Source organism: Leuresthes tenuis, unplaced genomic scaffold (assembly GCF_036924035.1).
Source record: "Leuresthes tenuis unplaced genomic scaffold, fLeuTen1.0.hap1 SCAF_16, whole genome shotgun sequence".
Lineage (NCBI taxonomy): Eukaryota > Metazoa > Chordata > Actinopteri > Atheriniformes > Atherinopsidae > Leuresthes > Leuresthes tenuis.
In genome coordinates this window covers 25,362,666-25,415,758 of record NW_027325370.1, presented here as the reverse complement: position 1 = coordinate 25,415,758, position 53,093 = coordinate 25,362,666, and the positions used below count along the sequence as shown (strand labels likewise).

Genomic DNA, 53,093 nt, shown 5'->3' with positions numbered 1-53,093 from the left:
CATCACAGCTTCCATCCCTCTGCGCAGGTCCTGACCTCAGCTGACTAATAGCCCTCCATTCTGCCCTCACTTCTGCCAATAGCTTGAGTTGTACTCTCTCGCTTCTCCCCTGAGGGCTGACCACTGCTTTTTTTCCACATGATCTGCCCCTTCATCCAAGTGCTGTCATTGCATCGCTGCCACTCCCTGTTCTCTCATTCATCTGCTCAGCCTCAGTCAGAAAAGTTATAGCTCACACAATGCGCTTTTCTACAACTCTACAATTTAGTGCAGGCTCTCCTCGTTAAATTATGAGCCGACATGAAATAGAAATGTGCCAACATTAAGAAGCCCATTTGCTGTAGCCTTTATTGGCAGAATACATAATAAGAACTCCAGAGAAAAAATTATAAGCAGTGTAAGGACCATTTTTTTCTAGAATAATCAGAACTACAACCTCTGCGAGGCACTTACACAGTACACATGACAACAACAATATATGAGCTACTTCTGTAAAGCCTCTGATGCCACAAATATAATTTTGATTTAATAAAATGGTCAGGGACCTCTGGGAGTGTTCTCGTTTCTGCATGCTGTCAGACTAAGATTTGAGGAGTTTGGAAGCCAATGCAACAATTTTAGTACTTAATCATTGTTACGAATAACATAAACCAGTCTTTGTTGTTGTTGTTGTTTATTGCCTTGTGAAACACACGGTCAAACTGGTTAAACTGTAAACAATTTATAACATTCCAATAAACACATCCTTTAAACCATACATCTTAAAATTTCACAGTAAACATATGAGCATATCACAACCAAAATTGAGTTTGCTTCAACCCACATTTTACAACATTATAAGTCGCATATAATTTACTCTGAACACGTCATAGTACAATCTGTTTGGTGCAATAAACAAGTGCTAGCATATTGCTAACTAGCCGCCAATGTACAGAACTCATAGAAACTGCTGGTATATTTCAGTAGCTTAATGCTTATCTGCCAAACAACCTATGTAGGAGAAACACATTTCCCGAATGTTTACAATGTTCAAAAGGAACTTATCACGTTGGGCAATATCTCAGAAGGTAAGTGAACGTATTCCTTAGTTTTATGTAGCTGGTATGCTTCTTTTAATGACGGCGAATAAGTTCCCGTTTTTTTTCCTGTTTCTTCTCTTTTTATTTTCCTAACAAAATCACTTCCGGTTTTTGTCAAAACCCAAATCGACGTCATATAAACAAAATATATAGACCCTGTGAACGAGTGAACGCAACATCCCAGCCCCGATGACCTCAACTGATGGTCGTCCAAGTAAATTAGTGAACGACTAGCTAGACAAAGTAACAAACTGTAATGACTAATAATATTAACCTTGGTATACTACACAAGCAGACCTTGTAAACCCACCTCGTTACTTACAGAAATAAACAGTGCTGAGCATACTTATGATAATGACTAACAGTTTGTAGTGATCTCGAACATGAAGTCAGCTTAAACTCATTGTAACAGCTATGCGAAGAACACAAGCTGAAAGTATGTTAGTCTACTCGTCCATATTTCCTTCCAGCAAACATATCTTGTGTATGGGTCGGGTATAAGTACCCGCATGTGTCTTTACTTGTACTGAACGTACCAGTCCATCAGTTCCGGTCAAACTGGTCTTCCAACGTTGACATCAGTGACCAAACCAAGGGGCCATTGACTGCGAGGCGTGGATTCATGCAGGACTAGTACAAGATCACCAACCTGATAGTTTCTGGAATGGTGAAACCACCTCTGCCTTTGCTGCAGTGTAGGCAAATACTCCTTCACCCAGCGAGTCCAAAAAATGTCCGCCATACACTGGACTTGACGCCAGCATCGACGATACAGATCCTGTTTCACAAAGTGGCCAGGAGGTGGAGCGCACTCAGGTCTCAGCAGAAGCAAATCGTTAGGAGTCAAAGGCTGATCATCTCTTGGGTCCTCGGACAGCTTTGTTAGAGGTCTTTTGTTGACAATTTTTTCGACAATGCAGAAAAGAGTTGTCAATCCTTCATCATCTAAAGTCTGTTGTCTTGCAAGACTCATGAGAATTGAGCGCACCAGACAGATTTGCCTCTCCCATACACCTCCCATGCGTGAGGCTGCAGGGGGATTAAACTTCCATTGCGTTTCTCGTTGGAGCAGATGTTCTTCAATTTTTTGCTGGTTCCATTCATTTAGAGCCTTCTGCAATTCATGACGAGCACCGACAAAGTTTGTCCCATTATCCAAGCGGATTAATTGCAGTGTCCCACGACAAGCCATGAATCGTTGAAGAGCATTTATGAATGATTCTGAGTCCAAACTGTGCGCTACCTCCAAGTGAATGGCTCCAGTTGTTAGGCAGGTGAACAAGCAACTATATCTCTTCACTTCACTGCGTCCTCTTTTGATGCTAATGGGACCAAAATAATCTACTCCAACGCTCGTGAAAGGTGGTTGACTCGGAGTCACACGATCAACGGGTACGTTGGCCATGTACTGTGTACTGATTGTAGCTTGTCAGAAAAGTTTGCTTATTATCATTATATAAAAGTCACAGCCAGAGAGACCATTTCATATCAAAACTTCACAAGGAGAAGTTGGGAGACAAAGAGAACTGTGTTTTAAGAAGGAATGTTGTCTCCCCACTGATCGTTATCTTTATAGCTCCCCAAATAAGGAGATGCCTCCAAACTAAGGAGATATGCCAGACCTGGGCACATAGAGGATTGTATGTATGTGTGTGTGTGTCACCTAATAAAAGAGCAAGGGAGGCAACCACTCGTGGAACTCTTGTGAATCTGCAGAGAGAAGGTTCGTGTGTTGTTCTCCCCTTGCAAGTAAAATACTGAGGCCTCTTAGGGATTTCTTGGTTTCATGCCGTTGTCTGTGAGTTAATTTTTCTAACAAAGGTACACACTGTGCCAGGACTCGTTTCACTGCGACGCGACCACCGACTATCCAAAAGGATTGCCTAATCTCAGCAAGTACCCTTTCAGTTCCAGAATGACCCGTGAGTTTGTGGAAGTGCCATATGATAAGTTTGCTGATCTGATGCCCTTGTGGCAAAATCACTGGGTGTTTCGCTGCTTCGGGTATCGGAGCATTGGTGAGCCTGCCTCCCACACGGAGTAGTCCATCACTGAAACGTACTGGGGCTAACTTTCTCAAGTCTTCATCTTTCTGCAGACTAGTGAACTTGGAGCATTGAATATAGTCAATGATGGCAATCGCCGCCAGCTTCATGTCATTCAGTGTTATAGGTGCGCATAGTCTGTGTTCGGTGTTCTTCAGAAGAATATCCTTTGCTCGTAGGATCAGAACAATAGCTCGTTTGAGTTTGTACCAGGAGGAATACTTCTGGATAAAACAATCAATTGCTGATTGGGTAGTGACTTTGGAAGAGATTGTATATGTCTGACTCGACTTTTTTACTTCTGTTTCCGGCGGTAAGCTTCCTAGCTCAGGCTGGCGAGGCCAAAACTCTTCCTCCTTCCAAAGGAAAGCAGGGCCTTTAAGCCAGTGCTCACTGCTTGCAAGCTCTTCAGCAGACAATCCCCTAGAAACATCATCTGCAGGGTTCAATTCTGAGCAGAAATGCTTCCATTGCGAGACTGTTGAGACTTCACGGATCTGCGAAATTCTGTTTGCAACAAATGTTTGGTACCTTTTATCTTAATTTCTTATATAATGCAGCACAATAGTGCTATCAGTCCAAAAGACAGAATCCAAGAGGGATAGCTCAAAGCTTTCACGGATTTTCTGATCGATCTGTACTGCTACTACTGTGGCTGCCAGTTCTAGTCTTGGAATGGTGCTTGGTTTGACAGGAGACAGCCTGTTCCTCGAGAGGATGATGTTACAGTAGATGTTATTGTTGCTAACGAGCCTGAGATAGCAAACAGCACCATATCCCAACTCGGAAGCATCGCTGAAGTGATGGAGTTGCAAGGTGACTGAGGGCTCAGTGTAGCCCTTAGGCCTGAGACATCGAGGCACTCGTAGCCGGCAGAGTTTTGGCAGGTCATCCAACCACCGGCCCCATTGCTCGCCAATCTCACTTGGAATGGTTTCATCCCAGTCTAGCTTCATGCAACATAGTACCTGAAACAGTGCCTTACCCCTTAAAATGAATGGGCCAACTAATCCCAAGGGGTCATAGATTGAGTTTATTGTGCTTAGCATGCCTTTTTTTGTGTTGGGTTTGTCTTTGACATTGATGATGAAGATGATGCAGTCGCTTGTTATGTCCCATAACAACCCCAGAGCCCTCTCTAACGATGGATCTTGATCCAGATCCAAAGATGGTGCTCTATTTGCATGCTCCTCCTCTGGAATAGACTCCAGGACCTCAGTAGCATTGCTGGTCCATTTGGTCAACCGGAACCCTTCTTGCTTCAGCTGGTCAGTCAGCTGCACTGCCCGACGGATGGCTTGCTGAGGTGAGTCAGAGGATTTTACGCAATCATCCACGTAGAAGTTTCGTTCAACAGTGGAGACAGTGTCTGCATCATACAGATGTGCATGGTCTGATGCACACTTCCTTAATGCAAAACTTGCTGCACTTGGAGACCACACTCCTCCAAAGAGGTGGGACGTCATACCGTAAGTAACTACCTCATTATTAGGATCATCGTCCTTCCACCACAGGAACCGCAGGACATCTCTGTGGTCTGTAGTGACACATATCTGATTGAACATACCTTCAATGTCAGCCATTATAGCAACGGGCCCTTGTCGCAAGCGAATCAACACAGTTATTAGTTTGTTTGTCAGATCATGTTCCTGGTGGACTACGTCATTAAGAGACACGCCGTCATACTTAGCTGCGCAGTCAAAGACGACACGTACCTTTCCAGGCTTGCATGGATGAATCACTGGGTGATATGGGAGGTACCAGACCTTGCTATCTCTGCGGTCAGGTGACGAAGCTGAGACCTCTTCTGCATAATCTTTGTCAATGGTCGACTTCATCGCCTCCACATATTTCTCTTTCAGGTCTGCGTTCTTCCTTAGTCTGCGTTCCAGTATTCGTAGTCTGTGTGTTGCTAAGTTGATATTGTTTGGTAATTTCACTGTTTCTTTCTTGAAAGGTATCTCTAAGCTATAGTGTGAGCTTTCTTTGAAGTATGAATTTTCCCACAGTTTAATTACTTTGTGGTCATTGATTGATAGATTGTTCTCGTGTGTGGGATCATCAAGTTTCCAAAACCTTTCTACCTGAGTTTGCAGGCTCTGATCAGACTTGAGGAAGTAGGCCCTGGCATTCCTTCTTTCCTTGTGATTAATTGGTCCATTTATGGCCCATCCAAGCACCGTTCTGGTAGCATACGGGTCATTATCTCCTCCTACACGATATTCTTCGGCTCTGAGAAGACATGGTGCATCTTGTCCAATGACAAGGTGCACATTGTTGGAGTTGACACTGGGAATTGGGATGTCCGCTAAGTTATCCCATCTTGCCGTCTCATCAGGTGTGGCTAGACAACTAAGTCCTGTGTTTAACTTATTTAGTGTTCTCACACCATTAAGTGTGTACATGCTGCCATCGTGCAGAGAGTATATCTCCAGGTCCACACTTTGAATAAATATTCCTTCTCGGCTGCCTCCTACAGTGTCAAGGTCTAACCTTGCAGGCTTGCCTTTGACCTTGAGTTTCTTGGTGAGTTCTTCTAACACTAAACTAGTGTTGGCTCCTGCATCGAGTAAGGCATATGTGACAGAACTGATGCTGCTAGCCTTGCCTCTAACCACCACAGGAACAATAGGTAAGCAAACTTTACCATTTCCAGCTCCAGCAAATCCACAAGTGACAGTAGGTGATCTGGTAGGTTGTGTTTGTTGGGTAGTTTTACTGTCATCAGTGGCATCCACAGCCAGGCACATTACATACCCAATTACGTGTGCAGACCTCAACGTTGTGCCCCATCATGAAACAGTTTTGGCACAGGTTTTTCTCCTGAACGAACACAAGACGCTCTGGCACAGTCAGTGATCGGAAGGCTGGGCACTGGTTCAGGAAGTGGCACTCTGAGCATTTCAGACACTTTAGATTAGCTGGCTGCTTGGTACGTGTAGACTTGTGCTCCTGAACTGCAGCTGCCTTAACACTTGTGGGGTAGTTTTGACAAGGTTTTTTTAACCTCTTTGTAGGCGATGTAAAATTGTTTGGCTTCTCCTGTTTCTTATAGCTAACTAACCCACCAAAGACTGGATCAGACCTCTTTTCAGCCTCTGTCTCTATGAAGCTGACAACGTCTTCAAGTTTTGGTAGACGTTCTTCTTTAGTGATTTCATAGTTCTTTTTTAACCATTTGGCCCTGAGGTCTGATGGTAGCTTGATCTCGACAAATGTGCAGCGACCACTGAGCTCTTCCTCACACTTCATGGCAGCAAGCGTATCCTTACAGCCTCTCAGTTGGTCTGCGAAGTCTCTGAGTTGCACATTTTCTCTTATCTCCTTAATGTTCAAAACCTTTCCAACCCAAGCTTGTGAGATGGAATGAGGATTTCCGAATCTTGTTCTTAGCCGCTCAAGTGCTTCCTTAAAACCTGCACTAGGATTTGGGTTGTATAAGCAGTGACTTATAGCATCTCGAGCATTTCCTTCAGTGTATTGGTGTACCCGAGTCAACTTCTCCTCTGCAGCAACTGACTCCTTGTCCACCATTGTGGTGAAAAGCCTCATGAACATCCAATACTGGAGGGGGTCACCATTAAACTTGACCATATCTGTTGGTGGGAGCCTAAGAGAGTCCACTTGGACTTGATACTGCTGCCTTGAAAACTCTAGCAGTTGTGATATTGAATCCCCAGATATTGGTGACAGTGACGGTTGTGTCATTGCAGGGATCCTACCAGCTCTCAGTGTAGAATAGAAGTCTGCAGTTAGGGCTTGCTTCTTTTGTTCATTGTGTAGCATCTGTGCCTTGTGATGCATTCGCTGGAGTTCCAGTTCAAACTCCTCTTTGTTGCGTCGAAGCAGCAGTTCAAAGTTTTCCTGTTCCTTCTTTTGCAGAGCTTGTAGCATTTCTAACTCTACTGACGCAGAATTTTCATCATTTTGTCAGCTTGAAGTTCATTGACTAAATCATGTTAGTTTGTGACGTCCAACTTTTCATCACCATCTTGATTCATGCAGCCAGGCTAGAGCCTCGTGACGCACATCATGAACGCTCATCAAGATAAGCTTCTCATAGGCATCAGACTCTTCTTCGTCAATGTCATCAGTCTATCATGATAACATCTGTGTGCTTCTTGAAGTTGTATGAGGGCTAGGTCGAGGCTTTCCAATACTGTTTTCAACTCTTCAGGCTTTATTTCTCTTATTTTTACTTTCACGGCCGATATCATCTTGGTTACGGCTGCTTTAGCTTGTCCTCACCTCCTTTTCAGTGTTATAAGGTCCTTTTCTCCTGCAGAATCTTTGGCTTCAGACATGGTTGCCATTCGTGTTTAACTTTCTGTTACAAATAACATAAACCAGTCTTTGTTGTTGTTTATTGCCTTGTGAAACACATGGTCAAACCGGTTACACTGTAAACAAATAAATTTACAATATTTAACATAGTATTTTATAACATTCCAATAAATACATCCTTTAAACCATACATCTTAAAATTTCACAGTAAACATATGAGCATATCACAGACAAAATTGAGTTTGCTTCAACCCACATTTTACAACATTATAAGTCGCATATAATTTACTCTGAACACATCATAGTACAATCTGTTTGGTGCAATAAACAAGTGCTAGCATATCGCTAACTAGCCGCCAATGTACAGAACTCATAGAAACTGCTGGTATATTTCAGTAGCTTAATCTGCCAAACAACCTATGTAGGAGAAACACATTTCCCAAATGTTTACAATGTTCAAAAGGAACTTACCACGTTGGGCAATATCTCAGAAGGTAAATGAACGTATTCCTTAGTTTTATGTAGCTGGTGGGTGGCAACACCCATTCCTAATCCCGCCATTCCGACATCCCGCTATTCCGACATCCCACCATTACGACATCCCACCATTCCGACAAGGCTTTCCGTATAAGGAAATGTGCGTTACTCAACAGGTGAGTCCCTTCTTTCTGTTCATGCAATTTATATGTTTAACACATGTTTACAGATAAGCCTTATTAAAAACACAAAGTCTCGGCAACTGGAGGAGGAGAAGCAGACCGCGGTGGTTTTCAATCACACACTCCAATGCCACTTGTTTCAACTTCCGAAAATTTAATCCAGGAAAAAAGGCTTACAAACATGGACCGAAATGGCTCCATAACACGCACAAGAATCCAAAAGAAACGAAAGTTAACTAAAAGAAAGCAAATAAACAGCATCAAGTGGTCAAAATTGGTTTTACGCATGCCTATGTGCGTCTGGCACATGCGTCTTCGGGCTCTCCCACGTTGGTTTGTGGATGAAAGCTATATGTTCAGCTGTAATGTCATGTAAAAGCAATCTCTACATGACATTTACTCCCAGGTGTGACTAGTTAGGTCCTTAAGATATCAACAGGCTGTATAAAGCCTTGCGCAACGGCTGTGTGTTTGTGCCAAATGCTCAAAGCCCATCCGCGCTTCCCAAAATTGGAGCGAGTACTCATAAATCACATGAATAACATGAATAAACGTTTTTACTGCATTTTGTTGTGTTTTATACGTTCTATGCTGTCATTTCTCTCTTCTCCTATTGGCAAGGCAGAGTGCTCGCAACTGTGACCTGTGCAGTAGCCGTGATATCTGTAATTGCAATTATTACTTTTGCATAAGATGACAGCGTGCAAAAGACGCATGGGCTCTGTGGAGAGCTCCGCTCCAGCTGGCTGCTGTGTCAGCTCACTGACACTGTATTTCTGCTTAATCAGTTTCAGTCTCGCCAGAGTTACATTAATATATGTATTTTTATATTTGAAATTTCAGGGTATTTTGATAATAGATTATTAAAGTTTGTTTGCGAGGCTGTGGCATCTGCATGTGCAGAGTTTGTGCGCCAAACTTTAGGGCGTATTTGCGCCGGCATATATTAGTGCAAAATATTTTGGGTAAAAAATAGGCTATTAAAAGGAACTGTCGGAATGGCGGTATGTTAAAAAAAAACATACCGCCATTCCGACCATAGGAGGAAAAAAGTGTCGGAATGACGGGACGTTTGATAAAAAATTGAATGTCGCCATTCCGACAATTGGAGACCCATGTTGGAATGGCGAGATGTCGGAATGGCAGCATGTAACCGTAGCTGGTATGCTTCTTTTAATGACGGCAAACAAGTTCCCGTTTCTTTTCCCCTTTCTTCTCGTTTTATTTTCCGAACAAAATCACTTCCGGTTTTCGTCAAATCCCAAATCGACGTCATATAAACAAAATATATAGACCCTCCCTGAAGGAGTGGAAAGAGTGAACACAACATCCATGTTGGTTCATGCTGTTCCTGAGAAGTTAAGTCAGGCACATTTTCTCACTTGTATCAGCTGCTACAGGGCAATAATGTGAAGGTGTGAGTACAGTGTGCCATCAGAGCTTTAGTTTGGTATTTCTGTTTTGAATCTACAGAGCTCCATTAGCAGTCTCAGAAAGTTGAAGCCAGCGTGATGTGATAAGATATAAGGATTTATAAAAAAAGAAAAGAGAAAAAAACAAACAAACAAACAAACCACGCAGTCACACCAGTCGCAGCAGCCCGGGCCTGAGACCCACCATCACCCAGGCCCATCCAGGCTGCCCCCAATAGAGGAAAAGCACCGCCTCACCCCACCACATGCCTCAACACCCTAAAAAAAAAAAGAACAACACATGCGGACACATCGGAGGTCCCAAAGCAACCGCCTCCAAAACTGCCCTCCAAGGCCAACACACAGTCCCCCCTAGCAATGATCAACCCAGTTCCCGCAACCCAAGAGACCACCAGACGCCCGAAGCCACACAGCCCCCCCAGCACACACCCAACTGCCCAGAGCGATGGGACAGCAACCCACCACAGCTATGCGATAAAGCTAATCAGCGGAGACCAGAGAGAATGAAATTCAGCCAATTGATGTTTCATTCTGTTCTCTCAGACTTCTCTACTTCAGATCATGGGTTTCCGAGTTTGACTCGCGGAGGCGGGGCATGACGTAGGCTTATGCTACACTTTCAGCCAATGGTATGCCTGAAACTGTTGTGGTGTCTGCCTGAGCGTGTTATGTAAGATGACCAATTATGGCGTTAAGAGATTTTGGATGAAACAAAGGCTATATTCACTCTGCAGGTCTTAATGCACAATTCCGATTTACTGCTCAAATCTGATTTTTTGTTTGGCTGTTCACATTACCTCTTTAAATGTGGCCTGTCTACAGATTGCTGTGTGAACAGCTCACGTTCCTGAAGTGACCCGCATGTGCAGTTGATCATTGATGACATCATGCCCATAAACCAAGCCACAATGGTTTTTACTGAAGGGACCATGGCAACGGCAACCGGTAATGCTAAAAATCAAGTCACACGAGACACACGAATTTCAACAAGTTCTCAAGCTATTTCTCACGCTGAAAAAAAAGTATAATGTAAATTTCTCTGGAGTGTCGCTATTGCTATGGAAACGGCAGGAAACAAGCACGTCTCCCATGAGTCTGAGCAGACCAACACTAACAACAACACTAATAATAATCAAAGTAATACAAGACCTGTCTTTATACGATACATATCCGATTCGGTACCACATTTAAAGTGGCCTGATTTCGATTTGAACATGTCAGATTCAATGCGACAGTAACACTTGCAACTGCAACTGCAGTGTGACTGTAGCTAAATAAACTTGATTTCTCCATTCCTCCGTTCCATAAACATTTGTCTAGTGGATTCTGAAAACACTTCTAAACTTGTTAAGATATTAAGGTTAAAGATATAATATAGACTTATGACATAAAGACATCAAATAACAACATAACATAGGTAATGATTATGAGTTTCAAAGTTCAGATGGATATCTGTAAAGTTATGACACATGAATAATGAACCAAACAATGTTATTTTCCTGTGTTAAACATGGAATACAGGAAGAAACAGCAGGAAACACCGGTTAACAGTTGCATAATTTCATATAAATATCCAGTTATTGACTTCATTTTGGGTTTAACTATTCAATACTATAGACCACTAAGGGGCAATGTGGCTCCATAGTCAGGTTCGTCATCTTCCAAAATAATGATTTCTTCGGTATTCTTCCAAGTACAATCATGAAAAAGGTATTAAAACGCAGCTCGTGATTTAACTGAGAACCTGAAAGAACTTGTACAAAGATATAAAACACATTTAATACATTTCCAATATTCGACTGAAACTGAATCTGAGTAAGGTCATTTTAAGAGTTCCATGCCATGAAACATCTGTCTATCGTCAGGCTGGTTCAGAGTCAGGGTATATGTCACCCTTGGTTTACTTTGTCCAGATAAGGTGGGGAGTGTTAAAGTCTGGGTTTTCTCCAATATTCTCCTAAGAGGGTCTGTTGTTTGTTCAGCTTAGTTAATACTAGGGCTTGGCACAGTAACGTGTCATTTTTGCATTAACTAATGATTTCATTATCGACAACAATTATTTGTCTACCATTAACGCAATTTTAATATTTATTATTTTTATTGTCAATGTTTGTTGCTCACTGGCTTTGATTTTGAAAAAGTCCATCGTGGGCGAGCCTAGTATGTTGCTTACTTTTGCGGCACTCACAGGAAACAGTCAAAAAAGAAAAGAATCGCGGATTAAGCGGGTTAAACAAAGATAGAGAAGGTTACGGGAACTTCACAGGAAATCATGTGATTAACACGAGTAAAGAATCTAATATTTGCCCAGCCCTAGTTAACACTAAGTAATTTATGTATCCACCTAAGTTTATGGTGCAGGTCTGTGAAAGAGGGGCTGAGAAACTTCCCCAAAATGCTTCCATGGGGCAAAGGTTGTTGTAAATTTCTCTTCCTTGGTGTAGAAATCCCCCATCTGGTCTTTACACACTGACCATCCCCACAAAAGAATGTTGGAGTCATTTAATGTTTTAAATTTGTATTAAATTCCACACTTGAGTTCGCTACACCAGACAGTACGAATATTCCACATAGAAGATTACAGGAACCGATCCTGATTATTGGTACCTGCCAGTACAACCCTGGGCTCAGTTTGACAGAGGGAGAATTCAGCCCAGACTAGAGACTAGGTGCTAGCTGCTAGCTGATGTTGGCATGCCAGATAAAGCAAATCCATGAATCTTTATTCACAGAATAAGCAACATTTTTAATCATACCCAAGGCTATGTGAGTTGAAAAAAAAGGGTTGAAATGAACATTTGAACTTTGAACATAGAACATTATATTGGCACTGTATTGACATGTCTTTGTGATTCATGTTTACACGTTAGAATTCATCCATTGTACAAACCTGTTGTCAAACAGATAACAGAGACTATCTTTGAATGGATTAAGGAGGTTAAGTACATTGAGAAACATGTTTATAAGCATAACAATTGTGAAAGTAATCAAGTGATAAAATAATTTTTCTTTGCTGAAATTTGATATTAATCATCTGGATGATCTCAATTTTCAATGTGTGACTGTACTGGCTCTGAGGTCTACTCAATGCTGTACCAACATCATCACTTCTCACTACCAATGACTCAGCACATTCTGCTGGACTAAAACTGCACAAGTATCTTCATAAATCTGGTAGGATTATGACTAAAATTGTATTTCAAAGTTTTATTATCACTAATTTCCTTATTAAGTTAAACAAATGTTTAAAATGTATGCAGACATTTAAAGAATCAAAACAAATAGAAAAATATGAATGTAGTATTCTTGGGGCTTCTTTGTAAAATACTAAAAGATAAATGTCTCTGTCAAAGTTTAAAGACAGTTTATCATAGCATATAGTATCATAATAAATTAAATAATTGCACTTATGTAAAATAAAAACTACAAGTCTACGTGTGCTTTCTACTAAAAAATACTTTCTATATAGTTTTGGGCAATGAAGACAACAAACTGTACACTCTGAGCATGATATGAAAATCTTTCTTCTCAATAAGTGTTATTTGGGTATTCTGCTGCATATGTCCTAACACAATGTAATCCTTATATAGATTACAAAGAGCTTCACACGTGCACCATAAAATGGAGCAGTGTTGCAGTCTACCATAAAAACAAAAATCTCAATTAAGATTCAAAATCAGGAAAGGCTCTCCATCTAACATGAAAGCCCATTTCAAACACCTAATTTAAACAACAAAAAATAGCTCTAATCCCAAAGAAAGAAGGCATGAAAGGAAAATTGTGAATGGAAAGTATGTTTGAAAAAGAAATATAATTTCCCTGTGGGATAAATAAAGTATTTTTTAATGTAATTTTTCTTTTTTGTTCTTTATAGTCATCTCTTAGGACCACCTGTCACCTCTGGTCTTCAGTCAGGCATCTGAATCAGAGATAAGTCCTTTGACAGAGGATCTGGGTCCACGTAAAGGGTTGTGGTTGTGTGGTACTAAAAGATCAGAGAAATATGAGGATGAAAGTACACAAAGAGTCAATAGTAATCTGTAAAATCAATTTCTAAAACACATTCGAAGTGAGACAAGTGAAGGGCTGTTTCAACAGCAAAGCATGAGACGATAAGGTGTGTAAAATTGTGTCTGTGTCTTTGAAATATGGAGTAGTTTTTAGACAGATGGTCCAGAAAGCGGCGGCGCGTCTGGTCTTCGATCAGCCTAAAAGAACACACATCACCCCTCTGTTCATTGAACTCCACTGGCTACCCTTAGCCGCCCGCATCAAATTCAAGTCACTGATATTAGCCTACAAAGTGCTTAATGGAACGGCTCCCATCTACTTGAATGCTCTTGCAAAGGCTTATGTCACAACTTGGTCCCTCCGTTCGTCCCAGGATTGTCGTTTAGCAGTGCCTACACCACGCCTAAGACAATCCAAACTCTTTTCATGTGTCGTCCCACGATGGTGGAATGACCTACCGAGCGCTACCAGAACAGGGCCGTCTTCAAGAAACTCTTGAAAACTCAGCTCGTCAAAGAGCATCTCCTATCCTAGCACTTACCTTGTACTTACCTACCCCCTCTATCTTTCTGCACTTCCTTTTATGCCTGCACCCTATCTCTACTCTGTCACCTCTGACAGAGTCGGACTAGTGGGTTCCTTCTATGTAGTTTATTGTTAGCTTTTTATATAGCTTGTTATATCTTCATTTGTATGTCGCTTTGGATAAAAGCGTCTGCTACATGGATAATATGACCAAAGGAAGCATGTAAAAAAAACATTACCCCCAAAAACAATCACTGGGGGACAATATTTTTAACAAGCTTGAATGGTGGTTATTAACCGAGTCAAAATTATTATCTGAAGCAGGACGAGCACAGAGATCATTGTAATATTATAAATAGTACCGTATATAGCAGTGGGTTGGATATTCATACCAATGACATTCTTTGAAAACTGAATATGTTGAGTTGTAATACACACATGAAAAAGACAATTTTAGAGACAGCAATCAACCTAACATGCATGTTTTTGGACAGTGGCAGAAAGCCTGAATACCTGGAGAGAACCCATGCATACACAGGGAGAACATGCAAACTCCACACAGAAAGGTCCTGGCCAGGAGTTGAACCTGGAACCCTCTTGCTTTTAGGCAACAGTGCGAAACACCATACCACTGTGCAGCCCTTGTTTGTCATCATGTAGCTCTAGTACATAATTATAAGATGTGTTAAGTTGGACCATAAAACATAGAGTAATGCTTTCAAATTTTACGCACTGTAGTCCTCTAGGACTAATGGATTTACCTCTCTGACTTTTGGAAATGAATGTTTTTTTTTTTTGTAGATTTCATACTGCCATTCAGAAAGTTCAAATTATTCTATCCAAGTTTCATTCAATCACCAAGACTGGGATAATTTATTTTGCCCATGACCTGCTGATGATGATGATGATGATGATGAAGTGCAGAGGCGTTGCCAACCTAAATACTTTCTGCTTAGGTGGAAAACTAGGACTTTTAAATGGACATAATGCAAGAGAACACCTGAGCTTTGTCATGTAGTAGGTCAGCGTCATTGTTGCAGTGTGAGATGGTTACAGTACACAACAAGACCAAAAGATAATTTAAACAAAAGAGTTGTGCGTGGATACAGTTACACTATAAAGGACAAGAGGAGAGCACTGGTCTCAGTAGTTGGAGAAGCTCAGAAGATTCTGGTGTTTTGGCATTCAGGTAAGCAGAGGAGAAGACTTTGATCCTCTTTTGATAAACGTGATACTTAATATTCAATGATAACACTACATTTTACAGTGTAAATGTAATTTGCAGTAATTAAAAAAAACTATAAAATAAAGTTAAGCATAATGCCATATCAAGTCTAAAAATAATAATTTAGTCTATTGTGTATAAATGTGTAAAAGCTGCTTTAAGTCGTGTTTACTGTGTTTACAGGCTGGAGGTACAAATATGACTCCACAAGAAATCTCTGCACCACTGCTGCTTTTGTATTTCTTAGTATGTTCAGGTAGGTAACCAGGCAAGTTCCTTGAAACTGTAATGCAGGACAAACACAAAATGATTTACTTATGTGGTTGAACAATGTTAAACAGTACCTTCACAGAGCTTTGAAGAGCATGTAAATAGTGTATGGAATAGTAACTCTGAGATCACAAGCCTCGCAATATTAATTTAGTTATTTCATATGTCTCTTTCTTTCTTTCTTTCTTTCTTTCTTTCTTTCTTTCTTTCTTTCTTTCTTTCTTTCTTTCTTTCTTTCTTTCTTTCTTTCTTTCTTTCTTTCTTTCTTTCTTTCTTTCTTTCTTTCTTTCTTTCTTTCTTTTCTTTCTTTCTTTCTTTCTTTCTTTCTTTCTTTCTCTCTCTCTCTCTCTCTCTTCACTGCCTGTTATCGCTGCCTACAGAGACGCATGCTGGAAGGATCATTGGAGGTCAAGAGGTCCAGCCCTACTCGATCAAATATCAGGCTTCCCTGCAGACTGAGAATGGGGAACACTTCTGTGGAGGAACCCTGGTGCACCAGCAGTGGGTGGTGTCTGCTGCCCACTGTTGGAGACCGTAAGTACTGACACAACATAGGTACACATATACTGAAAAGCAATGACGTATCAAAAGGAGCTAAAAAAATGTTTTGTTTTCCATTCTCAGGAGCCATTTGATGAGAGTCGTGTTAAGTGAGCACAGTCTGACCAAAGCAGAGGGATTTGAACAGATTTTCAATGTGTCGAAAATATATGTCCACAACTATAACTACAAGACATTCAACAATGACATCATGCTCATCAAGGTACATTAGCAGATACAGAATCCAGAGCTCTTGACATGTTCATACATCTCTCACTTTTCTATTCAAGTGACAAGTGATGGAATTACTTAGCCGGCATCTCACTGTTGTGTGGCTGCAACTTTGCTCTGTGTTACAGTTGAGTCAGCCGGCGCAGCTGAACTTAAATGTCCAGCCAGTTAAACTGCCTGATGAAAACACCCCCCGACTCAGGGGGGATGTCTGCACGGTGAGCGGCTGGGGTGTGACACAGGTCTATAGTTACATCCTCTCCCCTGTGTTACGGGCTGTGGATGTGAGAGAAATATCCTACTGCAAGTGGTACTACTGGGGCAGGATCACTGAAAACATGATGTGTGCTGGATCTCCGTATGGTGGCAAAGATTCCTGCCAGGTAAAAATGCATGCAACACTGAATAGGTTCTGCTTCTGTGCTATATGTAATGATAATTGATTAAGCATTTTTGTCCATGCTCACAATCACTATTATAAAACACTATTATTTTCCATTTGGTGTCATGCTCATAGTTTAATTTTGCATGCTATTATGCAAGGAATTTCTAAGAAATTACAGGTAAAAGATTTAATTTGCAGGTTTTTGAAGTGGACAACTCATGTGAAGAGTGACCTGAACTTCTGTAGTAGCCATCCACCAGCTTTTGAGAGATTTCACAACAAACTAAATATGATAACCTTGTGGTGGTATAGAAAAATGTTCTCAGGGACATCAAGATTATCATCCATCAACTCAGAATTATGTGGAAGTTTTCACAGCACTTCTAGTTGTTGAGGTATTTCTTGCTCTCTGACATTAAAAACTGCTCTTATGCTCTGTCTTGGTGATCCGCAGGGCGACTCCGGTGGTCCCCTTGTCTGCAATAACTACTTCGAGGGCATTGTCTCCTGGGGTATCAGCTGTGCAAATCCATACTTCCCAGGCGTCTACACCAAAGTGAGGAACTACGTCGAGTGGATCAATTGGATTATTGACAGAGACGTGGTGTAAACAGTTGCCATAATTCTGCTTTACTTTAAAAACATGGCTTATTGAGCATTTTACCTTTGCATCTTTTAAATAAATCCTCCAATCAAAACGACAAAAGGGGTTGTTTGTACCTCAAAATTTTACTGCAGTTCAAGTGAGAGTTATACTGTGGATCTTTTCACTGCATCACTTCCGCATCAGACAGTTATTTGTCACTACACATCTTCAACCATAGAAAGTCCCTGTTGCAACACAGTCCACGGTTGATTTCAGAGCAGTCCGGGCTACAACACTGTGTGGCAGTATCAACCTTGCTACATGGACTTTGGCCACGTTTCTGCCTGATACATAGGTAAAACACATAAAAAACCACAATTTAGCATGGAATGGGGTTAGAAGAACATGATGGTTAAGAGGAAAACACCATAATATATCCTGTATGTTCCTGAATGTAATTATAGAGTCGTCATTGGCTGCATGAATAAGCAACCCATGGAGTTGTTTTGCAGAGGATTGTTTCTATCTTTTATAGTATTGACTGTTAACTCTATCTCATTAGGTTAATTGTAACCATTAATATTTAGTTTAGTCATTTCTAAATGCAAAGATTTCCCTGGACATATGTTAAAATGCTTACATTATAATTCTTTTTTCAGTCCTCAATACTTTTCATATATAGATAATGCATGATAACAATTTTATTATTATCATTTACTTTATTATTGCACGTAGAATAAGATGGGAGTGGAAGTAATAAAGTTAAAGATATGTTCATCATTACATAGAGCTGGACAACACTGGAAAATTTCTGAAACCAGTCATATTCATTAGCATCTTCATCTAGTACAGCTTTGAAGACTAAAGCACTGGGTTCATAAAGTGACTTCTCTGATGTTACTTTTGACAATGAATTAGAGAATAAACCATCTGCAGTGAATATGAATGTGAGCTGTTTATCAACTGCTGAAAATGACCTGTATTGTTCCGCCTGCAAGCTTTTGTCCTGTTCATAGAAGAATGAAAATAAAAACACTGTCAACATTATTTAGAATTCTTTTCTGAATTCCTAAAGGGCCAAAACTAGTTGCAGAGTTGGGAGAAGCCTGATGAGAAAGGATGTCAATATTTACCTCAAATTTGTGATTTTTTTCCACTGAATCTCTTGACTTGCATTTTTTACATGACTTACTGTCAAGATGTCTTTACTTTAAGGAAAACCAACCACAGCTAGATTAGGTTGGTCAAAGGGCAAAGTTTTGCGTTTTCAGTTAGTTCAGCTGAAATACAAAACTTCCTTTAAAGGATCACTGCTATACTTTATGGGTTTCCCCTTTTTACTGTATCAAATAGTTTTTTATGATGCTCCTGACCTGCCTGGGATCCATCATTAGCAGCCCAAGCTTTTCTTCTGCAACATATCTGCCTGTCTAGGTATGAGTTTAGCCTGCCTCAAACAAAGAATAAGAGGCTGCCTCCTCTGCTGCTGTTTTTGGGAACAGGGCCTCAAAAAGACAGAAGATTAAGTTGAGCTTTTCACACAGGGGGTAACAAAAGGTACCTCGGTCGGTATATGTGAATAATTGTTTTCTTTTATCAAATAAAAATATGTCACATTGTGACATATGGCTTATAACAACATTAAAACAACAACAAAAAAAGGAGCCGACCAGGGATTAACGAATGATGCTGCTGGCCGCTCCTTGACAGGCGTGTGTAGTTAGTGATGTGACTGTGTGAACTTGTTGAACATATTTTCTTATGACCAAATATTTCCCATCTTATACATCTATATACAAAATAGTGTTTCCATGGTAAATTACTGAACTACAGATTTACTGATAAAAATGTAAACCCGGAGCTGAGAGGAGTGACAAGAATTAATTGTGCTATTAAGTCATTTTTATTATTATTATTTGAATGGATTAAATGATCCCCACCCGGGGCCTTTCTGTGTGGAGTTTGCATGTTAGGTTAATTGGTGTCTCTAAAATTGTCCCTAGGAGTGTGAGCGTGTGTGTGGTTGTTTGTCTCGTTTGTCTCTGTGTGGCCCTGTGATGGACAGGCGACCTGTCCAGGGTGTACCCCGCCTCTTGCCCAATGACCGCTGGGATAGGCTCCAGCCCCCCTGCGGCCCGACAGTCGCATTAAGCAGGAATAGAAAATGGATGGATGAATGGATTAAATATTGTAAGTATCCTGCTGTTTTTCTCTCTAACATAGTCATACTGTTATTACAGACATCTTTAAGTTCTGAGACTGACTGGTCAGCACTCATGTACTGTATGAAAATAGTCTTACTATCTTACTATCTGTTTGTATTTTACAAAACGAGAAACACTTGTACAGTGTGGGTTTTTGAAAAAGAACCCACAAAATGGTCACATGCAATCCTTAAGATGAAGTCGTTTTGTGCATACCTTAAACGCTAGATGCCGCTAAAGACCCCCTGCCGCTCCCCCAACAAGGAGAAAACGAAGAAGAAGAGGACATTTCTTCCGCGCATGCTCATCTGTAGTTTGTTTGTTTACATAACATTGCCCTTGCCGCAAACAACACGCTCACTGACTGACCCACATAGGGAGTTTTAACTATCTAAAGTCAGCTTTTCGGGTTAACATGTCTGTGAAACACGGGATTAGTCGAGGGCTCGAGTTGGGCCGCTCGTTCTTTCAGATTGGTCTTCTCAAATCTGCCGGCCGAGTCGCAGCAAAGCTCCGAGCTGGCCGTTTTTGTGTAGGCTCTTCGGTCCACACCGTTCAGCCTCAGGCTTTCCTGCCGTCCCGGTACCACTACTACCGCACCTCTCTGAAGGGCCTGGCAGCTCAACTTCAGTCCTCCGCCTTTAGAAGAAGGTTCACCGGTGGATCCCGGCGTAACAGGGCCGTGTTTTTGGCTTTTGGCCTCGGTGTGGGGCTCATAGAACAACAGCTCGAGGACGACAGACGAAGTGCTGCAACATGCCAGGAGATACAGGTATGTCTGCCTCATATTGGGTACGGAAGCCTATTTTAGTGTGTGAGTAAACGTTGTCACTTTATTTCCATTCAGAACATCATTTTAAGAAGAAGTAGGAAGCTGTATAAACATTTAATCTGGTCATTTAAAAAAAAAGCCACTTCCAGACAGTATTGTTTAATGTAATTGGATTTCAGGTGTCAGTTAGGACAGTTTACCTTTTTTGTTTTGGAATGAGTTTATGGGGATGATGGCAGTCTATTGACTAAAAGAAAAAATGTCAAACTTTAAAGTTACAGTACTGTGCAAAAGTCTACAGCCTTTTGTTCCGTTTTCTGTGAAGATGATCCCACACTGCTTTAGTAATGTTGAGGTCCAGGCTCTGGGGAAGATTCATCCCCACATAAAACCTGTTGCCACTGATTTTCAGTCCAGTTCTTGTATCATTTGGCATACTTCAGTATTTCCTCCCTGTCTCCATTCCTTAAGAATGGCTTCTTGACAGCCACCCTTCAATGGAGACAATTTCTGATGAGGCTTCAGTGAACAGTAGATGGATCGACTGAAGGACCAGATGTATCTCTCAGGTCCTGTGTGAGGTTTTTGCTGGATTTTTTCCCGTTCCTCGAGGACATGAATTTCAGATACTGTTCATCGGCTTTAGATATGACTTTATTGTGCCTTTTTTACTGTATCGTGCCTATTCAATCTATCGACATTCTTGCGGACAGCAAAGGAAGAATCTCATTGTACAGGAACAGTTTTCTAACATGTACTGTATATATGACAATAAACGCTTGAATTTAGATATGTTAGGCCTGTCACTTTTGTCCTCCACTCCTCAAATATTTTTAAAGGAAGGGAACTTAGGAATCAACTTGTTGCAAAAATACTATTTAATGTCAGTCAAACTATGTTTTCTTTGGTGTATTTCGTTGATGCATCTAAAGAAATGGAAACAAATTATATCTTTGTTGCTAATAACAAAGTCTGTTTGTAACATAGAGCCCAATGGTATGCTTTAAAATTGGACCTTTGCTGATTATTGTGAGAATGCTGTTTTTAAACTATTGTTTTCCTGTTTCATTATTATTCTGTACGTTTTTTGCATTTGTGCAAATTTTCCTCCCTTTAAAAGTAATGGTAAATACTTTCAAACTAGAAAAGGCTGTTCCTGTAAAACAGCAGTGATAATGCTGATGAAGTTGAATGGGGATAGCTGACAATGCTAAAAAAGTGGAAAAACTTTCAATTGCTGAAAAACACTTGCTGAAGTCTTGGTTGAATGAATTCAAAGTTGAAATAACAATAGTGGAATGATTTAAACCTATTGGAAATACAGAAGAAAAAAGGCAGAAGTATTTTTCATTTATTTGAAGCTGTCATATTTCAAAATTGGCATAATATTTAAATTGAAATTTAATTTCAAATTTCAAATAATGAAATTTGAATAAAATGTTAAATATTTTAAAAGGTATAAAAGTTAGAAACACCAAAAGTCAAACGCAGAATCTCCTTAAAATGCATAGGTATTTTTCATGTCAAACTGTCATATTTCAAAATTGCCTTAATATTTGAAAAAGCTGCACCATTTGGTAATAGCTGAATGTCTTGTGACCCGTTTAAAGTTTGACTGGTGTCTCTAGCTGAAAGTATGCAGAAGTAGTTAGGTAGGAAAGAGGAAGAAGTTTTTGAACAGTTGAAAGCACTTTCCATTCACTTGAATGAAAAGTTGAATAAAAGTTGAATAGTTTAAAAAGTATATAAGTTAGAAACACCAACAGTCATAGCAGTAATCTCCCGAAAGAGCTGAACGTTTTGATACCAAAATTGTAGAAATTGGTGAAAGTATGCAGGAGTAGTTAAGCGCCAAAAAGCGTATGGAATAATAATAATAAAGGGAAACAGGAAAACAATTGTGAGGATGCTGATTAATGCTGACATACGCATCAGTATTAAAACCCAAGATTTTAAGGACACAAAGTGATGGCACTTTTGTTCTTTCTTACACACACAGCTGTCTCCCATAGCAACTAATCATGAGGGCAGAGCCAGCATGGCTGGCCTGTTCTAATAACAGATATATACGCGTAGATGCCGCATTCGGGCTTGTCAGGCACGTCAACACGGCCACCATCTTGGGACGGGGTTTCTGACAGCAGTCAGACTGTCAGAGTGGTTCTGACAGTTGTGCATCTGGCAAAGTGCCAGACTTTTGTGCTGCTTACGGATGTTCCCGTGAAAGAAATGCCGAAACGAATAAACTTGGAAATAACATTTCACAAGTAAGAAGTTATTTTATATTATTTAACTGTTATGAAGGTGTTGAATTTGATGTATCTCTTAAGATAACATAAATGACACTAGCTTATTACTAACGTCAGGACTAACGTAAGTTATGTACCGGAATTGTAGCAACATAAGCATGGAGAACTGAGCGTTGTTCAGCTGGAGTTGTTTTGTGTGTAGGTTTCCAAAATATAAATAAGTCAGGCAGGCATGGGCAGCAGCACTCAGGAGGAGAGGTTTTATCCCAAAGGACCGTTCAGTTGTCTGCAGCTGTCACTTTAAACCACAAGACTTTGACAGCACTGGACAGTCAACTTGTTTAAGGGTGACACCATCCGTGCTTGATTTTCCTTACCATCTTTGCAAAGTGTCATGACAAATTCTTACATAATCTTAATATTTCACTAACACAACGCAGTGCCCACTAAATGATAATAAAATGCACTATTAGAAATTGTTCCGATTGAATGAACCCTCATATAAACCTTTAAAAACATCAATGTCACCTCCCTGATGTTAAAATGCACAATTCTATTAACATAGAAGACATACTGTTTTTTTAAAACAAGGCATGATTGAGTTATCCTTAAATACCTGAAATCTTTATCCTGAAATATTATCTAAATAATCACTTTTCTAATGTATGTCTGATGTAAATAAAAAAAAAGATGCTATATTTATTTATATATGTATATATATATATATATATTGAATATAAATATATAAACTAATCAATCTATGTTGTATCACAAATATATGTCTGGAATTTATATTAAAACAACCGGCTTGAAAATCAGTTGAAAATTCAGTGAGCCCAATTCTAATACTGCTTATGAGGGCAGAGCCAAGATGGCTGCCCTACTATAACAGCTTTATGCCAGCCTTTGTTATGTGTGCTCCTAATACAATATAACATGACAGCCTCTGTCTCTCAGCAGGCAGTAGCTCCAACTAATCAACTAATCACACAACTGCTACTCCTTGTGAGGGCACAGCCAACATGGCTGCCCTATTAAAAAAGCTTTATGCCAGCTTGTGTTATGTGTGCTCCTAATACAATATAACATGACAGCCTCTTTCTGTAAGCGGGCAGTAGCTCCATCTAATCACACAGCTGTTACTCCTTATGAGAGCACAGCCAACACGGTTGACCTGTTATAACAGGTCCATGCCAGCCATCTAGGACACAAATGCGCGCGATAGCGCGCACTTACTCACATTTTCCCATTACTTTGAACACATCAGCTGGGCCTTGTGTGCTATAACAGGTTAATTTTATCTACTCACGAGAGAAATGCATGTGCACCTATTACAATATAACATGGCAGCCTCTGTCTCTCAGCGGCCAGTAGCTCCAATTAATCACACAGCGACTACTGCTTATGAGGGCAGAGCCAATATGGCTGCCCTGTTCTAATACTGCTTATGAGGGCAGAGCTAAGATGGCTGCCCTGTTCTAATACTGCCTATTTGGGCAGAGCCAAGATGGCTGGCCTATTATAACAGCTTTATGCCAGCCTGTGTTATGTGTGCTCCTAATACAATAAAACATGACAGCCCCTGTCACTCAGTAGCTCCGTTGGCACCCATCAAAAATTAATTATTAGTTAATATTATTGTGAGAATGCTGATTAAGCATCTTTTCAACCTAACTACTTCTACATACTTTCAGTTAGAGACACCATTCAAATTTTAAACGGGTCTCAAGACATTCAGCTGTTACCAAATGGGGCGGCTTTTTCAAATATAAAGCCAATTTTGAAATGTGACAGTTTCAAAAACATAAAAAAGTTTTTTTTTCACCCCTTTCATCAAATCTTCCGTTTTTCCAATAGGTTTAAATCATTCCACTATTGCTATTTCAACTTCAAATTATTTCAACCAAGACTTGTTTTTCAGCAAATTTCTCTTCAGCCTAACTACTTCTACAGACTTTCAGCTAGAGACATCTTTCAAATTTTGAATGGGTCTGAGCAACGGGTTTTTCAGCAATTGAAAGTTTTTCCGCTTTTTTAGCATTGTCAGCTATTCCCATTCAACTTCATCGGCATTCTCACAGTTCTCACTGGAACAGCCTTTTCAAGTTCTATTAAGTGTTCATACAACAGTGATTTATCCATTTAGCCAGGTGTGTTTTTATTTATTAAATTTCTTTTTTAAAATACTTTTATGATGTAAAGGTCATTATTTAGTAGCTTCACAAACCAAAGAACACATTCCTCTGAAAACGTTCAGGTACAAGGACTGAACTGAAAATGAGTAAAAAAAGAAGCTAATGTCCAAAGAAAGTTTGAAAGACTTTCAGAAACCCTGGAGAACTGTTGATCAAGACCACCTAAAAAGATCACATTAAAATTTCTTTTAAAAAGTCTTGTTCCTTGGAGTAAAAAAAAATAAAAAAGTAAGGGGGATTAATAATAGATTACAGTCCCCCAAATGTGTTTTGAACCCTCCTGGCTCTTGTAAAAACACACACAGTTAGAAGCATATTTATTTTGCACTCAGAGCTTACAGTGATTGACTTAAGGCCAAGCATAAAATGTGAGCATAACTACTTTTATGAGTCTTGAATATTATTTCTTGCAGGCTGTGTTTAGGAAGAAGAGGTTCCAGAGCTCTCTGATGCCTGTCACCTCTGGATATAAACTGGAGGATTACATTATAGGCAACCAGATCGGGAAAGGCTCTAATGCAGCTGTCTATGAAGCTGCAGCACATTTTGCCCGTCCAAAGGAGAGCGATAGAAAGTGCGTGTTGGTGGAGGAGAGGGACGATGAAGATGGAGCTGGAAGTCATACGGTGCAATCTCTGTCATGTTGCTCTCTTAGAAACTTCCCACTGGCTATCAAGATGCTGTGGAACTTTGGGGTGAGTGATCTCCTACACATTCAGTTCAAGAGAGAAAACAAAAAAAGAACAGGCCCACATAAGTGCTGACTGACATTTTTTTAATGTTAATTATTTGTAGGCAGGGTCGTCAAGTGAAGCAATATTGAAATCCATGTCACAGGAGCTGGTCCCTGCAGGCCCTCTTGCCCTTAAGCGGGAGAAAGAACAGATTCCACTGGATGGGTAGATACTGTGTCCTTAGTGCTTTTGTTTCTGCTCTGTAGTACTGATCTAATCTCTGACCTCTTTTCATGCAGACAATTTGGTGTCCTGCCCAAAAGAGTGTCAGCTCACCCTAATGTTATCAGAGTTCACCGTGCTTTCACAGCAGATGTCCCCCTGCTACCAGGTGCCAAGGAAGAGTATCCAGATGTTCTGCCTGCCAGGCTAAACCCTGCCGGCCTGGGCAACAATCGTACTCTTTTCTTGGTTATGAAAAAGTAAGACCTGCTAAATTTCTCTCCCAAATCTCAGACAGGGTGTGAATAATGAATTCTGTTTTTGTTTTTTCAAATTAATGTAATTTACTAGCTTAGTATTAGAAAGTGCTATGTAACAAACGTAAGACGTCTACTTCTGCTTTACAGTGCTTTTCTGGCTATGTTTCTTGATATCATTCAAAACCTTTTGTTTTGTGTTCCACAGCTATCCCTGCACGCTGCGACAGTACCTGCAGGTGTCCATGCCAGACAGCAGGCAGGGCTCTCTGATGTTGCTGCAGCTCCTGGAGGGGGTGGACCATTTGTGTAGGCAGGGAGTTGCTCACAGGGATCTTAAATCAGACAATGTGCTGCTGGAGTTTGACTCAGGTGAGATTTAAAATTTATTACATTAACAGATTTGTTTCTATCTGTTGTGCACAGCTGATTTAACTTTGCTTTTTTTGTTGTTGTTTTTTTGCAGATGGTTGCCCCTGTTTGGTCATTTCTGACTTCGGCTGCAGCCTGGCCCAGATTGACTCTAGTCTACAGCTGCCCTTCAACAGCATTTGGGTCAGCAGAGGAGGGAATGCCTCCCTTATGGCTCCTGAGGTAGGCTTAATTAGTTCTTTATTATCATTAGGTTGTCTGATAGTGTTAAAGTTATTGCTTACAAATGTCAGTAAAAAAGCTGCTTGTATATTTTGGGAAACAACCAATCCAGATATCCTGAAATGTTCCCCAGTACAACATCAACTTCTAGGGATGTCCCGATTAAATTTTTTTTTTTTTTGCCCTCGAGTCCGACTCATTTGATTTTGATGAGTATCTGCCGATACCGAGTCCCGATCTGATACTTCAGCAATGCATTAGTATGCAATCGAGTCTGACGGCAAACTCGACCATGACGGCTCTGACAGCGTTTTGCATCACGTGCATCTGTGCAATATGGTAGCCCATGATTACCGAAAATATACTGATATTAGCACAAGAAGGTAATTAAACACAAAAGGCCTGTATGTGAGGGATGCTGCCTTTGTTATAAAACGAATAAACGATTATTAGACAAAAATATTGAAATATGTTTATTTTGATATTAATAGTCTATAATATTGAAATATTACCGTTTTTAGATGATACGCCATGTTTGTAGTCGAGCTGTGATATGCAAAATTTGAATGCAAAATGTTGTTTGCAAATTTTGCTTTCGACTTTTTTCCCGACATCTATTTTGGTAAAATTCTGCCACATGTCTTTGACATGGATGGTAGAGGAAGACTCACTGTAAATGAAACCCTCAAAATAAAAATAAATATTCAGCAAACCACCGGACATTGAATAACGTGGACGTTCTTCAATCTACTTGTCTCTAGTGGGTTGGGCTAATCCAAAATAGTGAAAACAAGGGGGGTGTTCTCTGAAGACAGGCTATTACCTGTGAAACCATATCGTACCATATAAGCCACCAATAAGTCGACCAATTGACTAGGACTTTACAGCCCTACTTTACTGTTAAACTGTAAACAGTCTTGTGAGTGTGTGGTCTACTGGGAGCACTGCTGGTTGTGAGGTCTGACAGCTGCAGGAAGGAAGGACCTGTGATAGCGCTCCTTCATACACTTCGGATGAAGCAATCTGTCGCTGCAGGAGCTCTCCCTATCTTTTACAGTCTCCTGCATGGGATGTCATTTTTCATCATGGATGACAGCTTAGCCATCATCATCCTCCCTCCTACTACCTCCACTAAGTCGAGGGGGCATCCCAGGACAGAGCCGAGATGCTGCTCCCCCAGCAGACCACTCCATAAAAGATGGATGATGCCACCACAGTGTCATAGAAGATCTTCAGGAGTGCCCCATGTACTCCAAAAGACCTCCATCTCCTGAGCAGATAGAGTCTGCTCTGGCCTTTCTTATACAGAGCAGTGAGTTCCCTGTACTCCTTGTCGTCCTCATTAGTGATGAGGCCGACATCAGAGAACTTCTGCAGATGACAAGTGGTCATGTAGTAGGAAAAGTCTGTATTATAAAGGGTGAAGAGGAACGGAGCCAGGATCGTTCCCTGCGGGGCCCCTGTACTGCAGACAGCTACATCGGACACACAATCCTGGGTCCTCACATACTGTGGATGTTCGGTGAGGTAATCCAAAATCCAGTATGTGAGGTGGTGGTCCAGTATGTGAGGTGGTGGAAGATCGCAGTATCATCCACTCCAGTGCCAGGTTGGTAGGCAAACTGCAGTGGATCCGACGATGGACTCAGCAAGGAACGGAGATGGACAAGGACTAGTCGCTCCAGGGTCTTCATCAGGTGGGATGTTAGTGCCACCGGTCTGTAGCTGCTGAAGTCCTTGGGGTGTGGGTTCTTGGGCACAGGTACCACAAAGGATGTTTTTCGACAGCTATGGCAGCCTCCCCAGCTTCAGGCTCAGGTTGAACATGTATGCAACAATCCCACACAGCTGATCTGCGCAGGACTTGAGGAGGCTGAAACTGATGCTGTCTGGACCTGTGGCTTTTCTTGCCTTGATCTTCTGGAGCTGGTTTCTCACCTGGGTTGTTGTGAAGGACAGGTTGGAGCAGGGAGGCTGTGTGTTGGGGGGGTGTGGGTAAGGGGGTTGTGTTAATGAACTGAGCAGTGGGGGGTGGTCCTGAGCTGAGTCTTGTGGAGTGGAAGGAGTCGGTGAGGGAGGAGCAGGGTCCGTGAGCTCTGGGTGCAGAGAAGGGTGACTGCAACATGGAAGACTGGGCCTGGGGAGGGGCAGATGGCTGATCAAATCTATTGAAGAACAATCCGACTACGTCATTAATGTTGACTTTTGGCAACTCTAAATGGCAACGTGTAAATTTCTTCTCAGACTCCACCATGAATAGCTGCTGTTGTCTGCTATGTGAACACCGACCAGAAGTAAGATTGCATCCTCAACCAAATGCGGAAGTGTGACACTCAGTGCTGTTACTTGAGTGCCATCGGATCGGATTAATGGCTAATTTACAAGAAGACTCATTACAATGAGTTATTCAGTTCATGTAGACACCTTAATCTGACAAAAAAGCGGATCAGATTGGGTTACTCACGATCGAATTAAGTCACCGAGATAACTCGATCCAAATGTACACTGAATGTGCATGTAGACAAAAGTGGATTGGATCGAGCGTTCTGCACATGCTCAAGATTTTTTCCCGGGATCATCACCCGGAAGTCGAAGGAGACGATATTACAGTTGTTTTCGCCGCCGTCGGAAAGAAATAAACAATAGAGAATGCGACGTGGTGCATCGCGTTTGTGCCATAACCATGCTCATCACAAACTAAATGTAGAGGGACATAGCTTCATCTTGCTCTTTGATCGCCATCTTTCTCGAATGCCTTAGTTTTGTTGTTGTTGTTGGTGGTGGTGGTGAAGACGTCAATCGGCAGTGGCTCTATTAGCGATAGTTGAAATGGGTACAGCTCTACCTATCGTACTGGGGTATGGCATGCTTTGTGCCAGTAATTCGATACATTCACCGCCATATATCCAAGGATAGTTAGCCTTGCTCAGATAAGGAGCATAACCCAACAATAGCTATAATCGAGTTAATCTCATCATGCAGACCCACTGTATGAGTGTGACAATTATAGAGCCCATTCCTCGCCTGCTGTAAATTGTGTGACGTTACAGTGTTGTTTCCGTAAATGCAACAATATTGATGTAGTGGAACTTGTTAAGCCATTATCATTCCATTTGACAATCTCTTTGTACCTCAGGATGAATTTAAAACATGAAACATGGCAATAATTGTTGTTTTTAAGGTTAAATCCGATCATTTCCACCAATTTCGATCACTGAAAATCACGTGATTGGCCCTGATTTCCGATCGCATGATTGGATCGGGACATCCCTGTCAACTACATAATATGCTCTTCTGTAATTATTTATGAAAACCATCTGACAAGGTCAGACCTTTATGAATCACTGTCAACATTGCATGTTTGAAATTGTAGTCCCACTAAGGGCCAGGCCCACACAATAATAGTTCATCTTGATTGGGCATAAAATCTGCTTTTCAGCGGAATCTGTCTTTTGTTTCTATTCTCATTAAACCTTCCTCTTTTTCTTTTTTTTTTTCACGTTACCACAAATAACTACATATGAATTTGCCACCGCCTTTCTGTGTGGAGTTTGCATGTTCTCCCCGTAAATGCGTGGGTTCTCTCCAGGTACTCCGACTTCCTCCCACCGTCCAAAAACATGCATGTTAGGTTAATTGGTGACTCTATAACTGATCTTTAGGAGTGAGCGTGTGTGTGGTTGTTGTCACGTTTGTCTCTGTGTGGCCCTGTGATGGACTGGCGACCTGTCCAGGGTGTACCCCGCCTCCCACTCGATGACCGCTGGGATAGGCTCCAGCCCCCCCACAATCCGACCGATGGATGGAATTTTCCACCATCTCTCATACTATTTTATGCTGTTAGGTGGCCACTGCAGTTCCAGGAAATGGTGTGGTGATCGACTACAGCAAAGCTGATGCCTGGGCTGTGGGTGCCATTTCCTATGAGATATTTGGACAGCAGAACCCCTTCTATCGAACAGGGGGACTGGAGAGCACTAATTACCAGGAGAAGGAACTCCCTCCTCTGCCTCCCAGCGTTCCAGCTGATTTGCAGTTAGTGATACAATTACTGCTCAGAACGAATCCATACAAGGTAAATAAAAAGGCTTTGAGGGATTTGTTCAAACACTGTGCTCAGTCTGTTGGTGTGACTGAAAATGGATCTATAATCCTTACATTTGAAAATAGCATTTTGACTTTGATGATCGGTACAATATAATGACTCCAGATAGCCATGAAAGTAACTTAAATTTGCACTGACACTGTTGTTCTTCCTCTGTAGCGCCCCAGTGCCCGCGTAGCAGCTAACATGCTACATCTCAGCCTCTGGGGTCAGAGGGCCCTGGCCAATCACGATAGTGCTGGCATGAGGAAGCTGGCTGATTGGTTGCTGTGCCAGTCTGCTGTGGTTCTCCTGAAGGGCTGTAGTGGACCTGGTGGGAACGGGGTGGAGGCGGAGCTTCAGAGGAGCTTTCTGTCCAACTTGGACCTGGAGGACCTGCGTACCGCTATAGGCTTCCTCCTGTATGGGCGACAGAAGCGCCAGGCCTGCATTCTGTCTTCATAGATTCTCTCAAACACCAAACTCAGAGGTGTTGAAATGGAGTTCAAAATGCCCCTTATGGAAAATCGAGCATGTTTAATGAATGCTTTGCATAATCGACAGATGGGTACTCTCTCGTTCTGATTTTCTTGTGTGTTTAACATCTCCCTAATTAGAGTTCTCACTTTCAAACACATAAATTAGACAAAGCACTGATCACTGCTGATGATCCCGTTATGAGAGCATATATTTTCTTTTGAAAGCTCTTTTTACATATTTGACAGGCAGAACCCTCACACTCACAGTTGTTTTTGCAGCTGTGCAGATGATTTGTACAAATGGAAGTGGAGGCCAGTGCAAATATTTTAAAGTGAAACATTGTGTTCATGTGTTAGGCTCTACTGTGTAGGGATGACATTAACAATTTACAGGTAACACACGTATATAACGCATGGAAAAACCTTCCAAAAAATTTTGTGTGTAATAATCAGGATGATGCAGAGTATTGACTGACCTCAGTAATGCCCTGTTTGCACTTTATGTCCTAATTTGCACTCTTCTAGAGCTATAGTAATGGCTTGGTGGAGTTTGTTGTCAGCTATATTTATATGACATTGTTATGCTAAAGGTTTTAATCTTTCACACCTTTGGCATTAAAATTACCCTGTTAAGTTGACACAGTTGTGTGATTGGTCAGAGCTCCAAAACAAAGAGCTGGTACAAAGTTTCATGCTAAATACTAAATACTATGATAAATATTTTGGAAAAACTGAGATTTTTCTGTTAAGGGAATAAAAAATTGTGAAAGAGGCCTGAATGGTTTGTGCAAGATTTGTCAGTCGATTTAATCTACATGATGATGTTTCTTACAAAAGATTTTACCTGATTTTAAAAAATACTGTTTTGTAGAAATCACTGGCTCATGTTGCATACTTTCTTATAAAGCAATCTCTGCTAATGGAAATAAATACGTAACAGGGTTCCCTGAGAAATTTGGTTAAAATCACAATTTGACAGTTAAGACAAACAACTATATATTAGAGGAACAGACTTTTAATCTGAAGAAGTCAAACTGGTATTTAATACACAAACATTTCAGTTTTGAATGTATGTAAGAAGACAATGGAGTTTCTTGTGTAACTCATTCCTACAACCCTTTTAATATTCTTCTCCTTCCTCTTCTCCCTCACCCTCAATGGAGTCGACTCCGACTTCTTCATAATCTTTCTCCAGAGCTGCCATATCCTCTCTGGCCTCAGAGAACTCTCCCTCCTCCATACCCTCACCTACATACCAGTGAACAAAGGCCCGCTTGGCGTACATCAGATCAAACTTGTGGTCAAGTCGAGCCCAGGCCTCTGCAATAGCAGTGGTGTTACTCAGCATGCACACAGCCCTCTGGACCTTGGCCAGGTCTCCTCCAGGGACTACAGTTGGTGGCTGGTAGTTGATGCCAACCTTGAAACCAGTGGGACACCAGTCCACAAACTGGATGGAACGCTTGGTTTTGATGGTGGCAATGGCTGCATTGACATCTTTGGGCACCACATCACCACGGTACAAAAGGCAGCAAGCCATGTACTTGCCGTGACGTGGGTCACATTTCACCATCTGATTGGCTGGCTCGAAGCAGGCGTTTGTGATCTCAGCGACTGAGAGCTGCTCATGGTAAGCCTTCTCAGCAGAGATGACGGGGGCGTAGGTGGCAAGAGGGAAGTGGATACGGGGGTATGGCACCAAGTTGGTCTGGAATTCTGTCAGATCAACATTGAGGGCACCATCAAAACGAAGAGAGGCAGTGATCGAGGAGACGATCTGACTGATCAGCCTGTTCAGGTTGGTGTACGTGGGGCGCTCGATGTCGAGGTTCCTACGGCAGATGTCGTAGATGGCCTCGTTGTCCACCATGAAGGCACAATCTGAGTGCTCTAGGGTGGTGTGGGTGGTCAGGATGGAGTTGTAGGGCTCCACCACAGCAGTGGACACTTGGGGGGCTGGGTATATGGAGAACTCTAACTTGGACTTCTTGCCATAGTCCACAGACAGACGTTCCATCAGCAGGGAGGTGAAACCAGAGCCGGTGCCTCCACCAAAGCTGTGGAAAACCAGGAAGCCCTGAAGGCCTGTGCACTGGTCAGCCTGAGGGCGCAGAGCAAAAGATGTAAACCAAATTTGAGATACAGTTGTATGACATAGATAGCTGCCCTATACTTTTCCTGCTGAGAAGGTTACTCACCAGCTTACGGATCCTGTCCAGAACCAGGTCAATTATCTCTTTACCTATGGTGTAGTGTCCACGAGCGTAGTTGTTGGCAGCATCCTCCTTGCCGGTGATTAGCTGCTCAGGGTGGAACAGCTGGCGGTAGGTCCCAGTGCGCACCTCATCTAAAGAGATTCAATCAGAGGTGATGGGTTTCATTAGATTACATCAAGAAACAAAGGCAATGCCAATATTTTCAATCGCTTACCGATGACAGTGGGCTCCAGGTCTACAAAAACTGCTCTGGGGACATGCTTTCCAGCTCCAGTCTCACTGAAGAAGGTGTTGAAAGAGTCGTCTCCCCCGCCGATGGCTTTGTCACTGGGCATCTGTCCATCAGGCTGGATCCCATGTTCCAGGCAGTAAAGCTCCCAGCAGGCGTTGCCAATCTGGACACCGGCCTGACCAACGTGGATGGAGATACACTCACGCTGGAAAAAAGGGACAAGTCAAGTCACCGTCTTCAATTTGAGTCAAGTCTTCAATTTGTCTTCAATTTGAGATGAAGGAAACTGATTTTGTGGGCAGTTGGTTTGAATTCAAACATAGGTAAGGACCTCAATTAAAACCATCCTCCTGCATATCAAGCTTTTAAAAGGTTGAAATAAACTGCATTAAATCATTCTCCCCCATTTGCGTGAAAAGCTTTCACAATTACATCGTCTAGTTTAGGTGAAAACGTGTCCGAGTCCTTTATTTCATAGAGGCCCTTCCATTTTGTGCTGCGACATCAGACTGTCTATTGCGCATTGGATTACTGTAGAGTGGAGGGATTATCTAGGTCAGACATGTTGCAGTGTGCTGGCTCTTTAAAATGCCACATTCAGAAGCATGACTGACGCTTTGTGCCTTTGCATTTCTACTTTATTTAGTTTGATTATTTCTAATACAACATTTGGAGAAATTCCTGATGGCTTAGTTTCATCAATCAGTTCTCTAATTTAATATGCATTTATCTTTCGAAGAAGGGGTGCTGGATCGAAATAATATACATTAATAGTGCATAAACCCCGTTATGAAGCAGAAAATCAGTTTGACGAATGGGTAACGAGGTAAAGAAGATAAGGGAAAGCCACAGGCATCGAAGGCATTTAAGCTGATTTAGAGTTATGCACCAAGAGTATTAAGCAGATTTTACAAAAAAATGTATACATTACTCTCTAAAAAAAAGGGTGCAAATGAGTCAAGTATAAACCGAATAAATTTTTTTATATACCAAAATATCTATTCTCACAATTAAACAGTGTATATTCCCAAATGGCTGTTTTCAAAAAAGAAAAAAAAAAAAAAAACAGAGCCAGACAACAAAGCGCAACGATGCAGATGTCTCAAGCGCGACCTATTTTCTGAGGTTTAAACTCTCCGAGCGGGAATTCTGCAAATGAAACGTTACGAATAAGAGATAAAGAGTCTTTGCTTACCATGATCGCTTGTCAGTATTATGTAATGTAATGAGACAAGTCTGAGGAGAGCGTGCGTCTGCAATGTGAGGTGGCTGAAGCTGCTCTGATGACGCTCTGAAAGAGGACAGGTGACGCGCGCATAAGATAAACCGTCCTACGACAGACGCAGCAACCGATCCACCACCCCCAACATGAGACGCAATCTCCAGACACACCAAAATCCTACACCCCATTTGCATAAATGCAATCAGCTCAAATTTATAATTTTATTTATAAATAATTTATAGTAATTTATTGTTTTACTAATAGTTAAATCAGGTTGCACAGCCGTGTGGTGGTTAGCACCATTGCCTCACAGCAAGAGGGTTCCAGGTTCAACTCCCAACTGTGGGGAGTTTGCATGTTCTCCCCATGTATGCGGTACTCCAGCTTCCTCTCACTGTCCAGGTTAATTGGTGTCTCTAAAGTTGTCCTTAGGAGTGAGCGTGTGATTGGAGAGTGAGATTGACTTTGTTATGTGCAGGGAGGTAAAAGCACACAGTGAGAGACAGGAAAAAAACACGAGGTGAAATTAACACCCAAGGCTTTTTTGGTTAAAAAAAAATAGCAATTTAGAAAGTGAAAGACTAAAATCAACTGTCTAAACTAAAACAAACTATTGATGGGGAATAAAGTGTGTGTAAATTAGGTTAAAAGTGAATTTTAAAAGGTTCTGGGGTTTGCCTGCAGAACCTCACCAGGTGCACAAGGTTTTGTTGGGCTTATTGCCAAGATGAAGCACATGTCATATGGTATTAAGCTAAAATGTTGGATGTCCATGATTCTGTTACTGATACTCAGATGTCGCTGGCTGAAGCTCAAAGTTGCTCAACTGCTATGCTTGATGATACGGAAAACAATGATGTCAAGGTGAATCTGTTATTGACAATAATAGAGAAAATAGTGCTGCTCTTGTTGAGGAAAAGGACATTAAAGCTGCAGAGAGAGGAGTCTTAGAATTAAGATTTAGATTAATGTAGATACACAAAATTACTCCTCCGCATTTAACCCATCCAGGTTGGCACCCATGCACATGCAGAGGGTCACACATTCATGGAGAAAGATGCCATGTACACTGGAGCGGTGGGCGGTCATTCACAGCACCTGGGGGGCATGGGTGTATGGTGCCTTGCTCAAGTGCACCTCAGCCACCTGTCAGTTTACCAAGCAGTGACAGTTGGAATCAAACCGACAACCTTTCGGTTATTGGACAACCCCACTAAGATGGCAATCGTTAGTGCTAAGCTAGCAGTGCTACAGGGCAGTAGTAGAGACAGCATTGCACTTAAGCACTCTGATGGAATGGAGTCTTGTGTCAAAAAAGGGGCTAAGCCAAAGACCAAGTCACAAACAAACTCACCTGTTGTCCCAAGATCTCTACATCTTTCTTTTATATTACCTAAAAAAAACAGCTGTCACTTAAAACACTTCACCTCTACCAGGTCAAAATAAGCCAGCAGGAGACCTCTACAGTTTGTTGAAACAACAAAATTATGTAACAGCTCTTCCTATTAAAATGCAAACATCCCAGTTACTGCCACACTGGGAAATCCCCACTTATAATGGAGATCCTTTGAGCACTGTGTGGAGGCAAAGACACACTGTAAAGAAGAGTATGTACCACCTTGAGCTGTAGGGGACAACCAAGGGACATGGTACGCAGCTGTCTTTACATGACTGCTGAAAAGGGATATGCTGTAGCCAAGCTGCTACTCAAGAAACACTTCAGAAATTAATTTAATATAACAGCAGCCTACATGGAACAGGTCACTGACCAAGTGTCAAGAGTGACGATGCTAAGGTGCTAAAAGAGTGTTGTGATGTTATGGAAGAATTACGATATTTGGAGGAGCTGAGCATGCCAGCTAACATGAAAATTCTGAGTCAGAGGTTTTGCTATAAATTCAGAGAAAAGTGGAGAACAAAGGCAAGTGAGATTTTTGAGAGAACTGGTCAAAGAGCATGTTCCCCCAATCCAGTCTCACGGCTGTTCGTGAAACTGTCACGAAATTAAATTTTCAAATTCGTGCTCCCTGCCACGACTTAACTATAGGTTTTCGTGCTGCTCAGCACGACTTTAAAATGAATGCATTTCAATAGCAAGCATCTTTCGTGTTGGCACCACATATTTTACAGCTGTGCGGTGGTGGTTCTGATGATCGCATTATGTGTTTTTAATGTCTTGATTGGCGTTTAAAAGTCAATCTTGTCTTTCTGTAATTATTAGATAATTAATAGGTCCTGGAAGCGCAATGTTTTCATGCGTTTGCGGCACATATGACAGAAAATAAGAGCGTTTTCACGGTTCTTTCGGGTCAAAATAAATTACAAATATACCCCTGATTATTAACGGTACTGTAGAGACGTGTAGTGGCCATTGCTAAGAAATATTTTTGCTTGTTTTCCAAGAAAAATTGTAATTTCCTTGGTTTGTTTCGTCAATTTACACTACAATTCCCATAAGTCTCAGCGGCGGTTGCGATGGTGATCATAATTTGTACATTTTTATTTACTTTTTATGTGCAGCTTTTAAAGCCAGCACAGTTAGAAATTTAAGTTTTTATATTTAGGAGAAGCTGTAAAGAGGGTTTTCACGGTTCTTTCGGGTCACAATAAAATACAAATATACTCCTGATTATTTTTTCAGCGGTTTCCCGCGGGGATCCACCCATTGCAATCAGACTACTACCCAGGTAGGTTGTGTGCTCTCATAATGTTCTGCTGCCTGTGTGACTGAAAGGCCATTAATGATGCCGTTTTTTGTCATGACACGCATAGTTTGTACATTTGGCCAGTGATTCAAAGACTGGTAGTTTGGACTTTGTCAGCAACATTTAAAGTGACAGTTTTTTTTCTGGTGAAATTTGGCTTGCTGGCTAGCTAGCGCAATGCTTCATTTCCATCAGGTGAAAGGTAGCATCGATAAAAAGCATCAACCTTTTTAAAGTCTGGCATGTGATTGCATGTCCCTGCATGAATTGCTCTTTCTTTAAAATTTGAACGACCGTGGAGCGACTTCACCGGAGCGAATAGTTTTTATTTTCGGTGAGCGGAGAACTGAACTGAGCGGGGCGTTTTGGTGGGAGCGAAGAGGAGCGGATTTTTTCCTGCTCAGCTCCGTTCACATGCTCTGCTCCCAACCTGCATGAATGTACCTGTAATGACAATATTGATTTAGCCTGTCCAGCCTGCTGCTCAGGCCATTTAAATCTCAGTGAGGAAACCCTCGACGCTATTACGCGCTTTTAACAGTGTCACAGGAAGTGGACAACCCTGAACTTCCAGTGTTTTACCGTAATTACTGAAGACGCAACGGAAAATTACAATTCCTTCATTCGGATAAACATTTCAAACCTTTCACTGTTAATGTAGACACGACTGTGTAGTAAATGATTGCGTCTAGGTTAATCCGAATTACATTATCAGATTACAAAAGAGCTGTAACTAGAATCAGCGTTACATATTTGATAACATCTTTTTTCTCCACTCAGCAGTGGTCCTGGTAAGAGAAAAAATGTATTTATTTTGAATTATATGTATTTATTTATTTTGTAACTACATTAACTTTCTCTGTTCTCTCTGCAGCTACATTCAATACACGACAACACACAACTTATACTACACCCACACTACGAAACCAACGGCACTTTTAAGAGCCAATCTCTTTATTTTTACCTCTGTTTATCTCCCCGTCTGTATTTCTAACCATCTCTCTCATCTCAATCTAAATCTTTATCCCTCACTTTTTTCATCTATCTCATCTATCTATCTCTGTCTACTTATCGGTTTATTTGTCTTCTTTTTGTTTGTTAGTCTGTAGTTTGTCAGAATGCCAGGGGGGTCAACAAAAAAGACTTGTCCATTTTGTCAGGGCATTTTATTTTGTGCACAAAAAAGATGCTCACATTGCCACAAAGAGCAGCCTGTGAAGCAACGGCTTAAGAAGAGGCTTTAAAGGTTTGATGAGAAACGAGAGGAATGGGTGTCAAATTGTAAGAAGAACCACAACGTTGCATCCATCAAGGATGAGGCCATTGTCATGGTATGTACAATTTTCTACATGATATTAAACTTTCCAGATGATATTGGAAATACATTCAATGGTACCACAGGTTTTTAAGAGATCATTCTTCAGCAAGGTTAGAAACATACATGCTGCTGTTATTTTTATTAATTATTTTATTTATCTGTGCTGTCTGTGTCTGTCACATTTAGTAAGTATCAACTTTGAAGTCAAGTCAACTTTATTATCAATAATGCCATATGTACGGTACATACAGATAATTTAAATTGCATTTCCCTCTTATCCCCAGATGAGAAGCAGATGTAATTGTGTTTCTACAAGAGCATCATTTAATGTACTGTTTCTATTTCGGTAGTAATAACCATAAGTAATCATATCTCCCCATTCACACAGTGTTTCACATAGAGTTCACCTTAGGTGAACTTTGACCGGTAAAATTACAGCCTCAATCAATACCAAATATGTGTATCGTACCAGTAAACTGACAAAGCAAAATAAAATATAGACAGGATCTGTACAGACACAGACACACCTCTGGTTTATAAGCGTGGCTTAAGTTCTTGGGCACTATGCCTTTTTTCAGGCATAGCAGTTTTAAATTCATATAATACCTGTACACACTTCCTCCTGGACAGCTTTAAATTTTTTACATTTAGCTGATGCTTTTATCCAAAGCACCTTACAAAGAGCAATTTGGAGTTCAGCATCTTGCCCAAGGACACTTCAACATTTTTCCTTGCTTTAAGCCCTGATGATTGAGAGAGATTTTAGAAAAATCCAACTCAGAGATGTTTTGCTGTTTGTTAACATATAGTTGGTTTATGCTTCTGTTTGAATCTTTCCTATTTACACATACTCCATCACACAAAGGCTAAACCCACCATGAAGTCAATATAATTCAAAATGGCATTAACTTGGGTACTTTCACAAATAATGTTGTATTTCTGTTCTACTGTTGCTTTTCCATTTCTTTTTAAATCAAATTCATATTTTTGTCATTACAGCTTGAAAAACTCCAAGCATTTGGTTACAAGCCACTGCTGCTTCTAGGCAAGGACACCAAGAAGAAGTGTGAGCTATTAACCCCTCGCTGCACACTTAACGCCAGGACTACCTTCAGAAAATAGCCTCACTGTATGAGTACTTTTGTGAAGGTGAGAATCAAGCACAGTATTTTTTAAGCAAGATATCAGATGTAGTGTCGGGTATGCAAAAGATTGGATCAATGTTTATATCCTAAAGAGGTCATTCACCCTTAAAATTCAAATTAAATCATCAACTCACTTCCTTGATAGTAAAAGTTTAGGAAAGGTTTCCATTTTAATATAACCAACACAGTTAGTACAACACTGGATCAACTGTTTTCCAACCATTGAAGTTAAAGTGAAATTAAAGCAGAAGAAATTAAATGACATGTGCAAATACTACTAATACCATTTTGAATGACCTGAATATGTAAGAGTCATCTTATGTTTCACTGATTATAACACATACACATTTTTCTATTAACATATACTAATTAGACATGAAATTTGCAAAGTACCGAGTCAATAAATGAATTGAGTAAAAATCTTAATATACTCTACACAAACTAAACAACATTTAGGATGGTGCTCAAATGTAAAGCTTCAGATGCAGATGGACCATTAACAAAAGTATCTAAAAGAAAAAGAAGACCATCAAATGTTGGCTGGATATATCACAAATGACATCTATACTAACTTGGAGGCATAAAACCCAAAGTTTTTTAGTACACACAGTGTGAACTAAACAGTTTGGCCCAATCTGTAAACAAACATTAGGCTTGGTGTCATTCTTTGACTAGATATTATGAGTATCCTTTCACTCTCAAAACAATATATTCATTAGATTCTGTGGGACAGTAGATTCTGTGGTAGAGGTAGTGTGAGTGTGAAGCTGTAGTGTCGCGAGATTGTGTGAGACTATCGGCAGATTCAAACAAGGCGCGCCTCAAATAGAGCAAACAATATGGTAAGATTACGCCAAAAACTACTGTTTAAATAAATATATTATCGGGTGAAACAAAAACAAAACACTGGAGTACAGTGAAGAAAGCCTGGAGAGCCTCACGGATTTCATCGACGAGTGTTTTGACAGGATCGTCATGGGGAAAACTAACCAAACCCCATCTGCTAGCAGCAAGGCTTCAACTTCAAAGAGAAGTCGTAATGTAGAGTCACCCGGAGCGACGTCTCCAGCTGGTAATGATTCGACGGACATTTTAACATCGATCGATAACAAATTATCCAGCTTCGACGCCCGTATGTCTCTGTTGGAGATTCTACACAGAGAGTTCCAGGCATTACGGGAGTCGTTGGAGTTCAGCCAGCAACAGGTGCAGACGCTGGCTGCAGAAAACGCAGCCCTCAGAGGATCGGTGAAAACACTCACCGAAGGAATGAGCCGGATCTCTGATGAGAACAAGAGGATTAAAGAATCAATTATTGACCTCCAGGCTCGTAGTATGAGGGACAATCTGGTGTTTTCTGGAATCCCGGAGCAGGCAGACGAGGATCCTGAACTCGCAGTGAAAAACTTCATTCAAAATCAACTGAAACTTCCAGTAGATGTAGTGAAAAACATTACTTTTCACCGAGTCCACCGCCTGGGAGGGAAGAGACCTGATGCCCGCCGACCGAGACCGATTGTGGCCAAGTTCGAGCATTATCAACAGAAGGTCCAGGTGAGGGGACGCGGCAGGGAGCTCAGAGGAACGGACTTCAGCATCAACGACCAGTTTCCCAAAGAAATCCTGGAAAGACGCAGGGTTCTGTTCCCCATCCGGAGAAAGTTCATGGAAGGAGGCTCCCGAGCTGTCATCGCGGTGGATAAGTTATTCATCAACGGGCAGCTGTACCGCGACCAGAAAACCACTCCTTGGCTCTTCTAAACTCCAGGTGATCTGTATTCGTTAACTTGTATGAATCATTTCACTGTATATGACATAAGTAAGATATATAATAATAATCTATCCAATTCACAGTTATCTATCAAGGCAAAATATATAACTCACTGCCAGTCTCACCAGCACAGGATGTATGCAGTTCATATTTGTTTATTTGGGTATGTTTTTTTGTTTTTGTTTTTTCTATCTCACACTTCCACTCTTTCTTCCCCAACCCGCTGCGTTTCCACCTTAATAAGTAATGTTAACAAGCACGGCGCACATAGAGTTTTGAGCAGAGCACATAATCAAGTTCCACACAGCATCGACAGCGCAAGTACATATTGTAGCAAGCCCATACTGACAACTGAAACACCAACAATGGCATGTTCATGGAAGCATATATGCACACACACGCACGGGATGCTTTTAGCAAGCATCCAGCACTCACTGCGTTAGTCTGAGCATGTCCACGCTGAGGTTTATCTCATGGAATGTGCATGGAGCTGGGTCCAGAGAGAAGAGATTAAAAATCTCCAATAAATTGAAGGATTTACAGGCGGACATTGTTTTATTACAGGAGATTCATTTATCAAAGACTGTAGCTGATGTTCTCACCACAGCACAGTTTCCTCATGTGTACTCAGCCTGTTACAACTCCAGACAAAGAGGTGTAGCCATTCTGATAAATAGAAGAGTAAATTTCACCGTAAACAACACAGTTATAGATCCAGAAGGTAGATTTCTAATAGTTAATTTATCTATTCAAAATATGAATTTATGCATTGCAAATATATATGGTCCAAATGTGGATGACCCCTCATTTTTTCACTCCTTTTTCACTTCACTCTCTGATCACTCAGATAACACACTCATCATAGGAGGGGACTTTAACATGGTATTAGACTCAGGAGTAGACAGACTCAGTACTTCAGGAAGTCAGACGAACTGGCAGTCCACGAATATTGTTAAACAGTATATGAAAGATTTTGGTCTTTGTGATGCTTGGCGCTCCCACCACCCCACTCTTAGGGAATACACCTTCTTCTCACCGGTACACCACTCATATTCAAGAATAGATTATTTCTTAGTTAGTAGTTCCTTGATGAGGGATATTTCAGACACCAAAATCCACCCCATCACTATCAGTGATCACGCTCCAGTTTCTATCACACTGAAGAATAACAGAGTTACACCACCAGCTAGGAATTGGAGATTTAATACATCATTACTAAAAGACCCTGATTTTATTAATTATTTCAAAAGGTCTGTATATTTAGAAAATAATGACCTGCCAGGAATGTCAGCTTGTACTCTCTGGGAAGCAGGAAAAGCAGTTATGAGAGGCAAAATAATCTCTTTTTCATCAAATAAGAAAAAGAGGGAAAGTTCAAGGATATCAGATTTAGAACTCAGGATTAAATCATTAGAAATTGTCTACAGTACCTCCAAAGAGGAACACACACTGAATGAACTAAGAAAAGCTAAACTTGAATTAAACAAAATTATTGATAAACAAACACAGTTTCTGAGACAAAGACTTCGCTTGGAGAACTTTGAGCACGGCAATAAATCTGGAAGGTTCCTAGCTAACCAACTAAAGAGAAACAAAGAGAAAACAACAATCACTTCTGTTAAAGACTCAAAAGGAAATGTCACCCATGACCCCGATGTAATCAACAATGCTTTTAGGGACTTCTATAAAACCTTATATTCATCACAAAATGATCCATCAGACAGTAACATAGATCAGTTTCTTAGTAATATCAACCTTCCAAAATTACAAACCGAATAGGCAATGGCTCTGGATTCACCTCTTTAAATAGGAGAACTCCATGAAGCCCTTCAACATATGCCTAGTAACAAAGCCCCGGGACCAGATGGTTTTCCAGCAGAGTCCTACAAAGAATTTTGGACTGTTTTGGCACCTGCATTTCACAAAATGGTATTACAAGTTAAGCAGAATGGCAGATTATCCCCACACATGAACTCTGCTAACATTATCTTGCTACAGAAACCAGGAAAAGACCCCATACTTCCATCCAGCTACCGCCCAATATCTCTAATAAATGCAGACCTCAAAATAATTTGTAAAGCCCTCGCCAAAAGAATAGAAAAAATAACTCCACTTATAATACATCCTGACCAGACAGGTTTTATAAAGGGTAGACACTCATCCACTAACACTTGCAGGCTGATTAATCTCATAGACTATTCTACCATCAACAACCTGGAAACCACAATAGTCTCTCTAGATGCAGAAAAAGCATTTGATCGAGTGAACTGGAAATTTTTATTCGCAGCATTAAACAAATTTGGGTTTGGGTCACACTTCATCAACTGGATAAGGATATTATATAGCTCCCCAAATGCGTGTGTCAGGACAAATGATCAAACCTCTCCAAGCTTCAGTCTGCAGAGAGGTACAAGACAGGGTTGCCCACTTTCTCCCTCACTTTTTGCTATTTTCATCGAACCTTTAGCAGCTGCTATCAGACAAGAAAGAAATATTAAAGGCATCCAACCCCAAAATATTGAGCATAAAATAAGTCTTTATGCTGATGATGTTTTACTTTTCCTTCAGAACTCTCAAACGTCTCTCACTCACACGATCACACTCATAAATAAATTCTCAGCACTTTCTGACTACTCTATCAATTGGTCTAAGACCACAGTTCTGCCCATTAACTGCAGAGTCCAGAATATACCTGCGATCACTTTACAGTCAGGAAATATTAGATATTTAGGCATAAACATTTCCTCCAGGCTCTCAGAGCTAACAAAGCTAAATTATGTGCAATTATTAAAGACAGTAGAGGACGATCTCTCTCGTTGGAAGTCCTTACCTATATCACTTATGGGGAGAGTTACAACCATTAAAATGATGATACTACCAAAAGTTAACTATTTGTTCTCAATGATCCCCATAAAACCATCTGCTACTTGGTTTAAGTCACTAGATTCATGCATTTCCAAATTTCTGTGGAAAAACAAACCACCACGTATTAGTTTAAAAACCCTACAGAAGACCAAGGACTGTGGTGGATTAGATTTACCTAATTTTCAGCACTATTCCTTAGCCAATAGGTTACAGTATATATCAAAATGGTTTAAACCTAGCCCAATAGATGAACCATGGATAAATATAGAACAAGCATTGTGTGATAATCTGGAAATCTCTGACCTGCCACTTATTAGTCAAAACGTAAAAAATCACAAATGTTTCAAAAGCATTAACATCAGCGCCTCTCTGACAGCCTGGTGGGAATTTCTTAAAATAACAAAGTCTTCAATTGTCCCATGTAAGCTTACACCCATCTGGAACAATCCTGACATACTGCAAAACAAAAAAATGCTAAACTTTACTCTGTGGAAGATCAAAGGAATCAAACATCTGGAACATATAATCCAAAATGGACATTTTATTTAATTTGATGAGCTCATATCACAACACGAGATAGGCAGCAATAAATTCCTAGAATATCAACAACTTAAGTCTATAATAACAAAGAAATATATCCTCCACCAACCAGACTTACAACTCCCGACTAGGATAGCAGAATTTCTAAGCATCTGCACCCCAAAACTACTATCAAAAATATATAAATTATTGTCTAAAATAGATGACACAATGTCTCTTCCATCCTCAAAATGGGAGGCAGATTTATCCATCAGTTCTACTCATAGCTTCTGGCCACAAATATGTTTCAACACCTTCAGAATGACTCAGAATTCTAATTTACAGCTCATACAATACAAAATTCTTCATAGAACACACTATACAGGACAAAGGATGTTCAGGATACACTCAAACATCTGCTCACATTGCACAGATAACACACCTGATGATTATGCACACGCTTTGTGGTTCTGTGCGCCTGTCCAGAAGTTCTGGCTTGAAGTCTGTGCGGACCTATCAACATGGCTAAAGTGTAGCATCCCTGCATGCCCCACACTGTGCATACTGGGTGACTTAGACAACATCAACATGGAAATTAACTCAGCACACATGGTTCTCACAGTGTTATGTATCGCAAAGAAAACTATTCTCATGAACTGGAAAGCGAAGAACAATCTGTGTATTAACCAGTTTAGAAATTTTCTTTTAGACTATATTAGCATGGAAACAATGTCTGCCTCCTCAAAACATCAACTGACTGAATTTAATTCTCTCTGGTCCCCTCTGATTAGCTTTATCACATAGTGGTGGTGGTGGGTTGCTGTCCCGTCGCTCTGGGCGGTTGGGTGTGTGCTGGGGGGGGCTGTGTGGCTTCGGGCGTCTGGTGGTCTCTCGGGTCGTGGGGACCGGGTTGGTCATTGCTGGGGGGGACTGTGTATCGAGCTTGGAGGGCAGTTTTGGGGGCTTGCGGGTGGGACTGTCTTGCGGTGTGGGGCGGGGTCACTTAGGGGCCTTGGGGTGGTGGCTGCTGGCTCTATGCCAGGTGGCCGGGCCGCTCTGGCGTGGGTGGTGGTGCTGGGCCTGGGCCCTGGTGGCTGGGCGCTGCCTTGCGCCCGGGGGGGGGGGCCCTGCCTGTGACTGGGGGGGCTGGGTTGCCCTGGACGCGCCACAGTATGGGTGGGTTGGTGCAGGTCCTGGTGCTTGTTGCTCTGGGACCTCCAAGGTGTACGCAGATGGTTGTTTTTTTTTCAGGGTGTTGGGGCGTGCGGTGGGGGGGGGGGGGCAGTGCTTTTCCCCTGTTGGGGGGGGGCCTGGGGGGCCTGGGTGATGGTGGGTCTCAGGCCCGGGCTGCTGCGACTGGTGTGACCGGGTGGTTTGTTTGTTTGTTTTTTGTTGTTGTTTGTTTGTTTTTTGTAGAGGTCCTCCGGGGTGGGGTGGAGCAGGATGGGTACCTTCTGGGGGTACAGTAGCTCCCGGAATATGGTCGCTGCAGGCCCCGAGCCTGGTGGACATCAGCCCCTCCTGCCCTGGGTTGGCTCCCATCCAGCGGGGATGCCTATTGCAGCCAGTCCCCATACCTCTCTCCCTTCAGGCTCCTGTACACAGCACACACTCACACATGAAGGGTTTTGGGGGCGTGTGTGTTCGGTGGGGTGTAGTGGATGGAGCCACGTAGGTGGTCCCCTTGGCTGCACTCTGCAGTTCCCCGCCCCTGTTTTAATTACACCTTAGACATTACTACTTATCAAACACACTCACACACACACATTAGGTCTTGGGGGGTGGTTACACTGAGTGGCATCAGTGGACGGGGCTCTTTGGGTATGTAGGCTGCCCAGAGGGCCGCGCTCCCAGTTCTACAAGTTTGGCTGCCCCTCAATTTTAATCGCTCACTATTAGAAAATATTGAAGAGCCAGAAGGGTGAGGGGAGGGGTCTTCTTCGCACACCCCTGCTTCCTGGTTGCTGCTCGGGGCGGGAGGGGCCAAGATGATTAATTAATTGTTCTGCTGGTTCGGGGTCTATGGTGGCTGGGGGGCTGCTGGCCCCCTGGTGTGCCCGCTGCGCTACACCCCAGCGGAGTTGAGGGAGGGAGGACGTGTGGATGTGTGGATGTATGGGACGTGAAAGTGTGTGTGGTAATGATTGGGCCTGGATCTGGGACTTGCTGTCGCCTGGCCTGCCTGTGCTTCTCCCGATGGGGGGGCGGCGTTGCCTCTCCCCGCTGCTCACGACTTCACCCACCTGTGGGCACGTCTTGACTCCCAGGGCACTTGGCCAGGGGCGCTGGGGCAGGCGCTGACCCACTGTGTGGCTGTCTGGGGCGCTTGGCCCTCCTGGGTATTGGGTGGGGCCTCTGCCGGGGGGTTTGGGGGCGCTCGGGCTCCCGGGGCCCGGGTCCAGTGCACGGCCCATGTCTGGGCGGCTGGGGCCTGGCGGGGTCGGTGGGCTGTTGCCCCTGGCTCCCGGAGGGCATCTGCCCTATGCTTATGGGGGCTCTGTCCGGGGGCTTCCTCTGCAGTCTTCTGGGTGTATGCGTGGCTGTCCCTGTGGTGGGCTTCCTGGGTTCTGTGCTCCGTGGGGGCTGCTGGTGGCCTGGGTCTTGTGGCCCTCTCTACCTCCTTCTGATTGCTGGGGGGGGCTGTGGATTGTGGCTCTGTACACTTATACACTCATAACTAAGCACGGTTACCATGTAGGTCCTGTGCCATGGGTGTTGCATGTTCTCACACACACACACACACACATTTATTAGCCCAGTAGCATGCTCGCTAAGCAGTTGATGTATTATCATGTCGTCTCAGGTCATCTATACTCACACCTGTGTTGTATGCGATTGCCGCTTCTTGTGCTTGTTTTTGTTTGTTTGTGTGTTTGTTTTTTCTCTGCTTGTCTGCTTTCAGGTGCTCCTGGTGGCGCTAAGGCTGGATTCCCCTCAGAGGCCATGGATTGTTGTCTGTTTTGTTTTTTACAGGTGTAGCAGCTGGTTGTCTGGTTTTTGTTTCTATTTTTGTTCTGTTTCCTCTTCTTTCCTCTTCTTCTTTCCTTGTCCCCCGGTCCGGTTCAGTTCTATTACATGTCATATATTGTCAACAGAAATAAATAAATGGGCATCAAGGGGAGCTTTACATTTATAAAACTTCCCTTGGCAAAGCAAATCTGTTTGGCATCAAAGGTATTCAGACTACAATTCTGCTGCCATAATGCTGAACAGGACAAGGGGGAGAAAAACAAAAAAAAAACAACAATATATTCTATTTGTCACAGTCATGCACCTTTAAATGTAGATACGATGATAATTATTATGTCAGTAGTTCTTCTGTAATCCAAAGTAACCACAAATCTGTTCAGGAAGAATTGGACTATAATGATTGTCAGAGATGAACACTTCAGGTAGCCCATGGTCAGTCTCATTGTTTTAAGTAAGAAAAACACAACACTCTGTTTAACAGGTTGGACCCAGGATGCCAGTGAAAATCATATTACACCTGCACCTCACACCGTGTGACCAATCGGAGGTCAGAATCAATGGGGAAAGGGCGAAGACCATAGAGGAGCTGGAGGAGAGCACCATCAAGGGGCAGGTGGGGCAAGAGGAGGGCACCATCAAGGGGCAGGTGGGGCAAGAGGAGGGCACCATCAAGGGGCAAGTGGGGCAGGAGGAGGGCACCATCAAGGGGCAGGTGGGGCAGGAGGAGGGCACCATCAAGGGGCAGGTGGGGCAGGAGGATAGTACCACTGAGGGCCAGGTGGGGCAGGAGGAGAGTACCACTGAGGGCCAGGTGGAGCAGGAGGAGGGCACCATCGAGGGGCAGGTGGAGCAGGAGGAGGGCACCATCAAGGGGCAGGTGGGGCTGGAGGATAGTACCACTGAGGGCCAGGTGGGGCAGGAGGATAGTACCACTGAGGGCCAGGTGGGGCAGGAGGAGAGTACCACTGAGGGCCAGGTGGAGCAGGAGGAGGGCACCATCGAGGGGCAGGTGGAGCAGGAGGAGGGCACCATCGAGGTGCAGGTGGAGCAGCATAGCACCACAAAAAGGAAAGGTAATCAGGACCATGTTTGACCCATGGGTTACGTTGCTCAGCTTCCAATGTTTTTTTCCCCATAGTTGTATGTAGATTCCTTACACTAAGCATTATTAGACTTTATTAGCATTATACACTACTGTATGTGTATAGTTTTGTGAAGCAAACTCCATTTGAGGCACAATGACAGAGGAGCTGACAGAGCATGAATAAACAGAAAGACAATTGCCACAAAATTTCAGTGACAGAAGGTGTTAAACATCATGGTGTGTGTATATCCTTGTGGAGTCAATGGATGGCAGTGTCCAAGTCTATGAACACTTTAGTTGAAGGCACCGTATGTATTAGTCTATTGGATTGCAATAGATTTTGATGACCACATGCTATCAAGAAATTGGGATTTTTACATACAGTACAGCACATAGACGAGAAAAATCACCCGGATTTAATTTATCAACATCAGTTCAGTCTTACTACATGTACTGCAGCATTTGCAAGACATTGTGATCTTACATTATTTAAAATAATAAGATAAATCATAATGTGGTATATGATTATTTTTTCTTCGCCAAACCCATAGCTGTCTCTAGAGGGTCATTCAGGGGCACAGCTCTGAGCTGCAAAAAGAAAAGGTCAGGTATGTAAACGTGTATGGTAATTGAAAATATATTTTTAATTAATTGTATTGGTATCCTGATAACTCCATCTGTTGCCATTGCTATTTTTTCTCGTTCTGTTTTTTGAGTGGACATACTATATCACCAGTCTGTAATTTTACATCCTACAGAGACACCAAGGCATCTGCCTCAGACGAAAAAGCCACGAAAGAGTAAGTGAAGTTATTCCTGTTTTTAACCTGGGTCACAGACAGATCATTTTATGCCTTTACATGCATAAAACAAATCGGACTATTGCCAGGTGGGCAAGAGAATGGGGTGTTGGCTTAGATGTGTTACCCTCCTCTTGTCAGCTGTGGCTCAGCAGTTTTATGGCCATTCCAGCAAGAGTACCACATTGGAACTGAGAGCAGCTCCATGGTACAAGTTCAACTTGGTCTAACTATTCATCAGTGATAAATGTTATCATCACTTTCCATCCTTGCAAGTTTGGTCACTGCTTACGTCTTCATAGCTGTATTTATTTGGATCCTAATCTAAAAATATGTGAAATGTGTTTTTGGTGTTTACAGATTTCTCCTACCACACTCACCTACAGGCTTTCCCCATCAGGAGCATAATAAAAGAAAGAGTGAGAAAGGTATGTTAGGCATATAAGAAATGCATATAGACCATAGGATTTCTAAACTTCCTTGTGTATTTGCAATATATACCATATTTGTCAGCTAGATACTTTATGTGTAAGGTCTTTATGAATTACAGATTAAAAAGCAGTTTGTACCGAAAATGTCATGATCCGATACTGTAAATATCAAAAATGACCTATTATATCAATGAAATGCAGTGACTATAACTTTAAGAAATGTACTCATCATAAGAATAAAATCAATGTCTTTGGTTTTTTTATTCTATTCACAGGGCAAAGAAGAAATGTTGGTTGACTGGGAGCCATGTCCAGTATGGTATATATTCAACTGTTTTTCTGCTTCATTACCTGTAGTCCCACAAGGGAGAACAACCACATGAAATACAGATGCGATGCAACTGTCAACAGATACAACTTCAGAGGCTATCCTACCATTTGTGTCATTTCTTTCACCTGTGCTACAGTTAAAACAACTCCGAAATATATGCATTATTCAAAATGGTGGTGGTCCGTTAAAAACAGTCATAATTAACATTTATTCTTAACAGCTATAAAAGACACATTCATAAAATGTTGTTTTGCTTGATGCATATTACCTTTAAATCTATTGGAAAGACTCAGTAACAGAAACCGTTCCTTCTGTTTTCAGTGGCGAGCAGTGGCCCCATTCCTGGCAGCCAAAGGATTCTCTCCAAAATAACAATGAAAAATAAAATGTATAATTTGAACTCCATTTTTGTTTCTGCATATTTATTATTTATTCTGCATTTGAGGTAATGTCTCAACCTCTCTCTTGTAGAGATAAGGTGAGAAACCCTGCATTCAGGTTGATACATAGAGTTTAACCTCCTTTTCAGAAGTTCCTCAACATAGACACATTTTTCAGTTTCCCCGTGTGTGCGTGGGTTCTCTCCGGGTACTCTTCCTCCCACAACTTGCATGTTAAGTTAATTGGTGTCTCTAAAATTGTCCTTAGGAGTGAGTGTGAGTGTGTGTGGTTGTTTGTCTCATTTGCCCTGTGATGGACTGGCGACCTGTCCATGGTGTACCCCGCCTGTCGCCCAATGACCACTGGGATAGGCTCCTTAACCAACACATTATAATACATTGTTGAAAGCGAAATTTACAATCTTCCTTCAGGGAATGTATGCAAGTTTTAGTGTGTCAGTTATTAACCTGTAAAATTTATTTTTATTTTGAAATAAAAACAGTATATGGTGGTTACTAAGGAAGCTACTATCGCTGTAGCTTCCGTAAACGTCACGTTGATCACCATAGGCTACTTTTTTTGTTTGTTTGTTTTAATTAGGGGTGCCAATGCCAAAGGCATTAAGACACACATATTACTCTTGTACATACTTGTTATTTTTCTGTTTCCGCCCTAAATTTCGGTTTGCTACTCCTCCCACAGCGATGGTTCGACCGGCTCAACAAGCTCAAAACTGCCTCCTTTTGGAGGCCTTATAACTCAGCCATACGGCATCACATAGACATCATTCAAAGTTAAAATGCATTTGTTCCGGCTTCGCTGCTGAAACACGCTACAAAGGAAATACACGCAGGCAACAGAGAAATAAGTTTGTTTTGGATGAATAACAGCGCACCCTGAAAGATCCCTGCCCACTGACATCTTCTGCATTGAATCAGAGCGCCGAGGCGAATGGAGAGAGCCGGAATGATTATATTTACAGGATAATGTTTTCACGGACATCTAATATATAAACAAATAAAATAAAGACAGGTTTTATTTGTCATTTTTATGCATCACATATGAGGGCGCTGCTATTGCTATGGAAACGACAGGAAACAAACACGTCTCCCATGAGTCTGAGTAGAGCAGTGTTCCTCAATTCCGGTCCCCATGACCCACTGCCCTGCATGTTTTCGATATTTCCCTCCTCCACCACACCTGATTCAAATGATCAGCTCGTCATCAAGCTCTGCAGTGGCCTGATAAGGAGCCATTCATTTGAAGAGTAGAAGAACACTAACAACAACACTAATAATAATGTAAGTAATAAAAGACCTGTTCAACCCCCCCTCCTTCATTCAAAACTTGAGAGCCCTCATTTCATCCAGCTTGGTCTTAATAAGGGTCTGAGAAAGCACACCTCAAAGGGCCTTGCCTTGGAGCGAGATGAAAATTAAACTTTGGTGTAGGACAAAGGTGAAGACATCATTGGAAAGGTCTAGACCTAGGGAGTAACATATGTCAGTATGAAAATTGTGGGGAGCTCCTGTGCCTCAGGGGTGACCTTTGAACCTTGAACCTGAGACACTTTTGAAGGCTTACAGAGCAGCAGCAAAATGGGCTACAGACCAGTTGTAAACAGTTTTGGAAAGCTCTTGACCTATACTACCATCACCTGTGGGACACCTGTAGGGAGCGCCACTAAGTAAGGTCAAAACCTAGATAAAACATGATTTAACCCCTGTAGTTATAAGCAAGATCAAATCTAACCAAACAGATGTGCTTCCCAACCCCAAAACCTGTAATAACTCTGAAAGTTTCCAAGCCACAATTTCACATATTACAGGAAACACATTCAAACTACAAAACATATGGCGCTGCCCGCCACTGTGTACGGTAACTTAGTACAAATTGTAGTTTTTATATCGTGCTTCCGGGTTAGGGTTGCGAAATTAGGTTTTAAAAAACATATCTGCGTATTTTTCTACTGAAAAGTATAACCCTAACATGTACGTTTATGTCGTCAGAAAAGCTATGTTATGGAAACATAAAAATACGCTAATTTAGACATGACTCCTGCCACTCTATTTCGCCGACGGAAAGGGGCGTATTCAATAG

The 53,093-nt window shown here is 41.7% G+C and overlaps 5 protein-coding genes across 5 annotated transcripts; 4 read left to right on the top strand and 1 right to left on the bottom strand.

Moving 5' to 3' along the window:
* Positions 1 to 9,198: 9,198 nt before the first annotated feature.
* On the top strand, positions 9,199 to 17,438 carry LOC140271905 (trypsin). The gene is made up of 5 exons (XM_072367209.1): positions 9,199 to 9,229; positions 15,912 to 16,065; positions 16,156 to 16,294; positions 16,431 to 16,685; positions 17,142 to 17,438. Exons 1-5 carry the CDS (start codon positions 9,199 to 9,201, stop codon positions 17,295 to 17,297), a joined length of 735 nt encoding a protein of 244 aa, XP_072223310.1. The 3' UTR covers positions 17,298 to 17,438.
* A 2,328-nt stretch (positions 17,439 to 19,766) lies between these two features.
* Positions 19,767 to 31,777, top strand: pink1 (PTEN induced kinase 1). Its single transcript, XM_072366259.1, has 8 exons — positions 19,767 to 20,249; positions 25,107 to 25,388; positions 25,489 to 25,592; positions 25,667 to 25,849; positions 26,055 to 26,218; positions 26,313 to 26,440; positions 30,285 to 30,515; positions 30,705 to 31,777. The coding sequence occupies exons 1-8, from the start codon at positions 19,893 to 19,895 to the stop codon at positions 30,987 to 30,989; spliced, it is 1,734 nt and encodes a 577-aa protein (XP_072222360.1). The 5' UTR covers positions 19,767 to 19,892; the 3' UTR covers positions 30,990 to 31,777.
* Positions 31,778 to 32,000: 223 nt separating this feature from the next.
* On the bottom strand, positions 32,001 to 34,758 carry LOC140271161 (tubulin alpha-1B chain). The gene is made up of 4 exons (XM_072366260.1): positions 34,647 to 34,758; positions 33,434 to 33,656; positions 33,202 to 33,350; positions 32,001 to 33,104 (listed from the first exon to the last, which is right to left on the bottom strand). Exons 1-4 carry the CDS (start codon positions 34,647 to 34,649, stop codon positions 32,124 to 32,126), a joined length of 1,356 nt encoding a protein of 451 aa, XP_072222361.1. The 5' UTR covers positions 34,650 to 34,758; the 3' UTR covers positions 32,001 to 32,123.
* A 3,230-nt stretch (positions 34,759 to 37,988) lies between these two features.
* LOC140271162 (uncharacterized) lies at positions 37,989 to 42,283 on the top strand. The gene is made up of 2 exons (XM_072366261.1): positions 37,989 to 38,709; positions 39,696 to 42,283. Exon 2 carries the CDS (start codon positions 40,817 to 40,819, stop codon positions 41,600 to 41,602), a length of 786 nt encoding a protein of 261 aa, XP_072222362.1. The 5' UTR covers positions 37,989 to 38,709; positions 39,696 to 40,816; the 3' UTR covers positions 41,603 to 42,283.
* A 6,176-nt stretch (positions 42,284 to 48,459) lies between these two features.
* Positions 48,460 to 51,013, top strand: LOC140271904 (uncharacterized). The gene is made up of 6 exons (XM_072367208.1): positions 48,460 to 49,039; positions 49,602 to 49,658; positions 49,809 to 49,850; positions 50,211 to 50,278; positions 50,557 to 50,600; positions 50,934 to 51,013. The coding sequence occupies exons 1-6, from the start codon at positions 48,460 to 48,462 to the stop codon at positions 50,995 to 50,997; spliced, it is 855 nt and encodes a 284-aa protein (XP_072223309.1). The 3' UTR covers positions 50,998 to 51,013.
* Positions 51,014 to 53,093: the final 2,080 nt, after the last annotated feature.

What these genes read in the sequence shown, in the direction of transcription:
- LOC140271905 (XM_072367209.1), top strand. Translation starts at nt 9,199, where the DNA reads ATGTCGGAATGGCAGCATGTAACCGTAGCTG. An exon ending in ATGACATCATGCTCATCAAG is followed by an intron (nt 16,295 to 16,430) that starts GTACATTAGCAG and finishes TCTGTGTTACAG; the next exon opens with TTGAGTCAGCCGGCGCAGCT. An exon ending in GTGGCAAAGATTCCTGCCAG is followed by an intron (nt 16,686 to 17,141) that starts GTAAAAATGCAT and finishes GGTGATCCGCAG; the next exon opens with GGCGACTCCGGTGGTCCCCT.
- pink1 (XM_072366259.1), top strand. Translation starts at nt 19,893, where the DNA reads ATGTCTGTGAAACACGGGATTAGTCGAGGGCTCGAGTTGGGCCGCTCG. An exon ending in AGATGCTGTGGAACTTTGGG is followed by an intron (nt 25,389 to 25,488) that starts GTGAGTGATCTC and finishes AATTATTTGTAG; the next exon opens with GCAGGGTCGTCAAGTGAAGC. An exon ending in GAACAGATTCCACTGGATGG is followed by an intron (nt 25,593 to 25,666) that starts GTAGATACTGTG and finishes CTTTTCATGCAG; the next exon opens with ACAATTTGGTGTCCTGCCCA.
- LOC140271161 (XM_072366260.1), bottom strand. An exon ending in CCTGGAGCCCACTGTCATCG is followed by an intron (nt 33,351 to 33,433) that starts GTAAGCGATTGA and finishes GAATCTCTTTAG; the next exon opens with ATGAGGTGCGCACTGGGACC. An exon ending in TGGACAGGATCCGTAAGCTG is followed by an intron (nt 33,105 to 33,201) that starts GTGAGTAACCTT and finishes CTGCGCCCTCAG; the next exon opens with GCTGACCAGTGCACAGGCCT.
- LOC140271162 (XM_072366261.1), top strand. Translation starts at nt 40,817, where the DNA reads ATGGGGAAAACTAACCAAACCCCATCTGCTAGCAGCAAGGCTTCAACT.
- LOC140271904 (XM_072367208.1), top strand. Translation starts at nt 48,460, where the DNA reads ATGCCAGTGAAAATCATATTACACCTGCACCTCACACCGTGTGACCAA. An exon ending in TAGCACCACAAAAAGGAAAG is followed by an intron (nt 49,040 to 49,601) that starts GTAATCAGGACC and finishes CCAAACCCATAG; the next exon opens with CTGTCTCTAGAGGGTCATTC. An exon ending in GACGAAAAAGCCACGAAAGA is followed by an intron (nt 49,851 to 50,210) that starts GTAAGTGAAGTT and finishes TGGTGTTTACAG; the next exon opens with ATTTCTCCTACCACACTCAC.